General features: G+C 45.8%; 2 protein-coding genes across 8 annotated transcripts; both read right to left on the bottom strand.

The window, feature by feature from the left end:
- Positions 1-21,826: 21,826 nt before the first annotated feature.
- On the bottom strand, positions 21,827-22,495 carry LOC127558186 (zinc finger matrin-type protein 5-like). The gene has a single exon (XM_051991413.1). The coding sequence runs from the start codon at positions 22,451-22,453 to the stop codon at positions 21,947-21,949; it is 507 nt and encodes a 168-aa protein (XP_051847373.1). The 5' UTR covers positions 22,454-22,495; the 3' UTR covers positions 21,827-21,946.
- A 6,694-nt stretch (positions 22,496-29,189) lies between these two features.
- LOC127556045 (zinc finger protein 420-like) lies at positions 29,190-54,359 on the bottom strand. Of its 7 annotated transcripts, XR_007952347.1 has the most exons (8): positions 53,951-54,206; positions 51,364-51,825; positions 47,835-47,929; positions 46,803-46,929; positions 41,222-41,335; positions 35,798-37,590; positions 34,854-34,926; positions 29,190-33,056 (listed from the first exon to the last, which is right to left on the bottom strand). XR_007952347.1 is itself a non-coding variant. In XM_051988884.1 (7 exons), the coding sequence occupies exons 2-6, from the start codon at positions 51,662-51,664 to the stop codon at positions 35,804-35,806; spliced, it is 2,424 nt and encodes an 807-aa protein (XP_051844844.1). In that variant the 5' UTR covers positions 51,665-51,825; positions 54,245-54,359; the 3' UTR covers positions 29,190-33,056; positions 35,798-35,803. The 7 variants fall into 7 exon arrangements, 6 of the variants coding, with proteins under 6 accessions (XP_051844844.1, XP_051844843.1, XP_051844841.1 ...); XM_051988884.1 differs by lacking the exons at positions 34,854-34,926; positions 53,951-54,206 and adding an exon at positions 54,245-54,359; XM_051988883.1 differs by lacking the exon at positions 34,854-34,926 and having other exon boundaries at positions 53,937-54,202.
- Positions 54,360-69,304: the final 14,945 nt, after the last annotated feature.

Below are 69,304 nucleotides of genomic sequence, written 5' to 3'. Positions count from 1 at the left end.
AATTCCAGATTGCTCTCCAGAATGGTTGGATTCATTCACAACTCCACCAACAATGCATCAGTGTCCCAGTTTTCCCGCATCCCCTCCAACATTCATCATTATTTTTTCCTGTCATCTTAGCCAATCTGATAGGTATATAGTGGTATCTCAGAGTTGTCTTAATTTGCATTTCTCTGATCTATAGTGATTTGGAACACCAAGAGTTCAAATCCATGGACATTTATTAGCTATGTAGATGAGCCAGAACAAGTCATTTAACTCCTGTTTGCCTCAATTTTCCATCTGTGAAATAAGGACAATAATAGCATATCCCTTCCAGGGCTATTTTGAGGATATAATCAGTAAAATTCTATAAAGCACTTTGCAAACTTTAAAGCTTTATAGAATTGCAATTATTACTAATTTTATTACCTCTAGCTTGTATTAGACCTGGGAAATGTTTTCACCTCTCTGGGCCACAGATTTCTAGCAGTAAAAAGAAGGGCTTAGGTCAGAAGACATCTAAGATATCACTGTTTAGCTCTAAATCTTATGATCATAACTTGCTGATTATGAATAATTGTTTTTGTTCAGTCATTTCTCTCAAATTCAAACTTTCCATTTCCTTCTCCAGATAATTTTATAGATAAGGAATGGAGGCAAACAAACTTGCCCAGGATCACACAGCTAGTAAGGGTCTGAGGCTGGATTTGAATTCAGATTTTCCTGACTCCAAGCCTGGCACTCCATCCACTATGGCAATAATTTTTTTTTTTAATCTATTTGGATTCCATTGGATATCCATTGGATAATCCAATTTTAAATCCATTTGGAGATTAAGAAAGCATTTTGGCACAGCCATTGCAGAAACATGTTGTATATCTTTTAAGATTTCTAGAAATCATGAAGGAGATCAACCCAAAGAATTTGTAAACTTTTCTTTAGATGATTTATGGTTAAAAACTAGACAGATGCGACAACAAACAAACCTGAACATGAATAGAAGAGAAGGTATCCAGCAGCATCACTATGAGGTCTGTATCCCAAAGAGATCTTAAAAGAAGAAAAAGGACCCACATGTGCAAAAATGTTTGTGGCAGCCCTTTTTGTAGTGGAAAGCAACTGGAAATTGAATGGATGCCCATCAATTGGAGAATAGCTGAATAAGTTATGGTTATATGACTGTAATGGAATATTGTGGTTCTATAAGAAACAATAAGGAGGATGATTTCAGAGATTTACATGAACTGATGCTGAATAATGGGAGCAGAAGTAGGCACTGTTCATAGTAATAGTAAGATTATGTGATGATCACCTGTGATGGATTTAGCTCTTCTTAGTGATACAGTGATCTAAAACAATTCTAATAGACTCAGGATGGAAAATGCCATCTGTATCCAGAGAAAGAATTGTGGAGATTAAATAAGGATTCTATTTTCTCTTTTTATTGTTTGCTTTTTGAGATCGTATTGATAAAATAGCTTGCAAATTTTAAAGCTCTATAGGAATGTTAAGCAGTTATTATTTCATATCATTTGTTCAGACTAGTTTGCAGATTATGTCCCCTGTAAGGCTGTGAGGTCCTCGAGGACAGGACTGTCTTTTGCTATTCTTTGTATTCTTAGTATACAGTGCCTGGCACATAGTAGGTGCTTAATAAATGCCAGTTGATTGTTTAACATAAAGGGAAAATCAAAGATACATCTGTGACATTCAATCATGATAATAAAAGATGTGAGAGACAATTCTTTTTCTTTTATATTTAACAGCTAATACTGAATTAGAAAGGTTTTTCCCCTTTTCTACTTCCTTATCTAGAAATCAAATAGTATGGGAAATCTTCCTCAAAGACCTACCCAGCCAGAAAAACTAAAATCTAATCAAAGGAAATAAAGAAATTTTAAGTTTAGGAGAATGGGTGGATTTCTGTTCATTGTGTTTACTCAGATAGGTCTGGGAAGATATGAGTCCTACCTTAGTCAGAAGATGTTAGGGAAATTGATAAGACTCATTGCCCAAGTCATTGACCAAGATTTGGGTTCTCAGTGTCACATACTTCAAAGACCCTCATTAGAATAAGCCCACTTCTTATTATAATATTAATTCTCTTACTGGTTGTTAACAAATCAGAATTGATTGTCACCCTCAGGAATACACACTTTTCCAAGTATGTATAAAGTGTGAGCCCACAGCCATGATTGTCTTTGGCATTTGAGAGTGCCACTGACCCATTTATTAGTAATACACCAACATTATTAATAGAATGACTAAAATCCCAGAAACGGTGTCTCTCAAACTTTTTAAATGTCATAAATAAATATAATTTACTAGGATCATAGTGATATTGTAAATTTCATACTCAAAACAAACTATTATGAAAAACAAGGGAAATTTTTGTCTGTCACATAACAAAAATTATCACCATTCAATAGGCCTTATGGTATATTGTTATGAGTTCAAATGTTGGAGTTCTTGTTCTTCTCAAAACACAGCCGGTTTAGAGGCTTAGAGCCCTCCGGATGTCTCCAAATCCAAGGGTTTTGTCCTTTAGCCTCCAACCAGCACAGAGATGGAATGAATCTCTTGTCTCCTTCACTTGGGGCTCGGCTAGCTTTCTGGTGAGTCTTTCAAACCAGCTTGGTCTCAGTGGGGAAGTGCAGGAGCCCAGCCACCAGCTACAGTGGTGTGAGATGAAGATGAATCTGGTTGTCCACTGAACTCTCCACTCGTAGCTTTATCCTCTGAAAACTCTTCATCTGCCACCAGCCAGCCAAGTGGAATATATTCTGCCTTGCATCGGAAAGAGGGCTTCTGGCGTAATTCCGCTGAAATCCGTCAAAGTGCTCTCTGCACCAGAGTCGCTCCTCTCGAGTCCAGCTGAATTCTCCTCTGCGACCAGCCAGCCAAGAGGAAAATGTATTCTGGAATAGATCTCTCATCACTGGCCTTATATCTGACTCTTCTGAGAGAATGGGATTATGGGTTTTCTCCCATAGTGCTCTCTGGCCCAAAGAGCTTTAAGGGAGGTGTGAACTCCCTTGAAGTTAGAAAGTTTACTTTGTGAAGCTGGCATACTTGTGAACTCCAATGAGTAAAGGTGTGAACACAAGCCTTGTATTAATTAGGTCTACTTAGTACCTTGTTTCAGGTTCTGGCCAAAATCTTGTAAAATTAGATCAACTCTAATTAGTTAGCAGTTAGTAAGGATTCCAACAGTATATGCCATTTATCTTGATCAATTGTTATTCAGTTGTTTTCAGTTGTGTTAAACTTTTCAAGAACATGTTTGGGTATATTTTTATTTTCTTGACAAAGATACTAGAGTAGTTTGTCATTTCCTTTTCCAGCTCATTTTACAGACTAGGAAACTGAGGCAAACAGGGTTAAGTCACTTGCCCAGGATCATCCTGATAGTAAGTGTTTGAAGCAGGATTTGAACTCTGACTCCAAATCTGGTACTTTATCCACTGTCTCACCTAGATGCTTCATCTTAATCATTACTAACCGCTTAAGTTGAGAAACCTAGTCAATTCTGTTTTTTCAATTTTAATTTACATATAAGTTTAAGACTTAAATATTCTCCTTCTGTATATGCAAAGTTATATCTTATGTGGAATATTTCCAGTCCCATCAATCTTAGGGATTTCTTTTCAAGACTAAGATTTATGAAAGAGAATTATGAACAACTATGCAAAAATATTATGGTAACCTATGAACTAAATGTTGAATCATAGGGAAGTGGCAGATGTTTCTTTGTCAGTGTTCTTCTCCTTTACTGACTGATCTCTTTCCACTTATGAGAGTGAGGGTGAAGAAAATAGAAAAGGGAAAGAGGAAGAAATAGTTTGAAAATAAAAGATAGATATCTAAAAGGTCTTTACTCTCTCTGGTTCCTGATCCTTTCTACTTAGAGTTTAAAAGACCATCTTCAAGATTGATTTTTGTTTAAATGTTCTCTACTTTGGAGTTGCTACCTTGGATTTAGGCCTAGTTTCCCATTCTGCAAGAAATAAAAAATTATATATATTCTTTGATCTCTGTCCAGGGGCTAAGGACCAGGGGTGGGGAGAAATCACTATAACAACAACAACAACAACGGAATAATAAAATTAAAAATGATGTCCAGATGGAAATTGGTCTTTTCACGGTTCTCAAATGCAATTCTGTAATCATTAGAAAGGTATGGATGGGTTATATTTCACATCAGTGGAAGGAGTACCAATATTGATTTAATCAGGGACCCTTGAAGTGAGATAATTACATAATGGCTGCCACAGATGAAAAATGCTACAGGAGTTTAGAGAAGGTTGAATTTATTGTGTTGTGGAAGTTATGGAAAGTTTGGAATAGAATTGTGCTGAGGCCTGAAGGATAGATAGCATCAAACAGAACAGAAGGGGAAAGCATTCCACTTTCAGAGATCAATCAGTAGCTGGCTTTAAACTGTCCACTCTGAGATAATTTCTGTCCAGAATAATAATAGCTAGCATTTTATATAAATGCTTAAGGTTTGCAAAGTGCTTTATAAATATTATCTCACTGATCTTCAATATAACTCTAGGAGTAGGCACTATTATCATTACCCCCTTTGTAAAGATGAGGAAACTGAGGCAGACTTGTTCATGATCACATGGCTAGTCAGTATCTGAGGCAGGATTAACTTAGGGCTTCCTGACTCGAGGTACCAATGCTCTAGCCATTGGACCACCTAACTTAGATTTCCATCTAAATGAAAATGCCCTGCAAACAATTCACAACCTACAACTGAAGGTCAAGGCTAAATATAGATGTAGACTTGGGTGTCACCTACATGTAGGAGATCTTTGAAGATTATTATAATACTTCCAAGGGAGACCATGTGAAGGAAAAGGAGCAGCAGACTAAGGACTACAACTTGGGGAATACCTGCCTCTGTTTCAGAAGCAGAAGAAGAAGCAACAATAATTGGATAGTAAGGTGTGAGACAGGGGTGAAATATTCAGAACTGTGAGAGCAATAATGCTAACAATTCTAGTTTTTAGGGTGGTGAATCAAAGAGAATTCTTAGCACAAGATGTTTGGCTCCTTTAGGAAAGAAGGATTAAAATTGGGGCGACTTACTATTTGCCATCACAGAAAAGAGTCTATGATTTTCACTATTATCTCTGAGAGGACTAAGGAGAAATTCATTCCTGAAGAGACTTGAACAGCAGATTGTGTGAGAGAGAGTAGAATTTAGGAGACCATGAAAATTAACTGTCATTTTTGCTAAAGACTGCTGAAGGGGGGAAAAAAGAGTGACTATTGAGAAAGAGGCCCAGAATTTGGCGGTAAGAAGATTATTGGGAGCTAAATCTTTCAGTACAGTGATAGATAGGGGAGGAAGCCAGATTGCAGAGAGGAAAGGAATGACTAAATGGAGGCATAGATATATAACTCTAGTGCAAGAAACTGTCCTATTATATAATAAAGGAGCCACTGAGAGTGTGTGTTTATTTTACACCTGAGGAATGTAGATTCCCAATATTAGGCCATCCTGGAATTTTTTTTAATGAGGAGAACCAAGGGATTTTGATGATTTTTAAAAGAGGTGTTGGGTTATAATGTACTATCCTTCTGACTTGTAATTCTAAGTCTTCTTACTAGTAATCTAACTAAAAGGATTTAAGGATTGTAAAAGCCAGAGAATAGGATTATAGGGTTTTATAAGATATATTATTATCTTAAATTAAATTTTAAAATTATCTTAAATAATAGAAGTTATAAGAAAGAAAAGTTTTGGATTTAGGACCAGGAAAGATTTGGATTCTCGTCTCTGTTGTTACACATGGTAGGTTCTGTGGTCATGAGTATGTGAACTTCTTTTGGCTCAGATTCCCCAGATGTAGAATGAGGATAATGCTTGTATTACCAATCTTAGTGAAATCTTAAGAGGAAATTTAAATTGCTATATAAATATTAGATATAATTTAATTTTTACAAGTGATCAGAAAGTACAATCGGGGAATAAAAACTACTCTTTCTAGAATCTAGATTTCACACATGTAAAGTACTTCAGATCAGCTAATACCCATGAACAGGTAGTTTGATTGTACAGTTGTTACTCAAAGCCCCTTCTCTACTTCCTAAGGTAGGCCATTCTACCTTTGGACAGCTCCAAAGTCCTGGTGTCCATTTGGGTATCACATTAAGAAGATGGTAAACAGGCTAACCTGGCAGGTTAATGTGATAAGAGGAAAATACCAAGAGGTACTTTTCTAGGTGAGTAAAAGCAGCCTAGTATCTGAAAGACAGCCTCTGGAAGACCAACTACTCAGAGAGGGTTGATAAAAGTTTTGAAAAGCTGATCAGAGCTTTCTTCAGAATGTTATAACCTGTAATGGGCCAGAACTCTGGAGAAATACTTAGGCAAGGATTCTTACAACAAGGTATTAACTCAGTAGAATTGATAAGAAGAGGGTTATCTAGTTTAGCATGGTGATTAATAGTTCTCTAGTTCAATATGATAGATTTGATTTTACAACAAGATATTAATTCAGTGGAATTAAGATAATGGTTCTCTAGTTTACATGTACTTAGTACTTAATATAGTTCTACAAGATTGACACCTATTCTACAAGATTCACACCTACAATGATGTAATTATAATGAGTATATAAGAAGCCAACAAGGACAGAGAGAGAGAGAGAGAGAGAGATTACATCTTTGGTCAAGCTCCTCTCTCCTTAGAGACTGGTTCAGACTCAGAAACAGACTCGGGGAAGACAGAGGACTGGATGATCCCGAATGGGATTGAACGAGACTTACAAAAACCAAACAAATTCAATGAGTCAACCATAAACTTGGCAGCCAAGAAGGTTAATATAAATGAATTTCAGAAGTAATAGGAAGACCTTATAGGTTCTTGAACAGGGGAGTCCCATGTTCTGTGCTTTTTGAAAGGTAGTTTTGTCACAATCTGGAGGATGGATTATAAAGAGAGTAAGAATTGAAACAGGGAGACCAATTAGGAGAATATTACAATGTTTTAAAAATGACCACGACACAGTAGAAAAGGAAACTGGGATTGGATTCACAGGACCAGGGTTCAAATACCAGCTCTGTGACCTCTTCAGGTTAGATCTTTAAATGATGGGGTTTAATTAAATTACCTACAAGTTTCTTCCATTTGTAAAAAATATGAGCCTAAGAAAATGTGATGAAGGTGGAAACTAGGAAGAATTATAGAAGGGATATACGTGAGAGGTATTGTTGAGATATAATCAATCAAGTTTGGCAAATGACTGCACCAGGGACTTAGGATGAAGGAAAAGATGAAAATAATGGACTAATAATATCCACAGTAGCTACCACTAATGGTTATGATGAGGATCTAAGAAGATAATATTTGTGAAACGCCTTTTTAAATTACCTTTTTCTTAGAGACTTTGAAACTCCAGTGGTTTTACCTGTGAAAGACAGGGAAGGGAATCTTGGGGCACTGACAGATCTCACAGTAGAATAGTCATACTACTTAGGTTGCCCTAGATTTTCAGTCATTTACAGTTGTGTCTGACTTTTCATCCCATTTGGGGTTTTCTTGGCTAAGATGCTAGAATAGTTTGCCATTTCCTTCTCCAGCTCACTTTGCAGATAAGGAAACAGAGGCAAACAGAATTAAGGGACTTGCCCAAAGTCACACAAGTAGTAAGTGTCTGGATTTGAACTCAGGAAGATGAGTTTCTGGGATAGATTTGAAAGGTACCTGAAGAAAAATCTTCTCCTATCCCAGCTGTGGGGTTCCCAATAAGAAGTCCTTCTCCTAGGGAAGAGAATAACAATGTTAGGAAAAATCCAGGAAGAAAATTAGATAGCTTAGTTTATTTAAGAAGGGGTAGAAAGAACTTCCTATCTTCTAAGAATCAGAAGAAGCCTTTATATTCTTTTCAGAATTACCTGAGAGGCTCTGATACTGGAGTTTCCACTAACTCCTATGTTGCGGCCTGCAAGGATTTTTTTTGGGGGGGGGCATAGAGACATGGTTCTTGGCATTTTTAATGAGGTACCCTCTGCCTGTAAGCAGGGACTTCTAGCTGTCCCTGGAAGCCAGAAGCAGAACCTGATCTAAAATCACTGGGGATCCCATGTGAAAAAAGGAGAAAGGGCATTCAGAATCCTAGAGGTGGGGAATTGCTCTTGCTCAAGAAATGATTCAAGCATCAGACTAAAAACTTAGGGAAAGAAGATGAGTGCCATACTAATAATATTCCCCATACTACTAATAAAAAAAGTTCCCTGAGTAGCCAAGGGGAAGCCAGAGAGACCGACTCCTCACATTCTCCTAATTTCCAGACAGGCAGGTTTTAGAAGCCTCCAGCCAAGATGCTGCAGAGCAGCAGAAAAACCCCTGATACACAGAATGAACAGTGTAAAGCTTCTCCTAGACCAGGAAATGTACTTTCAGGCCCTCAGGGATCCATTAAAAAAACTCAACAAAAAAACAAACAAATTCTGAAAACACTGGGATAGTATGAGCTGCCTAATAAAACAGCTGTCAGGAATAAACATTCCACTACAGTGACTGAAAGTGAACCAAAGCATGCTATTTTCTATTTTTTTTTTGTTTGCTTGTATTTTTTTTCCTCCTTTTTGGTCTGATTTTTCTTGTACCACATGACAAATATGGAAATATATTTTAAAAGATTGCACATATTTAACCTATATGATATTGCTTTCTGTCTTAGGGAGGGGGAAAGTAAGAAAGGGAGGGAAAAAAATTTAGTTTTACCAAAATGAATGCTGATATTTAACTTATATTGGATTAGTCTTGGGGGGGAGGAGAAAAGAGAAAAATTTGGAATATAAGGTTTGGCAAAGGTAAATGTTGAAAACTATCTTTGCATGTATTTGGAAAAATAAAATACTATTAAATAAATAAAAATGTATAAATAAAATTTGCCATTTTATAGCTTCCTTTCCTTTTAAATTTCAGGATAAAGCTCAAAGCAAAAACCTGGATCACTCTACCTTAGTTATGATCTGGTTACCCTGGGGAAAACTATCTTAAGCAACAAAAACCTCAGAAGGATAGAAGATGACAAAGGGACAGCTTTCATTCTCTGGATCACTTACTGCAGAAATGCCCATTGCAGGGGAAAAGCCAAAATGCCAGAGTAGAGTCAGGAAGCTGCTTGAGCTCTCCCAGTTTTCCTTAAAAACCACATGAAACTAAAACTCTGAACAGAGTCTGAGGAAATGAAATCATTCTCCTGCTCAAGATAGACTAGAAAACTTCAAGAACATTACCACTGTGAGGGATATAGAAGACCCTTACCCAAAATGACTACTCAGAGATCACTCAGTAGAAGGCAGAAAAGTTGTTTATTGAAAAACCTCCGGAGGATGAGCCGTCCCATCGCAAGATAAGCTCGCGGTAGGAGGGCTAAAGAAGTAGTAAAGATACATAGCTTTTATACAAGAAATTACATCACAAGTAAGAGAGCATTGAGAAGGGGAGGGGGAGGCATCTAATTGGTTGTTGCTAGTTGGGGAGATTGGAATGGAAGGTTTCTGTTTCCCTGAAATCTCCTGATTTCTGGGAAACAAAGTCAGGCTTTCAGGCTTAATCAAGCAGACAGTGGTCCAGCTAATAGACTAAATATCGATAAATATCAAATACCAATAAATGTCATCAGTTCAGGTTAAATAAATATGTTTCTAGCTGGCCAAGACTCAAGTAGATATGAGCCTGCACATATTATACAGGTCAAAGGGGAGACACAGAAATAATAAAATACAGAAAAAGAATTCATACATTCCTGTAAGTTCTTCACCTTATCTATTCCCCACACCAGGGTAAAAAGGGTGTTCAGCCCAGCTCAGAGATTCTGAGAAAGTCAATGAGTTGTGAGCCAATCAGCATCTAAGACCCTCAATCCTGGCTCAGGAAAGGAGCACAGCAGAGGGGCAGCTTCCAGTCCCAGCTCAGAAGGCAAACTCTGAGAAACCAGGATGTTTTCCGAAAAGATCAGTCAAGGTATCCCCTACATACACAAGGAACTCTTGTACTCAAAGTCAAGGCTCAGAGCTGAACAAAAAATCTGGGGACAGCATCACTTTTACCCCAGGAGCAGCACTCAACCATAAAAGTAAGAAAAAAAGAGGAAATATCAAAAGAAAAGGAAGAAACAAAAAAAGAACTTTGACCATAGAAAGCTACTTTGATGACAGGGCAGTCCAAAACACAAAACTTAGACAAGGACAGAATGTCCACAAAGGACATCTCAAAGAGTGAGATAAATTGTTCTCAAGCCCAAAGAGGCTTGTTGGAAGTGCTAAAGACTTTAAAAGGCAAATAAGAGAGGTAAAAGAAAGAAATGAGATATGCATGAGAGAGTCAACAGTTTGGAAAAGGAAAGAAAAAAATTGCCTGAAGAAAACAACTCCTTTCCCCATTTCTCTTCTAGCTCTCTTTTAAGGTTTTTAATAGTCTCTTCTAGGAGAGCCTTTTGTATTGGAGACCAACAATCGTCTGGAGACTGTCTGCTATTAGTCTCTTCAGGGTTGAAAAGCTGTTCTCTTTCTGTGTAGAAACTATCAATCGTTCTTTTGATTTTTTTACTCATTTTGTTAAAGACTGTAAGGTTTGCCTTCAGAGCCAGGAGGTTACCAGCTTCCTCTGCAGAGCAGTGAAAGGTATATGGATGGGTAGCTGTCCTGCCAACTGGTTACAAAAAGCAGCGAGGTGCTGGAGTGCTCTGGGAAAGAGTTCCCCACCCGGGAGTAACTCAGGCCTGCAGGGTGGAGCTGGGAAAGTGCCCTGCAAAGAACCTCAGCTGTGTGAGATAACGACTGCCCTGGGGCTAGACGCTGAGCAGTGAGAGTTTCACTTCCTAAGCCAAACCCTGCCCTGGGGCTGTGGGTATTAGCAGCTGAGCAGTGAATGGATTTGCAGGGACCAGAAGTGTCTGGCCAGGAAGCACAGTCAGCTGGGGAGGTTCTATTGCCCCAGGCTGAGCCCCCCCACTCTGCCGATCAGAGGCTGCTCAGGCTGTGCCCCCTTGCTGTGCAGATTAGTAACTGCCCCCACAAAAGCCCCGAACTGCTGGATATGGCCGCAGGGCTGCGGTAAAGTCTGCCTGAGTCACTTCCGGGTTTGAGGGGTTACAGCCAGATCTCCTTAGGTTCTGGCGTTTTTTAGAGGACCCTCTGTTTTAGGCTTTAATTTCTCTGCCAGTTTACTGCTTTGTAATCAAGACAGAGCCGTTAGCCTATAGCAGAGTGGTCCCTATAACTTCTCTAGCCACAGAGATCACCCCCGCCCCTGGCCTGCTCAGGACACTAGTCTCTCGCTGCCTGTGCTAGTCTGTTCCTGGCCCCTCAGGACAAACCTTTCCTGGCGAGCTTCCGGATGGGCTGGTAAATTGTAGTGCTTCTAATCTTCATGAATTTAAGCAGTGAAGAGTTATTTTTAAGGCTGGATTAAATAGTTGGTTATGAGGGTAATGAGAGGAGCTTAGAGAGTCGTGTGTGCCTGCTCCGCCATCTTGGCTCCGCCCCCCCTGGCATGTGTTCTATCAATAAAAAGTTATTAAAAAAAAAGAAAAAAGAAAAAAGAAAACAACTCCTTAAACAGTACAATTAATCAAAAGGGAAAAGAGTTACAAGAACTAACTGAAGAAAATAACACATGAAAAAGGCAAATGGAAACTAATGACTTTGTGAGAAAGGAAGAAATGAGTCAAACAAATTAAAAAGAATGAAAACATGGAAGAAAATGTGAAATATCTCATTGGAAAAACGGTAGACCTGGAAAATAGATCCAGAAGAGACAATTTTAAAATTATTGGCCTACCTGAAGGCCGTGACCAAAAAAAAAAAAAAAAAAAAAAGAGCCTGGATAGCATTCTATAAAAGATCATTAAGGAAACTTGCCCCAATATTCTAGAAACAGGGGGAAATATTGCTTGAAAGAATCCATCAATTACCTTTTTTTTATTATAGCTTTTTATTTACAAGATATATGCATGGAGGATGAATACAGAGAGGCTTGGAGAGACTTACATGAACTGATGCTAAGTGCAATGAGCAGAACCAGGAGATCATTATACACTTCGACAACAATATTGTATGAGGATGTATTCTGATGGAAGTGGATTTCTTTGACAGAGACTCAATTTCAATTGATAAATGATGGACAGAAGCAGCTACACCCAAAGAAAGAACACTGGGAAATGAATGTGAACTATTTGCATTTTTGTTTTTCTTTCCGAATTGTTTTTTACCTTCTGAATCCAATTCTCCCTGTGCAACAAGAGAACTGCTCGGTTCTGCACACATATATTGTATCTAGGATATACTGCAACATATTTAACATATATAGGACTGCTTGCCATCTAGGGGTGGGAGTGGAGGGAAGGAGGGGAAAAATCGGAACAGAAGCGAGTGCAAGGGATAATGTTGTAAAAAAAATTACCCTGGCATGGATTCTGTCAATATAAAGTTATTATAAAATAAAATAAAATGTTTTTAAAAAAGATATATGCATGGGTAATTTTTCAGTATTGACAATTGCAAAATCTTTTGTTCCAACTTTTCCCCTCCTTCCCCCCACCCCTTCCCCCAGATGGCATATTGACCAATACATGTTAAATATGTTAAGTTATAAGTTAAATACAATATATGTACACATGTCCAAACAGTTATTTTGCTGTACAAAAAGAATCAGACTTTGAAATAGTGTACAATTAGCCTGTGAAGGAAATCAAAAATGCAGGGATCAATTACCTTTGGAGACTCAATCCCACAAAGAAAACCCCAAGGAACATTGTATGAAACTCCAAAATTACAATCTCAAGAAAAAATACTACAAGCTGCCAGAATTCAATTCAAATAACAAGAACCAAGAGTCAGGAATACCCAGGATTTGCAGCAAAGAATCTGAGAACTTGGAATACCCTATTTCAGAAGGCAAAGGACCTAGAATTATACCAAGAATTAACTACCCAGTGAGATTCAGCATTATCTTTCAGGGGAGAAGAAGATGGATCTTCAATGAAGTAAGAGACTTTCAATCATTTCTATTGAAAAAAAATCAGAACTAAACAGAAAATTTAATCAACAAATATAAGACTCAAGAAAATCATAAAAAGGTAAACAGGGGAACATATATATGATTTAAAGGTTAAATTGTTTATATCCCAGATGAGAAAACAATATCTGCAACTCTTAAGGAACTGTATCTGTTATAGACAGAGAGTGTCTGTGGACTGAGGGTGTGGTTGTAAATGGGCTCTGATGTGATTACATCAAAGAAAAAGACATTAAGGTGTGGAAAAAGGTCTGTACTGGAAAAAGAGGGAAGGGAAAGTATAATGGAACAATTAGTTCACATGAAGAGGTACAAAAGACCTATCACAATTGAGGGGGAAAAGGGAGGGGGTCTGAGCATTGTCTGAAGCTTGAACTCTTCAGTTTTGGCTCTAAGAGGGAGTAACTTCATCATTCAGCTGGGTATAGAAATTTATCTAACCATAAAAAAGGAGGAGAAAGAGAAAAAGGGATGGGCAGAATAAAAGGGAAGGGAGAAACACTACAGAAATGCCTATTGCTCACCTTGAACAGATTAAGAATTTCTGATTGTTGAACCCCCAAACAAAAACCAGCTGACCTCTTAAAGAACCACAGAGTTATCAACACTCATAGTGCATATCCTGATACCCTCTGAGGGTAGAACCTGAATGAGAAGTGGTTCTTACCCGACAAGACCATGTTCCTGTAATTCTCTATTATCCCATCCCTATATAGATCTCTCTGATCAAGGTCCAGCCATTTCCACTCTTCCTGGGTGAAGACCACAAAGACATCCTTGAATGACATGATCCCTGAAATACCAAAAGCATTCTTTTTTTTTTTTTTAAATAATTTTTTATTGATAGAACACATGCCAGGGTAATTTTTACAGCATTATCCCTTGCATTCATTTCTGTTCCGATTTTACCCCTCCCTCCCTCCACCCCTTCCCCGAGATGGCAAGAGTCCTTTACATGTTGAATGGGTTGCAGTATATCCTAGATACAATATATGTGTGCAGAACCAAACAGTTTTCTTGTTGCACAGGGAGAATTGGATTCAGAAGGTATAAATAACCCGGGAGGAAAAACATAAATGCAAGCAGTTTATATTCATTTCCAGTGTTCTTTCTCTGGGTGTAGCTGCTTCTGTCCATCTTTGATCAATTAAGGCTCTCTTTATCGAAGAGATCCACTTCCATCAGAATACATCCTCAAACAGTATCGTTGTTGAGGTATATAATAATCTCCTGGTTCTGCTCATTTCCCTCAGCATCAGTTCATGTAAGTCTCGCCAGTCCTCTCTGTATTCATCCTGCTGGTCGTTCCTTACAGAACAATAATATTCCATAATGTTCATATACCACAATTTACTCAACCATTCTCCAATTGATGGGCATCCATTTATTTTCCAGCTTCTAGCCACTACAAACAGGGCTGCCACAAACATTTTGGCACATACAGGTCCCTTTCCTCAAAAGCATTCTTACTCATACCTTTTTCCTTGTATATCAAAGCTCCACCACCTTTCCTCCCATCTTTAGAATGTTATTGCTGTTGGAGGGATTCTGGTATCTTATGGGAAGTTGGACTAAATAATATTCCAAGGAAGAATAGATTAAATAAGATTCAAAACTCATTCTAAGGGCAGCTAGCTGGTACAGAGGATAGAGTTGAATTCAATCCCAGCTTCAGATACTTGACACTTATAGCTGTGTGATCCTGGTTATGTCACCTAACCTTTACTGCCTAGCAAAAAAACAAAAACAAAAATGCAACTCCCCTCTAACTCTAATAACTCTAAGGTTTTACGAAGTGGCTAGACAGAGAGGGTGTTGCAAGTAGACAAAGGGAAGAAAAAGCATGTAAGACAAATGTGATTTTGATTTTCAAACCAAGAATGAACTGAGAAAGAAAATTGGAGACTTATATCACTAATCACTCTATTGTTATATATTGAACATAATGACTAAAATAATAGAAAAGACATTATAGCAATATATCTTAAAAGATATTCATTATGACCAAGGAAGATTTATAGTAGAAATGCTACATGATTCTGAAGCCAGGTAGAATTAGAATATAGACTTCTGAGCGACCAAAGAATCAGAATAAGGGCTAGGATAGTTCAACATTAGGAAAATAATTAATATAAGAAATCTTATTTTTAAAAACCACCAAGATCACTTGATTATGTTGATAGATACAGAAAAGAATTCTGATAAACTACAGTCATAATGTATTTTAAAAACACTAAAAAGCTCAGAAATGAAAAATGACATGCTACTTGAAATGCTAGCTATAGCAATAAGAAGGAAGAGAAATTAAAGGAATAAACATTATCAAAGAAAATTAGGAATAAGCATTATCAAAGAAAAAGCAAAATTATATCTAATTATAGAAAGTATATTTAGAAAACTTTAGAGAACCAAAATGAAAATTAATCAAGATCCTAAATAAATCAAGCAAAATAGCATATACAAATTAAATCCATAAAACCATTACTGTTTCAATATTATTAGCAAGATTCAGGGAAAAGAGAAAGACAAATAGCATTAAAGTACCAATGTAACTTATTAACTAGTTGAAGGCTAATTTAGTAAGTCTTATACAAGGCCTAAGCAAATATAATAACAAAATTATTACAACAAAGATAAAGGAAGAGAAAGAAGTGAAGAGGGATATAATTTTTATGACTGTGATGAGTTAACAAAGTAAATGACATCATTCAAATTAATCTTCCAATCTAATGCTATAAAAATTAAACTGCCAAGGGGATATTTATAGAATTAGACAAAATAATAAAATCTATTAGGAGGAACGAATTATCAATGGTATCAAGAAAAATCAATGAAAAAGTAGCAAAGAAAGGAGGGGTTGGTACTATCAGATTTCAAATTATATGAGTAGCAATTACCAAAACCATCCTGAATTGGATTAAAAAATAGAAAAAATGGTAAGTAAAATAGATTAAATAAGCATTAAATAATAAATTTTAAGATAAAGCATGTATTCTTTAATAGACCCAAGAAGCCAATGAATGTACTGGTGAAAGAATGCTAATCAGTTGGGACTTTGGGCAAACATGGGTAGCAACGTGGTGGAAAGTTAGTTCAGAGCATATATAGACCACATCTTATACCAAAAAACATAAAAAATTCCAAATGAATGTACAACTTAAATATACAAAGTCATCTCCTTCCTAAATTAGCCAATTGAAGGTTGCATCTTTCATAAAGATAGTTAAAAGAAAATTCTTAATTTGTTGCAATATGAGGAGTAAATAATAAAAGACAAAATATGTAATTCTGGATATAAAGAAACAAAAAACTTTGAATAAATAAAAGCAATACAGCCTAAATCAGAAGAAAAGATATGGACTACAAAAGAAAAATTAGAGGAGAAATGAAGAAGGTACCTTTCATAGATGTGGTTAAGAAGAAAATTCTTAACCAAGCAAAGGTTAGACTAGATCATGAAAGATAAAATGTACAATTTCAATTATACAAATTTTAAAGGCTTTTGCATAGACAAAGCCAAAACACTTTATATAAATTATCTTATTTGATCTTTGCAACATTGTGAGGTAGGTATTAAAGCTATATTTATCCTTGTGCTATGGATAAAAGAACTTGATAAAATCTTCCAAATCAAATCCTCATATGCAGTGACATTAGGTGACTTTAATGCAGGGTCAGGAAAAGATGAAGATAAGGAGAAATATAGAGGGAAATACAATGTGAAAGGTCAAAAACTTATCGATTATATAGAAACCTCATACCTTTATGTCATGAATACTTCAAAAAAAACCCAACATATTGATAGAAGCTAGACATGGCAATCACCAAATAATATTATAAAGAATTAAAGTGACTACACCCTAAAAGCTAGAAAAGGATTTATCATTTATAGGAGAGTTTTGCTAGAATCCTCTTGGGGCAGCTAAGTGATGCAATGAATAGAGTGCCAAGTCTGGAGTCAAGAAGATCTGAGTTCAAATCTGGCCCCAGACACACAGGCTAGCTGTGTGACCCCGAGCAAGTCACCTCCTCTGTTTGCCTCAGTTTCCTAATCTGTAAAATGAACTAAAAAAGAAAATGGCAAACCACTCCCAGTTATCTTTGCCAAGAAAATCCCAAAATGAGATCATGAAAAGTCAGGTAAAACTGGACATCAATAAAAAAGAGTCAGTTCTTTTTTTTTTTCACAATTAATGAGCTCTTCAGAGTTTATCCATTCTGAGGGTAAGCTCAGAACTTAGAATAACCAAGAAAAATAATAATGAGAAAAATATGTTATGTACAATTAAAAAAGATTTAACCCTGATTTATTTAAACACGGTATTGAAAATTTTTCAAAATGGAAATGGACAACAGAAATGACATCAACTTTGACTATAATTTCATCCAGAAGTCAAAACAACATAAATTAAATGCCACAATAAGGAGATCAAAAAAGTCTAGAAAACTTCTTAGTCTGCAAACATTTTACATACTTGTTAAAGATAATAACAAGTTAGAATATAATCTTGCCTGTATAATCCTCTAAGAATAATGATGAGTGATTATAAGTAACGTTGTCTTTTAAGACAGAGAGAAACAATGGAGAGTAAAACCAATTTAATAAAGGCTTGGCAAGATTTCCAATTAAGCAGTCACCCCGATGTTGTTCAAGAATGAAGATGGAAAGAGAATTATGAACAGAAAAAATTAGTTAAGATTTGCAAAAACCATTTCAACAAACTATTTTCTCTATCAAGGGCAGTAGAACCACCATACCTGCACTCTAACATCACAGTCTTTGAGATGCTTACAGAGGAGATAGAAATAGAACTGAAGAGAAGAAAAAACAGGAAAAGCAATTGAACTGGACCAAATATTTACAAAGAAGATCCGGGCCAGAAGTGTTTCAATTGTGAGTGTCAAGGGACTGTTATATATAGTATCTAAAGGAAAGAAAGATCCTGAAGTCATGGGAAAGTCCTGAACTTTCTAAATACTCCCCTCAAAAAGGTGACCAAAAGAATATCAGTTACCATTGATTCATATGCTTACTTTCTCATCAATACAAAATCTTTATGAAAGCCATCTATAAATGGAGTGCATACTTAATAAGGGTATTAGTAGGGAGCAAGCACTATTCAACAATAGGCCACATGTTTGCCATTTTTCAACTAATTAAAAAAATCTAGAGAATATGAGATCCCATTATGCTTGTTCATTGATCCAGAAAAGCACTTGATTCAGTAGAACTATCTTACAGCCTTTGTCATGGCAAGAGTCTCCCATCCATACAACAAGAACATTTAGGATTTCTTGGAAGATCAGGCAAGAGAAATAACCCTATTTAATGACCATGTGATAATAAACATCATATAAAATATATGTCAGGAGATTTAAGCTTGCCCAAAGTATTTACCACTGTAATGAAGGCGAACCAGTCCAGAGTTTAGATTAAGGAGGGATTTCCTATGGATGGTGAGGTCTTTGAGAGACTCCCATGAAAGGCCCCTGAAATTGCAGAGCTTCTTAGAAGAGACTTCTGTAGAGGGCCAGTAGGTAAGAATCCATTCCAGGGCTTGAATCTTACAATAACTTGGCTCACCAACCTCCTTCTTCTTATGAAACAGCAGAGACATACTTGTTAATAATAGTGATTAGAAATCTAGTAACTGAAGTAAAAAGTAAAACTACTATACAAAAAAGGCTTACCTTTGATCTTAGGACAGGAAAAACAGCCCACAATGGAGAGTAAAAACATTTGGGAGAAAGGTACTTGAGGACATTGATATGATAAGTTTACTCTGATGTGTATCTCAACTATTTACATTTCTGTCTGAGTAACCAAGGTTAGGGCTTAATCATTTACATCTCAGGAGATTGTGTTTGTTAGATTTTGTTTCCAGTCCATAAGCATTGGGCGTGTATATATATATATATAGCTATATAGCTATATATAGATATAGATATAGATATAGATATTTGTCTCTCTGATCCATAAACTTCAAAGAGTTCATAATTCGAACTGGCCTGGCCCTGGTAAATCCACATCTTTAATTCACAACAGGAGCTGGACTCCAACAGACTACCATCACTTAAAGGAGTTTGACCTATCCATCCATGCAGAGAAAACCAAGTGGATGAAGAAAACTTATTGCTTAGATTTCAACAAGCATTTCAATGGATACTTCCCTTGTCCAATGTCATGTGTATCTGTAGCAAAGCTGGACAATGAACTGGGTTGAGTTAAGAAGGAAGAGAAGAATGGGTTGGATTGCTTTAGAAAAATTGCAAAATTCTTTGTCTGAGCCCAAGCTTCCCATGAAATCAGTGTTTTACAAGACTATATGATGTTCAATTCTGATGGACATGGCTCTCTTCAACAATGAGATGATTCAAACCAGTTCTAATTGTTCAGTGATGAAGAGCGCCATCTACACCCAGAGAGAGGATTGTGGGAGCTGAGTGTGGATTACAACATAGCATTCTTACTCTTTTTGTTGTTTGCTTGCATTTTCTTTTCTTTCTTTTCTTTTCTTCTCTTTTCTTTCTTTCTTTTTTTATTTACTGGTTTGATATGATTTTTCTTGCACAGCATGATAATTATATAAGTATGTATACATATATTGGATTTAACATATATTTCTACCATGTTTAACACATATTGGACTACTTGCCATCTAAGGGAGGATGTGGAGGAAGGGGAGAAATTGGAACACGGCTTTGTAGAATTTTGAATTTTAAAGAATTGTCCACTCGTATGTTTTGAAAAATAAAAAGCTTTAATTAAAAAAAAAAAAAAAAGGAATCAACGTTTTAAAGACAAAAACTTTACTGGTATTGCTATGTAAGAGCGAGCCGTGAAATCCCACTGCCTCTCTGAAGAACTAAAGATGAGGTCACATAATAGGCAATGGTAAGTATATATTATCTCCTACAAATAGCCAGAGAGGAATCAGAAGATCAGGGCAAAGGGCCAACAAGAGGAAGAGAAGATGGGCTGGCCATATGGCTATATGGTCAGGAGGAGAAAGCAGGTGGATCGCTAGTGTGCCACTGGTATTCTTGTGGTATCGAAGAAATAAACAGTCTTCAGTGTAATATCTCTCCTTACGTCTCTGTCAAACTTTAGGGGGGTAAAGTGTCATATGGAATAGGCAGGAAAGGTGCACTTTGAGCTATATTGCTCGATGAAATCCCCAAATTAATGAGATTGTATTGAATTTTTACAGCTAAGAAAATTGAGGCATGGGGGAGATCACGTAACTTGCCATGGGAGCTTGGCTACTGTGAGAGGAAGATTTGGACCTGGATCACTTGTGACTACTGTCATGGCACACCTACACTCTTGTACAATGGCAGAAATTACGGCCTTTGGAGAAATGGCTGGTGGCAGATTGAGCCAATGGATCCTAGACTTAGCACTGGAAGGACCTTCGGAGTCCATAGAATTCCACCTCCTTATTCTTCATAGAGAATTTCACAAATTTTGATTCAATTAAAGACTCCAGAGGAAGAAAGTCCAGTGGTCTTCTCTCCATGTCATTGTATCATTCCGTTGAATTCAACAGGTTTTTTTTTTTTTTTAATTGTGTGTGGAATAGAGAGATAAGGTGAAGAACTTACAGGCATGTGTGAATTCTTTTTCTGTATTTTATTTTCATTATTTCTGTGTTTCCCCTATGACCTGTATATTATGTGCAGGCTCATATTTACTTGAGCCTTGGCCAGCTGGAAACATATTTACTTAACCTGAGCTGATGACATTTATCAGTATCTGACATTTATCGATATTTAGTCTATTAGCTGGACCACTGCTTGATTATGCCTGAAGGCCTGATTATCTGTTTCCCAGAAATCAAGTGATTTCTGGGAAACAGAAACCTTCCATTCCAATCGTCCCAATAGCAACAACCAATTAGATGCCTCTCCCTCCCCTTCTCAATGCTCTCTTACTTGTGATGTAATCTCTTGTATAAAAACTATGTATCTTTACTACTTCTTTAGCCCTCCTCCCATGAACTTTCTCTTTCTTATCTCGTGATAGAATGGCTCATCCTCCGGAGGTTTTAATAAACAACCTTTCTGCTTTCTACTGAATGATCTCTGAGGAGAGATATGCATGGGTAATTTTTCAACACTGACCCTTGCAAAACCTCCTGTTCCAACTTTTCCCCTCCTTCCCCTCACCCCCTTCCCTAGATGGCAGGTAGACCAATACATTCACCAAGTATTGTTAATCACTGACAGGACATTATACTCTCTGCTGTTGATGAAAAATGAGAGGAGCCTATAATCTCCCAGGGACATGTGATATGTACATAAGCACTAAGCACTAGGAATGTATTAAGTCCTTGAGTCTCCTGTGGTCCGACATAGTCACAAACAAGGAGTCCTGTTGAACTGGATGGCGAGGGTATCCAAAGAGACATCAGTCAATCAATCACTCCCATTTGCCTCAGTTTCCTATCAGTAAAATGGGGATAATAATAGTGTCTAGATCTCAGAGGATCGCATGAGATAACAGATGTACAGGACTTTGCAAAACAAGGTATCTATGCTTCCTTTGCCCTGACTCCTCAGGTTTTTTTATATGGCTTCTGGTCTCCCTCATGACTAAAACAAAACCACTTGCTTTGGTTCCGTGGCATTGAGTCTAATTAAAAAAAAAAAAAAAAAGGCAGTAGGACTAGTGATGGTAGATCAAGAGGAGAAAACCTGAGGCAAGGGAAGAAATGTACCTGGGGCATCCTCCATCTACAAAGAAGGATCTTGTTTCCTACGGGAGAAGAAGGTGGCTCAGAACCTTGGATGGACTTTTTTTTTTTTTTTTTTTTTGAGGCTGGAGCCTTTTATTGGGATCTAGGAGACAAGGGGGGTCCCCGATGCCCCCGTGAGACACTCGGAGGAGCTTCCGCGGCGGAGGAGGCGGCCTCGTTCTCAGCCCCACTGGGCGCCGGGCTGCGGGGACCACCCCCCCGGGGGCGGGGCCCGCAGGGACGGCGGCAGGTCCTGGATGGGCGGCCACCCCGGGGGGTACTGGAAGACCGCGGGTTTGGCCGGCAGCGCGCTGCTGCTCTGGGCAGAGCTCCGCCGCTGGGCCCGCTTCTCCAGCCAATCCTCGATGCCCGCCTCGGGCACCTCCACGACCTCCTGCTCCCTGGACAGCTGCTCCTCCTGCACCTGGGCCGCCAGCTGCTCCAGGTCCCCCGACGTCATGTGGGAGAACCGACAGTTGGAGTCAAAGTCACACTGACCTGTCTCCAGAAACTTCCTGCAAGGCCTCTTGTTCTGCTCCTCCACCAGAATGGCTGCGGCATCTCGGAAGAGGTCGTACCAGACCTTCTTGGCCCTCAGGTGCTGGACCCCGTTCAGGTGCTTCTTGCGGTTGTGGAGGTTGTCCTGGAAGGAGCGGTCGCAGTAGTCGCAGAAGTATCTCTTCCCCATGGTCCCCAAGGCCGCCGGGGCTGCTCAGGCTCTCTTTCCTTGGGCCCGTTAGCTTTCTTAGAGGCCTGTCTCCCTCCTTGGTTGCAAGAGCTCTTGCAGCTTGTCTTTTACTCTTCCAGCTTCTGCCTCTAGCTCAGCTCCAACGGGTGTCTTCTCAATCTCCAACTGTGACTCCTCTCTCTGTCAATCTTCCCAACTGACTGATTTCACTAACTCAGCTCCTTTTTATGCTCCTTTAGAGGTGTGAACTCAAAGGTTGATTCCTCCTCCAAGAGTGGGATTATGGGAGGTGTGAATTCACAAAGTTACAAAGTTAACTGTGGATCGCCTGTACTTGTGAACTCCAATGTGAGCCAACGTGTGAATTCTCAAAGGTGTAAACTCAAGCACTGTTTCTACCAATTCCATTGAGTCATCACCTTGGAAGGATTCGCTCTAATGTATGAACTAATAAGCACTCTTTCTACCAATTCCATTGAGTTAACACTAGGATTCTAACAGGCTGGGGTCTGTCACTGGGTCTCTGGACTCTGAGCTGGGTGGGCAGTCACAGATCACTAGGCCCAGAGGTTCTCAGCCTTGTGGTCTCAGGCTCACGCTCTTCAAAATTATCGGCACCTCCCCACCAAAAAGCTTTTGGTTCTCCGGGATATGTCCACTGATATTTACCATAAAAGAAATGAAAACTGAGGGACTTTTAAATGTTTCATTCTCTAAAAATAACAAGAATTGGCTTATTACCTGATAACAGAAATAATGTTTTTTATGAAAAACAAATCTATTTTCCTGAAAATAATTTAGGGGGAAGTTGTGTCATTGTACATATTTTTGCAATTCTTGAATATCGAGCTGGATCCCCCGGCTCCGTCTGCCTTCGATCTGCCGTGACCTGCGGTTCTGGTTGAAATCCAGGAAAAATTGGCCAAGGGAGGCGGGTAGGGCTGGGAAAGCCTTAGAAGCAGTGCGAAAATCATTCTGATCCGCGAATCCCCTTAAAGGTGTCAGGTGCCCCATTTTGAGAATCACTGTTCTAGGTCAACCTCTTTGTTTCGAAAAGAAGGAAAATGAAGGGCAGTGAGGGGATGTGACTCGAAGGTCTCAGAGGCAGCAGGTGGCGAGGTCATCAGGGTCATTGGGTCAGAGGTAGCACGGACCCCAGAGCCCCCCTCATTTAGAGAAGAATAAACTGCAGCTTAATGAGTGGAAATGACATGCCCAATGTCACACAACAACAAGTAGCGGAGCCGGGTCTCTGCCTCCCAGTTCAGAGGCCCTCTCCAGCATCCACATTAGCCCTAGAATTAGCTCCATCATCAACAGAGTTCCTTAAAGGAGCAGACACCTTGTTTTAGCTCACATTTCTAGCAACCTCCACTCCCGGGCAGAGGGCTCTGAATACAGTAGGAGCTTAATAAATGTCTGTTGCTGTTTTGGAGAATTGTGCCCAGTTCTGAGCACCACATTTGAGGAGGGACTAACACAGAGGATGGATCCTGCTGAGCCAGCAGGGAAATGAGGTGACGAGGGACTGTGATGGAGCCTGGGAATGTGTCACAGACAGAAGTCTCCTGGCTGGTGAGATTGGTTCAGGGGGGTGACATCAGGAACAGGCCTTGCCGTCTGCCTCCCCGCTGGCCCCTCAGGACCACGAGCCCTTTCCCTGTGACTTGAGCTGGAATTCTCCATGTGTGTCATCGACCTTATTAGGTGGGAGCTCCAGAAGAGGTAAGATTGTCTTATCTGTACTCCAGTGCTTTGTACACAACAAGTGCTTAATAAGTGCTTCCTTCCTTCTTGATTCCCAGAGCAGTGCCTTATTCAGTGGCTGGGAATGAAATTATAGGAGAGGGAACTGTCCCGTGGTTATGGGGTTCTGAAGTCCCAACCAAACCAGACTCAAAATCCAGATTTCTTTCCACTAGAACTCACTGCTTCCCTTCTAGACCGAACCCCTCAGTCTGCTAGAGAATTAAGAGAGACCTAGATTCAAATCTGCCTTAGATCTCAACGGCTTATCAGCCCCGAGCTTAACCTATGCCAGTCTCAGTTTTCCAATCTCTAAAATGGAGCCACAATCATTAACCTTAGAGGGCTATAGTGAGGAGGAGGCGGAGGAAGGCTTTGTAAATATTAAAGAACCCGGGAGAGACAGCTGTTATTATGAGTCACCTAAAGCAGCGTGTAGATGGCAACCCAAGTATTTTCCCAGGGACGTCCCAGGTCTTAGAACCACGAGCTTCAAAGGGCTCGAGGCGTGAGTGACCCAGAGGGTCTTGGAGGCTAGCACGGGCACCGGCTGCCAGGAAGTGACTCAGGAAGGAGCCTCCGGCACACACGGAGCCAGAAAGGACCCGACAGTGCCCGAGAAGGGGCCGCGGCAGTTTGGTGAATGGCCCTTAAAGACCTAAGAGAGATGCTCTGTGGAGGACAGAAGGGGGAGAATGAGTCACCAGGGGTTTGCAATCGGCCCCTGCTGCGCATCTTCCTCCTCTGGGAAATAAGGAGGTCCCCCAAGGACTAAAGGCTTCAGGAGCAGGAAAGGTTCCCCGGCCCAGATTAAGGGCTGGGAGGGCCTTCGGAGGAGGAAAGGAAACCATTCTGCCCGAGGTTGTCTCCAGGGCTGGTTAGGACAGATAGGGATGCGGGCCGGGACTGAAGACTAGACTCTGGGAACTGACGGGATGGCCACTGGAGGATGCAGAGGCCCGGGGTTTGCCCTGAGGGTGAGGGAGAGGAGGGTCTGCCCCGTCAGGAAGGAAAGGACAGCTGGGGGGCGGGGTCACCAGATCCCTGATGGCCGCTGGGCAGAGGCGGCGAGATGGGGAGGAGGGGAAGGGGGACAGAGAGCTCTCTGGGGGCTTGTAGGGAACCTCGAATCCAGAACAGCCACGTGCTCAAAACCCCAGGAAGGGGAAAGTGTCCAGGGAGGTGTAGACAGCCAGGGACAGACTGGGAGAGCAGAAGCCATCTAATCCAACTCACTCCCGTTACAAGGAGGAAGTGGAGGCCGGGGAAGTGTCGGGACACAGATTTGAACTTGGGTCCTCTGGCTCCGCGTGCAGCAGCTCAGCAGGACCAAGTTCTCACCTCTGATGCTTTTTAACTGTTGTCAAGTCAATTAGTCCTCAACAATGGCCTCCTCGGGGTCCCTGGCTGGGGCGGGCCAACCATTAGCACCAAGCACACGGAGGGCAGGGCACCCAGTAAGCGCTTCAGGAGCTCTTTCCCCTTCCTCCGTTCATCCCTTGCCCACTCTGAGCCTCAGTTTGCTACTTCTGTCAGATGGGCCATAGCCCCCTCTTCTCCCTCCCCCGGCGCTCTGCCGTCTTTAAAGTGTCGCGGGTGGTGGTCCCTACTCTGGGCCCAGGGGCCCTCTTATCTCCCGCCCTGAGGGGACTCTGGCTTCCTCTCCAAAAGACGCTCCGGGTGCGCGCCCCCCCTCCAGCGTGATCTGGATGGACATTCTTTATAAAGGGAAGGCAATATGGCTACCTTCTTAGAATGGACTGAGAATTCTGGGAAAGGGAAAAATGCCAATTTACCTGGGATCAGCTGTTAGGAGCCCTCCAGCGATGCATTTTTCTTTACAGTGTTCCTCTTCTGCTGAAAGGCAAAGTTCTGGAAAGCTGTTATTGAAAGAGAATGAAAGAGCTGAGAGAGAAAAGAGAAAGTCAAGATTAAGGACTCTAATCTCAAAGCCTAGGACAACCACTACTATCACATTCATTTAGCCCACCCTATGTGCTCGAAGCTGGAGATATACAGGGAAAAAATGAACCAATCCCTCTCCTCAAGTAGCTTATGCCGTGTCAGAGTCAGCATGTTCAATGCTTCCCAGGGACAAGGCTAAGGGCACTGCTGCCTGTTCTCCCCTGGACATCTCTGATATATCAATATCCTCCTCAATGCTCTAACATACCCAGTACTCCAGAAGAGATCTGACAAGGGCAGAGAACATGGAATAATCATCACCTTCTTCCTGGAAATTAGGGCCTTCCTAACATATCCCAGAATGGCACTGGTCCTTTTGAGCTGCCCCATCACACGGCCAACTCACCTTGAGATTGCAGTATATAAAAACTGGTCCTCTTCAGAACAAATGTCTATACATGACTTCTCCAATGATGGCATTGATTTTTTGTACCCAAAGTGCAAGACTTTACATTTATTCCTATTGAATCCATCTTATTATGTTGAGCCCAAATCCCTAATTTGTCACTCTCGTTTTGGAGTAGCCCTCTGCTAGGCAGAATGTTAGCTAATCCTTCCAGGTTTCTGTCATTTGTTTATTTAATGATTATACCAAACCCACAGATAAAACTTGTCCCTGGCTTGATGAATATGTGGTGAGGAGTAAAGTATAAGAAGACAAGAAATGGAGGAGGGATTATGAAGCTATGGGTCATGAAGGACTTTAAATGCCAAACTGAGGATTTTATATTTGTTCTTGAAGGTGATAGGGAGCCACTGGAGTTGAGTAGGGGGTGACATGATCACATCTGTGATTCAGATATAGTATATTTACCAAGATACAACAGGAACTATAAAAATATAATTATAAAATATTCCTTATACAAATAAAGACAACTCTAAATGAAAAATATTAATTGCTCATAAATGAGTTGAGCCAATATAATAAAAATGACTACCAAAATGTCAAAGGATTAATATATAGAGGTAGAAAAATAATGAAGAGAAAAAGCAAAAAGATTGATAATCTCAGGGAAAATAATGGAGGAGGAAATAGGAAGGGGGGGGTACCACATCTCAAATTCCAAAACTACTGGATATAATTTAAGAAATGGAAAATGGAACACATGTAAACATTGTGAGTAGAATAGATTTAGGTATATAGCATAGACAAATAAATGGACACAGTAGCCTAGGCTAGATAATCCCAAAGATACTAGCTACTATTGTGGTTAAGAACTCACTATTCAACAAAAATTGTTAAGAAAACTGGAAAGTAGTTTCTTTCTGGTAGAAACCAGATATAGACCAATGCTTCATATTATATATCAGGATAACTTTGAAATAAAAGGTGAAATCATAGGCAAATTAGAGGAGCAAGGAGGAAATTATCTTTCAAATCTATAGAGAGGGAAATATTCATGACCTTGCAGGACACTGCATCTTGTCACCACAGGTCTCCTGTTTTCGGACAAGCCCCAGATGAAGCTGGGAGATGTCTCCTCCTCCCCGCTTCCTCTCAGAATCCCGAGCTTCCTTCAGGGCCAAAGAGACCCAGCCCTCCTGGAGCCAATTTTCCATCCCTGGTTTGGCCCTCTCCTGGCTGCCCTCCCCACTGCCAGAAACACCATGCTTACACTGCCAGGTAGGCCCCTTCTTCGTATTCAGCCCCTCAGAGTAGCTAAATCTCAGCCCTGTACATCATCAATGTTCTCACTTATCTTCAGAGTCTTCCTCTGCCGGCTCCTTCCCTACTGCCTACAAACATGCCCACGGCTCCGCCAGCCTCAAAACCCTCTCCCTTGACCCTTTCATCCCAGCTGGCTATCACCCCCTATCTCTGTTGCCCTTGGTGGCTACATTCCCCAAGGTATCTACACTAGGCACCTCCACTTCCTCTCTTCTCACCCTCTTCTTAATCCTTTACAATCCAGCTTCTGACTGTACCATTTTATTGGAACTGCTCTCTCCAGGGACCAGCGATCTTTGAGTTGCCAAATCCAATGGGCTTTTCTCAGGCTTTCTTCTCCGATACTAAGCAGCCTTTGTCACTGTATTATTCATTCCTCCTTTAGACTCACTTCTCTCTAGATTTTCATGACACTCTTCCTCTTTTATTGCTAAAACTAACATTTTTTAAATTAAATTTGTCTTTTTAAACACATTGTTTTATGAATCATGTTGGAAGAGAAAAATCAGAGCAAAAGAGAAAAATCATGGGAGAGAGAAAAAAAAAATCAGAAAAAAGAAGTGAACAAAGTACGTGTTGATTTGCATTCAGTCTCCTTAGCTCTTCTTCTGGATGCAGAGGCATTTTCTGTCCTAAATCAATTGGGATTACTTTGAATCACTGAAACACTGAGAAGAAGCAAGTCTTTCAGTGTCGATCATCGCACATTTTTGCTGTTGTGTTCAATGTATTCCTGGTTCTGCTCGTTTCGCTCAGCATCGGTTCATGTAACTCTTTCCAGGCCTTTCTTAAATCAATTTGTTCATTATTTTTAATAGAATAATATTCTATTACCTTCATATATCAAAGCTAACATTTCTAATACAATATTGAATAGTGATGGTTTCGCCTCCTGATCTTACTGGGAATGACATTGTTTATTCCCATTACATCCGGTGCTTGCTGAGGGTTTTGAGGATTTTAGATAGATGATACTTTTTAATTATTTTAAATTAATTTTTTAAAGGAAAACTCCATTCTTACAAAACCTCTCTCTCTCTCTCCTTTCTCTCTCCTTCCTTTCTCTTTTCCCCCTCTTCCATCTGTTGACTGCTCCTTCTCATCTTCTTTGCTGAATTTTCGTCCAGGGATGGGTTGCTCGCTCCCTAAGAACCCCAAGTTCTTTTGAGAGGCTAGGAGGTGGCTCTCAGCCCCAGGGTGTACACACAAGGGAACCCCCCAAGGGGGGACCCCGAGAATGAGGAATGCCCTTGATTCCAATGTCGCTAAGAGGATCTCTATGTAGATACAAACCAAAGCTAGTTTTGAGAAGCCCCAAGCCTCAGAAATGGGCTGTGGAAGACAAGGAAAACACAGTAACAGAGCAAACGTTTATTAAACATCGATTGTGTGCTGAGAGCTGTGCTCGGCGCAGGGGGAATAAGTGTTTAGATAGGATACGGACCCTGCCCTCACGGAGCTGACAGTCTAGTTGACGGATGGGATGTGACACAGGCAGCCATGGAGCACGATGGGGCCACTAAACTAGATCTAAGGACCCCTGCTGGCCACACTGACCTTGAAAATGGAACCTACGAGTTGGTGGGTTTTTGGTTAGGAATTCCCCAATTGCACCGTGACCTAAGGACCCCTGGGTATGGCCAGGTGAGTCAGGGCCAGACTCCCGGGACCGGCTGCCCAGAGGCGCAGGATGTCCGGGGTTGGGGGCGGACACCGAAGCCTGGGCAGGCGGGCGCCGGGCCGCAGCGCGCCAGCCTCGGGAGCCCGGCTTCTGGATAAAGCAGCAGAACCTCCCCCGGGGTATTCCCCATTGTGGGGGATGAAGCCCTTTGGCAATCTGGCGGCCGCCTCCCCCCAGAGCGCTCTTTAACGCTCATAACTGCAGGAGAGGCCAAACTTCAGTCAGTGAAAACAAAGCCCTAGTTTCTTTACATCCCACTTCATGGACCCCCCCACCCCCCAAATCTATCCCCATGACCCCAGCTGAGTTCTTGTCTAGTAGGTCTGGAAGTGGGTTGGACTTTGGCCTGTGGCCAGCAGGGGGCACTGTTTGATTAGCTAGCAATGCCTGATGATGGATGGATGGGATGGGATGGAGGGCCCAACATCGGGGCTCGCTTTTGGCACTTTCCCCCCTGCAGATTCAGGGCCCTGGTTTGGGGAAAGGCTGGGAGGGTGGGGCTGGTGTGGGGAAGGAGGGAGGGCCCGGGAGGAGGCAGCTGGCCGGACCGGCCTCCACAGTCAGGGCAGAGCCCTGGAGCAGGACAAGAGCCTGGTTTCGAGAGACTCATCCCCTCCAAGTGGCCTCTGCTCCAACACCCTCAGAGACCCTCACTCCCGCAGGAGCAGCTCCAGTCACTTTTAGACAGCCCTCATTAGCAGGAAGTTTCTCCTCACATGGAGCAGGGATTCACCCCTTTGCACCTTCCAGGTCTTGGTCCCAGACCTGTTATCTGGGGCTAAGCAGGAGAATGAAATCCCTCGGAGCCCTGAGGGGGGGGAGTCCCTCATCCCAACCCTCCCTCCGCAGGGAAGGTGCCGAGGCAGCCTCTTCCCCGGCTCTGGCCCTCAGTTATCGGCCACTCCTGGAACCCAGGGCAGCTTCCCTCGGTGATGGGCAGAGAATGCCCAGGCAGCCAGGGCAGAGGAGAAGGAAAGAAAGGGGGAGGAAAGAGAGGGAGAGGGGGAGAGACAGACAGAGACACAGAGATGGAGACAGAGAGAGACAGAGAGAGACAGAGACAGAGAAAGAGACAGAGAGAGACAGAGACAGAGACACAGAGACAGAGACAGAGACACACAGAGAGAGAGAGAGACAGAGACAGAGAGAGAGAGACAAAGAGAGAGAGGCAGAGACACAGAGACGGAGAGGAAGGGGCAGGCAGAGAAAGGGAAACAGAGACAGAGACATGAATACAGCGGCAGAGACACAGAGATAAAGAGACAGAGAGAGTGAAAAAAAGATAGAGACACTGAGTGTGTTAGTTGGCTGCCTGGCTCCTGGCAGGACAATCAATCCGTGCCCCGGGCAACCCTCTAGGTTGCTTAGAACTTGCTCCCAGCATCAGGAATGTCCGTTCTGATGAAATCATGGGACCAGACCAAAAGCATTTTTCCCAATGAGCGAAGCCCAGTTAAGGGAAGCCCCTGGGTACGTGATGATAGCAGCGAACATTATATAGCACTTGAAGCATTCTGGTTTGATACATGACAACCCTGTGAAGTAGGTGCTGTAATATTATAATCCCCATTTTACAGATGGGGAAACTGAGGCTAAGAGGTGACAAGCTCAGGCTCAGACTAGGGTCTTCCTAACTCCAAGTCCAAGGCCCTAATGCCAAATGACAGTTAACGGTAAGGGATAGCACCCCTTAATGCAGCTTTGGCAAGGGTTCAAGCCCTATCTCGCATGAAGCTGGTGGCCCCCGAGCTCTTCTGTGGGGAGGGATGAGGGGGTGGGACAAGAAATTCCATTCCCTCCCTGGGGGCTGAGCCTGTCACCGACGAGATCCGGAACCTCATCGAGGGAGCCCACGGGGGAGACAAGCCCGTCTGCGGAATCCCACTTCTGAGAACCGTCCCAACTCGGGCTCTCACTGGGGAAGGGGCGACAGGGTTTGGGCTCAGTGTGAAGGAGGAGCTTAACAAGCAGAGTCACCCCAAGGATGGAATGAGCTCTTGGGAGGTTGTGGCCCCCTTTTCTCCAGAAAAGATTCAAGCAGAGACATGGCCAAGCGCCCTTCGGGGATGGGGGGGGGATCCCTGCCAGGGGCCCCAGAGTGAAGCTCCTGACCTGGGAAGGAGAACATTCCTTTTCCCATCTCTCCCCCTGCTCCCCCGCCCAGGATGTAGCGAAGACCCGTTTCTGGGCTCTCCGGAGCCGTCGCCTCTGTGAGGAGTCACCAAAGGCCCTGCCGTTACACAGAGGAACTGTTTGCTGGCTCTGGTAACGCTAACAAGTCTTAGGGGCTCAGGAAACTCAGTAGGCGCCTTGTCTTTGTTGTAGGGGCTCAGAGCGTCAGCCTCGTCTGCCCCCCGTGATTCTGGGAAAAAGAAACGAGAGCCCAAGGGACGGCGGACGGCCATCGACAAGGTCAGGAGAAGTTTCCAAGGGGGTGAGAAGCCAGAACAACTTGGCAGCGGGAGAGTGATCCCCCTGAAGAGTGTGTGCACTCCTAGTATGGCTTCAGGAGGACATACAGGGGAAAGATGGGACACAGAGGGTTCAAGAGGAACTTTCTCTTGCTCTCTCCCCCCCTTTCTCTTCCTTCCTCTCTGCCTTTTTTTCCCTCTCTTTTCCTCTCCCTCCTTTCTCTGCCCCTTTTCTCCCCCCTCCTCCACCTTTCTCTTCCCCTCTCTTCCTCTCCTTTCTTCTTCCCTCCTTTCTTTTCCTCCCTTTTCTCTTTCTCCTCCTTTTCTTTCCTTCCCTTTCTCTCCTCTCTCTCCCCTTTCTCTGCCTGTCTACCTGCCTCTCTCTCCTCCCCTCTCCCTTCTTCCTCTCCTTCTCCCCATTTTCTCTTCCTTCTCTCCCCTTTCCTCTCTGCCTACCTCTATCTCTCCCTCTTTCTCTCTTCCTCCCTCCCTCTTTTTCTCTTCCTCCCCTTTTCCCCTTCCCCATTTCTCTCTTCCCTCTCCCTCTTTTCCCCTCTCCATCTCCCCCCGCTCCTCCCTCCCACCACAGCCTGAGGTCAGGGGAACTCATTTCTGGGACCCTCTTTTCCAAGTGTCTTTCCCCCCACCCCCAACCTCAGGCCTTTACGCCCTGGACACGGCCTCCCCACACCTAAGTTAGGGGTGATCACCTTTCTGAATAACTTTTTGAGTCAAAGCACCTTGTTAACAGACTCTGGGTGCTGGGCCTTCACCCAGGTCTCCACCTTCCTGGGCTAGAAAGCCAGGAAATGCTGGCCCGAAGCTCCGGGGATGCCTCGGCAAGAGGCGTCAGTCATTTGCCTCCTCCTAGGATGATCCCCACCCCTGTATTTTACTCTCAGGAGTTGGGGTGTAGGGGGTGCTTGGGAGGGAGAGGGGAGGCAGCCAGGGCCAGGTCTTTGGGGGTCAGCTGTCAACCGGGGCTTTTCCAGCTGAGAGTTTGTCTGGGGGACACTGTCTCCTCAGGAGGGTCCCAGCTCTCGGAGGTCTCAGAAAGGGGCTTCACAGAAGGAAATCCAGCAGCGTCAGTCACACTCTCAATCCAAGGCCATGAAGAGGTGGCCAAAGACCCTGAAAGACAAAAGGCCCAATGTGAGCCAGGGAGGAGGAAGCCCCCTGGGCAGGGCTCCTGCGGGCGCACGGGGACACCCAGGAAGGGTGCGGGCTTCGGCCGCTGCACAGATGGACGTCCTGAGCACCAGAGTGAAGGTAGAACCTCGCCCAGCATCCCCCCCACAATGTGTGCTGGACCAGACTCTGCTTGGGCCCAGCCCCTTCCTCTAGCAAAGGGTCACAGCCCATCCCATGATTCACTGGGGAGGGGAGGGATGGGGTGAAGGGCAGGGAAGGGGTGGGAGGCTGGGGATCATCACTGTCGAGGGCACCCCACTTAAGCTTCCTCCTGCCTCCCCTTCTCTCACCCCCATCAGTCCAGGCCTGCTGTGTGCTAGCAGCCAGTTCTTAACCTGTGTTTTACAGAGTAATCACCTTTCCTTCCTCTCATTAAGTGGCCAAACTGCAGTCTGGGCCACGAAGAAGCAAGCTTTGTGATGGCTGTATTAGGAGGGAGCCCAGGCCCGGGGCTGCTGGCTTTGGGCCTGCTTTGGAAGCCCTTTGAATCCTGGGAGCTGATCCCAGCAGGGTCTGTTTGCATGCTGTGCTCCTCCCCACCGCCGACTTGCTAAGCTACTGCCCTGAAGAGATCCATCCTCCGCCTTCTAATTTCTCTCTATATGAACCAGGAGATCTGAGACCCGGCTCCCCTCCCCGTGCCACATTTCCAGGTGAGCTCCCCTTGCACTTGGGGGGTCCTGGGCAGACACGGGGACATGAGCAGGTGGCCACATCTCCTTCCCACCCTCCGCCGGCAGCACCCCATCTCCTCCGCCTTATCTGGACCCACATTGACATGGGTCTGCACTGCAGCAGCCAGGACATTCCAAGGCACCATTTCCATTCAGGTCCAGCCTGCTGTCGGGACTATCGGTGGCCCACATCTAAATGCACTTGTTCCGAGCATCACCAGCTTTTGCATAGGAGCCTTAAGTTCCTCGGTCAGAGAGAAGGGGCCCCGTGCTTGAGCTCTCCAGTCTGCCACGAATCATACCCAAGATTCTAGTTTCCTTTGGCCAACTGGGGTAGCCAGTGCCATGTCTGCTGCCAGAAACTCAGAAGAGCTCAAGGTTGAGACAAGATGGAATCCTAGCGAAGCGATGCTTGGGATGTAAGGTGTGGCCAGGGGCTGGGCACAGGGGAGCAAGGAAAAAGAATAAGCCATTCTCAGATGCCAATGGCACCATTCAAGTCCCAGACCCCTGCCCCAGGAAGTCCAGGTAGCCTCATGATGGAGTGCATCCCTGTGGACTTACTAGTAATCTTACAAAATACTGTAATGGTCTGTCTACAGAATTACATATGAAATAACAAAAGCAAATAAGTCTACTTTCCTCTCTTAATCTCATTTACTCTTTCCCTTCTTTGCAAATATGGAAGATATGGTCTCTTTTAAAGAAAAAAAGATCTAAGAAAACAAACCAGAAATAAAGGAATTGAGCAAAATTGGATCAAAGGGTCATAGAGCCCCCATTTCCCTTAAAACTTATTCCAAAATACTTAAAAGAACAAAAAAGAAGGAATCAAGAAAGGAATGGCCTGAAGTGTAGATAAGAGGAGGACTGGGGGGGTGGTCCCCTGTGCCAAGATGGCGGTACAGAGGAATTGGAAAGGAGATGAAGTTTTCAGCCTTTTGTTAGGTTCCATTTGTGTGCTATGCTTTTTAAATCAAGGCATTTCTGGTAGTCGGGGATTAGAAAAGTTAAGTAGAAAAGGAAAAGTCAAGTGATGGGTAGAAAATTAATGATTCATTACCTATGGCTTTAACTTCCAACACAGATGTTACTTAATTGTTTCAACAGAGCTTTCTTTTTTTCTTTCTTTTTTTCTGTTGAGGAGGGGGAGAGAAGGAAGTTAACATTTTGGTGACTGCCATTTTAGAGACCAGCATTCCCTGCCTGGACTCACCAAGGGTCACCACCAGGAGTGGTGCAGGGGGTTTTGGAATATTTGAGGCGTTCGGGAGGACCAGTACCTCTGGTGCGAGGGCTTGCTGGATCTTTTTTAGGGCTGTTCATCCTCCTTTGGTCTACCTGGCATTCAACTTTCACCTATGGCTCCAAAAAGCTGTAGCACATGCACAGCAGCCAATCCCTAATAAACAAACTTAGCTGATGGACTCAACCAGGTGAGAGTAATCCACAGGCCTTAGAACTGTTGGTGAACTAGGGGGATGTCTACTCCAAGCACATGAAGACTTTCCCTCATGGAACAGGAGGATAAGAACAACTAGTTCTCATCCATAAAGGACAAGACTTGATTTGGCCATAAAAGTGCCAAAACAAGCACTGTGAAGAGCTTAGAGCCTGGCCAGGCACCATGTCACCCTGACACACATCCTGGGACACGGCCAGCTGTCTGGACTGCTGTTTTTCCATGGCCTTTGATGACTTGGGGAGAGCGAGGTTTACGACTCTTGTGCAACTCTGCCTAACTCAAATCCAATTCACAAGCAAGTCAAGACGTCATCCCGTGATATAATTAGTCTTCCTTAAAAATGATGGACAAATAACACTACCACCACTGCCAGGAGGCGACTATTATGCATTACAGGGAGAGAGAGAAACCAAAAGTACAAATAGCCATTTAAAAAATAACTCAATCCCTCCCTTTTTGTTCTCTCCCTCCCCCCGCCCCATCCCCGTGAGAATTTACCATCTGGAAATCTACCAAAGTCTGGATCAACATTCATCACATACCTAGAATTACTTTTCAGTGTGAAGTTTTTGATGCTTGGTGAGGGCTGCACGCCTACTGAAGGTGTTTCCACATTCACTGCACGCATAAGGTTTTTCTCCAGTATGGATTCTCTGATGTTGAGTGAGAAATGTGCTTCTGCTGAAGGATTTTCCACATTCAAAGCACTCATATGGTTTCTCTCCAGTGTGAGTTCTCTGATGATAATAAAGGGATGACCTCTGGCTGAAGGACTTCCCACATTCACTGCACTCATAGGGCTTCTCTCCAGTATGAGTCTGCTGATGACGAGTAAGGAACGTGCTCCGGCTGAAGGCTTTCCCGCATTTACTGCATTCGTAGGGTTTCTCTCCAGTGTGAATTCTCTGATGTTCGGTAAGGGACGAGTTTTGACTGAAGGCTTTCCCACATACACTGCATAAATAGGGTTTCTCACCTGTATGAGTTCTATTATGTTTGGTAAGGCATGTGCTCCGGCTAAAGGTCTTCCCACATTCATTGCACTCATAGGGCTTTTCACCAGTATGAGTTTTCTGATGTTGAGCAAGGATTGAGTAATACTTAAAGATTTTCCCACATTCATTGCACTCAAAGGATTTCCCTCCTGTTTTAACTCTCTGGTTTTCAGGAAGGGAAGAGCTTTGGCCAAAGGCTTTCTTCGGTCCACTGTTTTCTTGGCATTTTTCTCCACTGTGAATTTTCTGATGTTGAGTAAGGCAGGTACTCCGGATAAAGGCTTTCCCACAGTCGGTACATTCAAAGGGTTTCTCTCCAGTATGAGTTTTCCGATGCTGAATGAGAGCTGAATAGAAATGGAAGCCTTTCCCACATTCTCGGCATTCATAGGGTTTCTCTTCTGTATGCATTTTCTGATGCTGAGTAAGAGCTGAGCAATATCTGAAGGTTTTTCCACAGTCAGTACATTCATAGGGTTTCTCTCCAGTATGAATTCTCTGGTGTTCAATAATATATGTGCTTCGACTGAAGGTTTTCCCACATTCCCTACATTCATAGGGTCTCTCCCCTGTATGCGTTTGCTTATGTTGGGTGAGTGAAGCATGGTAACTGAAGGCTTTCCCACATTCAGTGCACTTATAGGGTTTCTCTCCAGTATGAGTCCTCTGATGATAATAAAGGGATGAGTTCTGGCTGAAGGCTTTCCCGCATTCACTGCATTCGTAAGGTTTCTCTCCAGTGTGAGTTCTCTGATGTTGGGTAAGGCACGTGCTGTGGCTGAAGGATTTCCCACATTCGTTACATTCATAGGGTTTCTCTCCAGTGTGAATCCGAAGGTGTCGAATGAGGGCTGAGCAGTAACTGAAGGATTTCTCACATTCGTGACACTTATATGGTTTCTCTATGTTATGAATGATGCGATGCCGAATGAGGGTCGAGCTGTCACTGAAGGTCTTCCCACATTCACCACATTCATAGGGTTTCTCTCCGGTGTGAATTCTCTGATGTACAGTAAGGCATGTACTTTGGCTAAAGGTCTTCCCACACTCACCACATTCATAGGGCTTCTCTCCGGTGTGAATTCTCTGATGTCGAATAAGGGCGGAGAAGTGATTAAAGGCTTTTCTGCATTCACTACATTCATAGAGTTTCTCCTGATTTCTTCTTTTCTTTTTTCTTTTCAACTTGCCTTCACACTGACTGGCTACGCTTAACTTAGAGTTCAAGGAACCATCCCTTGTGGACTTTTCCATGATTGACCCCCAAAGGAACCCTTCTTCAGAAGTGCCTTGTTTCGAAGTGGATGATTTTGCCTGGCTCTCAGTTTGGGTATTCTGGTCTGAAAGAAATAAAAAAACAACAAACATTCTCTTTTCCTTGTGGTGAGAGAAAAAAAATAACAACAAAAGAAATAAAGCTGAAAATACTGCTTAGGAGTCATCTTTCACAGATGTCAAATGTAGCCCTGCATTTTGGGGAAAAGATGGGAAAAGTGGAATAAAGATAATTAGCAGAGAGAAGTGAAAGGAATGCTAAGCCAAATGACAAAAAGGGACTAGGCAGGTGAGTGTGAACAGTCGTTAGGATCAGACACCAAGAGCTGGAAAGGACTTCAGAGGCCTCCCCATTTTACAGGTGAGAAACCTGAGGCCTAAGAAAGTCCAGGGACTTACAGTCACACAAGCAGTGTTAGGGAATGTTTGAGAAAAAAACTAAAGTTAGGCTGAGAAAATAGAGGTCAGTGTTAGGATTTTTTTTCTGAGGCAATTGGGGTTAAGTGACTTGCCCAGGGTCACACATAGTATTGGGATTTAACTTTAATTCTGACCACTTCCTCTGCAGTCCATTATATCTACTTATACCTATTTACCCTCACTCCATAGATCACATCCTGGGACTGTATCCTAACCTCACTGGCATTCTATAAATAGCTCCTTAGCTAAGGCAGAGATTTCCTTGCTTTCAGGGTCTCCCTGATAGGAATGAACGCTTCATATGAACTGTCCTGATCATTAATCTGCTCTCTGACCTTCAGTTTCTATGAGTTTCCTTGTTCCAGACAGTGGACCAGTTCTGAACATTTCCTACTTAATATTACTTTCTTTCACATTTCCCAGTGTCCGGCCAAACTGGCTCAAGAGAGTATATTCATAAATCTTGGCAAGATTTTCAAGAATGAACAAGAGGAATCTCCTTTAATCCTTAGTTAGCTAAAAACTTAAATTCAGCCAGAATGTTGTATCCCCCCCACATTCTGGCAAATGGCATTTTTAGGGTTCCTGGTCATTCAGGAACTGATTACAGTTAGAAATGATCTATTTCCTTCATTTCATTTCCTTCTTGTCTTTTGATCATATCAGAAATCTTATTTTAGCCATTGTTATAGTTTTATCTCTTTTCATGTTTTAAACCTTTCCACAAAATTGCCATATTTATAAACTTTCATACATCAATCATGCTTTAAAAAAGAATTTGGCTATAAATCATTAATCAATTAATACCGTGGGAGTGCCTCACTGAAAATAAGGAGTGGTTAACAGAAAATTAGTCAGTGGATGCCAAAGTACCCATTCATTTTATTACTTTTGTTGAAAGTGTGACAGACATTGTATCTATTGGTGAATTTTAGTACGTACACACAGACACACATATACATAAAGATATTAGTAAAATATCTTTCTCTCTTGAAGCAAAATATGGAATAGTAAAAAGAAACATGAATGGAACTAAAAATGTAGGATAGTAATTATTTTATGCTTCGTGAGATGTTTTTAAAAATCATGAGCCAAATAAATAACTTAATCTTCTTTAAAATATTCCTCCTCACAACGTTAAATATCATTAGAGTGTCCCCAAGCCTCCTTTAGGGTATTTCGGCACATCTCTATCAGATGCCACATCCACAGCAGGTTACTTTTTCTAGCTAGTTCTCTCTCGAAAGATCAGACTGTATTCAAGATGGCTTTGATTATTCAAATAGGTCAAATGTGGACAATGATGGACTTTGCCAAAATAAAACTAAAGTTATGATGTGCTTGGATCTTGTTTTGAAGTAGGGAGGAGCTGGGGCAAGGGATGATGAGGAAATTTTGTTTTTCAGTCATTTTTCAATCGTGTCAGACTCTTCATATCTCCATTTAGGTTTTCCATTTCCTCTAGTTCATTTGACAGATGAGGAAACTGAGGTAAACAGGGAAAGTGAATCACTCAGGGTCTCCTAGCTAGGAAGTATATGAAGCCAGATTTGAGCTCAGGAAGACTTCCTGATTCCAGGCTCAGCGCTCTATACTGTGCTGCCTGCAGTGTCTTGCTGGGGAGCAGCAGTAATTCAGCCCAGGTGGATCTGGGTTCAAGGCTTAGCTTTGCTACTGACTGGTTTTTGTTTTGAGACAATTGGGGTTAAGTGCTCAGGGTCACACAGCTAGGAAGTGTTAAGTGTCTGAGGCTGGCTTGGAACTCAGGTCCTCCTGAAATCAAGGCTGTTGCTCTATCCACTGTGCCATCTAGCTATCTTTTGTAACCTTGGACATCTCTTCAGGCCTGTTTCCTATCTATTCCTGTACAGAGGTCAGGCTGGATGGCCTCTGAAGTCCTGTCTGGCTCTAACGGGATGAGACTACTTGCTGTTCCCAAAGTTGGCTCGTGCCAGCTGACTGCAGAGAGGCCCATCCCAGAAAGGCTGGACACCAGGTGCCAAATGGACACTGTCCCTCACAAGACTGGCAGCTGGAGAGCTGGTGATCTGAATCAGTGGAGACAGTATCCGTCCTGGGAGTGCTTCAGGAACAGAAGTCCAAGGCCTCATATATTCCCAGGGCCCAGCAGAGTGCCTGGCACATGGTAGGCATTTAACACTTGACTGGTTAGGTAGTGTTAGTAATATCAACCAATCAACCCATATGAAGCACCTACCATGCACCGGGCTCCAGGGAGGCAAGTTCAATGAACCAATCAGTCCCCAGGAGCAGAGAGCTTATTATGTTCTGTTTGGGGGATGGGGCAGAGAGCTATAAAGGTAAGCAAAGGCAGCCAGGATAAGAGTAAATTAGGATGAAACCCAAGCAGTCAGTCAAGGTGTGGGGCGGGAAGGGCACTGGCAGGAGCTGGGAGGGATCGGGAAAGGTTACAGGGACTCAGGAAGATGACCTGCAGGAGTCAGGAAAACCTTCACAGAGGGCCCCAAATGTGAAGGATGGGTACGTTAAGAAGGCAGAGAGAAGGACACCTATTTTCTGGAACCCGAATGATGGAGCAGGCGCCCTCCACCTGGAATCTATGCGCTTGTGACAGAAGAAAATCCAGGACCCACAAATGGAGAAGACCAGAAGATATGTGTTAGGGGAACAGCAAGCAGACAAGGCTGTGGAGGTTGAATTGTACCCTCTGGGTCAAAGGGAGCCACGGGAGGGCTCTGAGCGATTAGCATGACCAAAGGAGGGCTTCAGCCAAGGGAATCTGTCCCTCTCAAGGGACCCCTCGGGCCGCCTCCCTGTGGCTTCTGGAAGGTGACTGGCTGAGTTCTGAAGGGCTCGTGATCAGTGGAGGAAGCGCTTAATCCTACCCACAAATCCAGGAACCCTCCAAGCACAGAAGTGGATGCAAGGTGCTGCAGGGGATACAACAGAGTCAGGGATGGGGGAGCCAAGACGAAAACAGAGGTGGGAGGGCTAGCCATCAGAAATGAAGAAGCAGACAGGAAAGCAAAAAGAAGTAAGGGCAATTCAGGAGGCCAGAAGCCAAGCAAACATTAGACATCACTGACCTCTTAAGAACACACTGAAACCGAAGGAATTCTTTCCCAGACAAGAACAGAACTGCTCTCAGGGACGGGGGGAGGGTGGGGATGGAGGGAAGGGGGCATGTGACAGGGGGGGAGATGAGTAACTGATGGCTCCCTGATCGGCATTTCCAGAGGAGCCATGGCACTGGCAGCCTGCCAAGAATGAGCCACCTGGCTGATCTCCACTCACCTGGCCAGGTGCCTCTTAGCACCTTTGTCTTGTCAGTTCCCTGTAGATCCAGTTTCCATGGCTCTTTCTTTTGTTCCAAATGATAGATGACACTAGGTTCGGACACCACAAGTCCTGCTCATGGGAAAAGAGACCCCCATTACTTGCCAGGAAGCTTGTTTCTCTACGGTTGCTAAAGAGAGGGGGGCTTCTGTGCGACAAAGGTTTTGCCGTCTCTCTGTCACGGGGGAGCGAGGAAAACTACTCACTGACCGGGCCTGGGGATGTCTTCAGAAAACCAAGCTTACCAAAAAGTGGCGGGATTATTCAAAGAGGGGCGGATTTGTCTCTCACTGCGAGCACGTTCTGTAATCAAGAAGCCGGATCCCACGGAGGTGGGCAGCGAGGTGAAGAGCCCCGCTTGGTCGAGCGTGGGTCCCACCAGGGAAAAAATGAACCTTTAATGAAATGGAGGGATTCAAGCATTCCCTGATCCAAAGACTAGCTGAAGAGGAATGGGGAAACATTGACACACGAATCCAGAGAGAACCCGGGTGGGTAAATGTCCCTGAGGCGCGAGGAGGAGCAGTAGGAACATGCAGTGCTGACATTCTAATGGGGAGAAGAGACAAGTGTCCCTCCAGAACCTTAATGTCTTCCAAGTAAGAAAAACAGGGATTGGTTCTCGTGTTTTAAGAAGGAAACTAGAAGGGAGGGGAGAAGGAATACACTGGTGGAGACTGGAGGAAAAAGGGGCCGAACTTGCTATTTCTCCTAACTATAAGGTGAGAAAAGTATACAAAAATGGAGAGAGGGGCGGGAGGAACGGGCATCAAATGAACCCCTCTCTTATTGAAAGTGGGCAGAGGAGGGTTGAACACACACCTAAGTAGTTTGGTGTAGAAACATGGCAACTCAACAGGAAACAAGTAGGGAGAGGGGCAGGGGAGCTAAGAGAGTCTCAGTCAAGATTAGGGCTGAATAACACTTTATTGGGAAAATGGCGAGGGAAAAACTCATGAGCAAAGAGACCCATGAGAACTGATGCTATGGTCTAGTCTGTGTCTGTGTTCCCTGACTTGAAAGAGTGCAGACGAGGAAGCATTCTGCTGTGTCTGCCAACAGAAATACACGCTCCCATCCCTAGGATGGAGAGGAGAATCTCCCCATGGAAAACCAGATAACTCCACATGTAGAAAATGAGAATTTTGTCATAGATACGGGGGAAATGATGTCTTACAGGAGACGAAAGTCCAACCCCAAGGAAGGAAGTACTCTGGGTGGGTTCTGAGGCAAGCTTTGGCCGGCAGGATTCTGATGCCGGGGACTCGGAAGGCTCCCCCATAGTCCTCCAAAAGTAGTGTGGGAAAGCAAGTGGAACAGTTGGAATTTAGCTGTCTCTGGGTCCCCATCTGTCTGTCTGTCTGTCTGTCTGCGTCTCACTCATTTCTTAAGCAGCAGCAGAAGCTGCTGGAGGTCAGCTGAGGGGCCGCCCGGTATCTCTTGGGTCTCCCTCCAGCTCAGGGGCCGCCTGGCCTTAGGCACGTCTCCTCCCAGTGACTGGGGGGCCTCTTTCAACTGCCGTCCAAGTGCAATGGTGGGGGAACAGCCCAAGTGCAGTCTGTCCAATGTCACCTCACAAGGAATCTGACTGAATGAGGGAACTTGCTGGGGGGAGTGGCGCAGTCCTGCGAGGGGCTGATCCATGACTACACTTATTATCATTCATGTGGCGGGCCCCCGGAAGCTAGGGGGCCAGGAGGCCAGAAAGGGGCAAATCTGCCCAGGCCAGAAATGGAACCGGTCAAACTGACCAGCAGAGAGGTCTGGAAGGAAGGGAGGGGCTGGAGGCTTATCCTTTGGGTTCCCCAACAGTCATTATCTGAGTTTAATGGCCTAATGACCAATGGTGCTGACCAATGGGATCCTTTACCTGAGAACTTTGATCCCAAGATGTCTCTTCCAGACAGAAGAACCTGATGTAGCAGAGGTGACATGGAGCAAACTGGGGGAGGCCACCCAGGAGCGTTCCCTTCTCTAAATTGTTCAGTATTAGAGAGCCCCATAGAGGATGAGGGGTGACACAGAGTTAAGTGTGATGGAGAAGCCTCTTGTGGGGCAGGAATTGGGAACACTGGGGAGGCCGTCAGGCGGGCCCTGAGGGTGAGAAGGCGGTCTGCTGATGTTGGGTAAGTAATCTCACACGGGCAGGTATTATCATGACCCTGACTGGACAGAAGGGAGGGAGACGCTTTCCCCAAGCCTGAGCTCAGTCTTCACCGTCATTCCTCTCCAGGATGTACTCCTGACTCTGAACTTTCTCTACCAGGATCTCAAGGCCAGAGACTTTTACTTCTTCCCTTCCTGTGAAGGATTACTTTTTTCCCCCTGAAGCAACTGGGGTTAAGTGACTTGCCCAGGGCCACACAGCCAGGAAGTGTTAGTGTCTGAGCCAGATTTGACTCAGATCCTCCAGACTTCAGGGCTGTTGCCCCTTGGAGGATTACTCTTAAGGGGTGAGGTGGAAAAGGTAGTGATGACAGGAAAGCCAGCCTGTAGGAACTCCAAGTGTCTCTGTGGGAGAACGGACAGGCCAAGGAGGGGTGATGGGGGAAAAAAAAGGTGGCTCCTTCCCTGGAAGCGGGACTGGGTGACGATCAGTCTCTCGGTCAGGGACACGCCCAAATTAATTCCTCTCCCTCCTCCTCTCACTGGCCATGGCAGCCCTGGTACCCGAGAACTTACTTTAAAAACAAAGAAGCAACCCCGCAACTCGTTTACTACTAGAAACCGGGATTTCTGAAGGTCCCAAGACCTGAGGGAGAGGAGGGGAGGGCAGGGGGTCCCGTCTCTGAAGGGCCCCAGGAGCCGAGTCTCTTCAGTCTCCACAGCAGACTGGAACTGGAGACTAGAGGCTGCTTATCTCCGGGTCTCCTTTGGTTCCAGAGGCCATTGAGCGATGGACTGATTTCCCATCTGCCCTGAAGTGTCCTTAAAGGAGACGGCAAGAGCAAAGGGACGGCCCTAAGGGAGAGTGGGTAATTTCACCAGGACCGCATCTCTGTGGGGATGAGCCTTCTGGGGAGCCAGGTCCAGTCAGGATTACAGGGTCCGATGCACCCTGAGTCTACGGCTCTAGTCTCTCCCCTGGGGAAGAGGACTGGGAGAATTAACACACCGAGTTTCTTTTTTAGGAGGATGGTTTTAGAGTCTCTTGGGCCCTCAATACAAAGGCCCACCCGCATCCAAATTACAGGGTTTGGGAGTGGGGCGGAACCTCGTGCGCCACTCCAGCCTAGAACACGAAAGCAATCCCCACGATCACGTACTCGGCTTCCCAGGCTCGGCTTGCAGAGCATCCGTCCCTCACAGGGACGTCTCTTGGATGCTGGGAGAGCTCCGGTGACTAACCCAAGCCCAAGCCAGCCTCCGGGCCTAAGGCTCCCCCTCCCCATGACCGGCCTCCAGACCCAGAACGCTCCCTTTTGTCCCTGCCACGTCTTCTCCAGCCACACCATGCCCGGTTCTCTCCTACCCCCTCCCCGGCCACTTGCTTCTGGGCCCCCTGGAAGGGCTCCCTGCGGAGCAGCCTGGGTCATGCAGGTCAGCCACCACCATCACCTGGACCAGACCCCGAGACGTCCTAGAACCCCTAACCCGAGAGTCCTGGGGAGAGCAGGGCGCCCAGACCCCTGCATCTGTTCCCCTCCCAACCTCCAGAGCTGTCACCGTGACCACCCAATGTCACCAACAGGCCGATGGGCGCCTCCCAAGAGCCTCGGAGGCACCTGCTGCTCACCCTCCGAGGAGGGGGCCAGCCCTCGCCCCCAAATGCCAACTGCCCCCTGGGGCGGCCAGGAAGCAGCAAAGGGCGTGATGGGGGCAGCCTGAGGTCCTGAAGCCAGGAGCTTTGGGAGGGGCCGGGCTGCTAGCCCAGTGCCCGCTGCCCCTGCCCCTGGGCAGAGGCTGCACCCCAGCTCCCAAGGACCCAGAAGGAACGTCCTCTGTCCTGCCAAAGGCTCCACATCCAAACACATCTGCTCTTAGAGGCATCCCCGCCCACTCTGCCCGTGCCCCCAAGGACCAGGGGACCCCGTCATCTGATTTGCAGCAGAACCCTCCCACCCATGGCTGCCCCCCATGGGCATCTCCCTCAGGGTAGGGCCAGCCCTCTTCAGTGTCCCCAGCACTTCGCACTCTGCATAGAGTAAGGGATTTAGCACATTATTCATTCATTCGAGGGGCCTGTTTCAAGATGGATTTTCTTTTTGGAACGAGCAGAAAAGGCCTAAAAGGTTGGAGCCGTGGGGCCTGTGGGCACGGCTATCGGACACGGATGGAGGACGGTTATTTTCCATCGGACACGGATGGAGGACGGTTATTTTCTATCAGATACGGATGGAGGACATCCCCATGTCTGGGAGGAAAAGGAAGAGGAGGAGCTCGCCTCAAGTTCTGGCTCTAACACTGGGATGTCACTGAAGTCCCTGCCCTGTCCCGTGCGTCAGGGAGAAGGCGCCAGGGAGGTGCTAACAACGGTACAGGGGGGGCGGGCAGCTCCAAGGGCCAGGGCAGGGAGGCTGAGGGTCCCCTAATGCTCTGCCCTGCCCCAACTGCCCTCCGAGTGCGGGAAGGGCACGAGAAGCTGGGGAGTGCCCGAAGGGGCGTCCGGTGGAGAAAGGCCTTGAGAGCATCTTCAAGCTCCACTGAAGGACACGAGGAACAGTAAAAATACAGGCTCTTCTATGGTTAAAGGGCTGCTCTGCGTGGGCGAGGACAGACGGAGGCCCACAGGTCTGGGGAAGAATACAAGCCCCGAGCTTGTTCTGTCTGACTTGGGACAAAACCAGGAACAACGGGTGAAGATTTCAGAGACCCGGCTTCAGTCTGGCATCCAGGGCAATGGGCCCTCGGTGCCGGGGCCCTTCGGCCTGGAGGCCTTTGAGCAAGAGCTAGCTGAGCCCGCACTGGGGGTTGGAGGGGCCTCCTGCCTTCGGACAGATGGGGTCCCAGCCAAGACAGGCTGAGGAGGAACCGAGGCTCCCACAGGGGCACCTGCCACCCGCTGACCGCGAGAATGGGATCGTGGCGTCTGCGCTGGGACACGGAGCTGCCCGAGCTCCTCACCCAAGTGTGTGGCTTTTAGGGGACAGGGGACATGACAGGCCTGCAGGGGGCCCGGGGCCAGAGGAGCGCCCAGGCTCTGACAGTTCCCTCTGCTGACAAGGGCCGGTCAGGGAATATCCTCTGACGCTTCAGGAAACTACCAAGCCCGACACGAGAACGAGGTTCCCGGAAGCAGGCAGGGGTGCAGTGGGCAGAGCCCTGAGCCCAGAGGCCCTCACCCATCTGGGCGAGCCCAGGATGATCTATCTCAGCCTCAGTTTCTTCATCTGTAAAATGGGAAGCTGCAGAGCCCCCTTCCCAGGCTTGTCATGAGGAACGAAGGAGACCACGCAAACTCACTGTTGTCTCACGCCCGGACCTAGGCCCAGGCCTGGCTGAGCTCTACAGAACAAGCCCGGAGAAGGATGCCTTGCAAACTCTGAGTCCCGGAGGGAACCCAGCCTGGCCGGCCCAGGAGGGCCCACTCCGTCCTTACCCAGGGACACCAGATTTCCGTAGTTCTCCAGCATCACGTCCCGGTACAGGTCCCTCTGGGCAGGGTCCAGCTGCCCCCACTCCTCCTGGCTGAAGTCCACGGCCACGTCCTGGAACGTCACCGGCTCCTGAAATACAAGAGACGCCCCTGCTCAACCTCCCCACCCCCAAGGCCCCGTGCGAGGTGGGGAACGCCAAGGGAGCTAGCCAAGGGGGCAGGGGCGGCCATTCCCCGGCAGCAAAAGCCCGGGCAAGCCGGCTGGGGTCGGAAGGCAGCCTTCGGGGATGGGCCAGGAAGGACCCCGGCCCAATGGTCCCAGGAGCTGGGCCTTCCTTTCTTGGCATTCAGGGCCCCCCTTTGCAGCTCCTTTCCCCATCCCCTTTCTTCACACTTGGGCCCGCTGAGACCACCAGCAGAGCCTCCAGAGCTGGTCCTGTCACTGCTGGCCAAGGAGCACTTTCAACTCAATCCAGCAAGTGCTTATTTATGAGACCGTGCCGGAAATGGGGCTTCAGAGACAAAGAAACAGCCCCCGTCCTGGAAGCGCTTACCTTCTACTGGGGGAATATAACGCGTACAATGCAAGGAAGTGTGAGGGGAAAGGGTGGGGAGGCAATCTGGGGAGGGGAAGGGACAGATGTAAGGGCAGAGGAGAATTTTCAGGAGAAAAGAATGGATTCCAGGGAGAGGGATGGTCTTTGCCGAGGCACGGAATGCCGAGTTAGGGGCAAAGCCGGGAATCAGTAGCAGAAGTCAGAGAATGTCAAAGGAATGGGAAGTAGCCGAGAGGCAGGCGGGAGCCGGGTCACCAAGGGCTTCTGGTGACACTGGGGATCTGCCCTGGATCCTAGAGACAATGGGGAGCCACGGAAGCTTCCTGAGGAGGGCCAGAGCAAGCTTATTCTGGTTGTTGTGGGGAGAGGGGAGGAGGAAATCCGGGAATGAGGCAGGATGGCCAGACAGAAGCCTCAGGTGCTGCAGAGGGAGGCGGGGACTGAGGGAGGACTCTGGGCAAGAGGATCATCACCTCACCTGGGACCTGGAGGCCAGGAACTCGGCAGCCATCTCCTCCACCTCCTTCTCTGGGTTCCACTCCTCGTGAAAGGTGGGGTCCCGGCACAGCAGATCTAGGGGACAAGATGAGGGCCATGGGACCAGCGCCCCTCCCCAGTGGGCCTTCTGGCGCCATCCCTGCCCCTGGCTCGAGCCCAGGGGCCACGTGTGCCCTGATGGGCAGAGCCCCGGCCTGGGAGGTGATGTCCGCCCAGAGGCTGAAGGAGCAGCTCCGGCCCTCCCAACAGGAGCCGTCTCCAGTCCAGGACTCGCCCAGAGGCTGCTCTGGCCCCCAGAACAAGCTCACACTGGTCCGGCCAAACCCAGCACCCTGGACAGTTCTAGGGTCCTGAGCAGGCCCTGCCTGACAGGCGGCTTTCTCCAGTAGGTGGAGGCCAGGAGAGCTAGGGGCTGGAAGCTACTCCTGGAGGGCAGGGCCCAGTGCATTTTGGTCTCGTAGCTTCATCTTCTGACAGCATCTGGGGCACAGAAGCAAAAAGGAAGCAGCTGAGGATGTTTCCGGTGAAGAGGAAGCTTAATGGGGCCACCAGTTGTCTCCCCACGAGGCCCGTCCTCCTCTCTCTGGTCAATGTGGGGATTTTTTGGCACGGCCATACATATTTACAAGGGACTTGGATTTTCTTGCCTTCTCAATGAGTGGGGACGGAGATAGGAGAGGATTTGGAACTAATGAGAAAACTGAATGAAAAGTGGCAGTTAACAAATCTTCCCACTGGTCCTGGACTTTTGAGCCTGAGACCCACCTCTCCCCTTGCTCTGCAGTCACTTCCCCAGGCCGGCCCCCACCTCGCACCTCAGCCTCCAGAGTCCGGAGCCACTGGACTCATTTGATTTCCCCTCCCCCCTCCGCCTGACTTTCCTACTCCTTTCTTCAGGGTCACCCTCCACCTTGTATCCCAAGCTGAGGACAGGTTCTCTGCCTTCCTTTGTGTCCCTAGCGCTTAGTTTTGTGCCTGGAACACTGCAGGTACTTAAGAAATAGACATGTTCTTTTGACAGATTATATTCTAGCCAAATGACTGGCCCTCTGTTCTGAGACATCTCTTCTCCATCCTTTTGTTCACAACTTAATTCTTATTTTGATTGGATTTACTTTTGGATTTGACAAAATCCACACTGATTGTTGTTGTGTGTCCTATATTTTCTTCTTTTTTTCTTTTGTTTTCTTTCTTTCTTTCTTTCTTTTTGGCTGAAGCAATTGGGGTTAAGTGACTGTCCCAGGGTCACACAGCCAGGAAGTGTTAAATGTCTGAGGCCAGATTTGAACTCGGGTCCCCCTGACTCCAGGGCTGGTGCTCTATCCCCTGCGCCACCGAGCTGCCCCATGTGTCCTTCATTTTCAAAGGAGACCAATGACGTCTTGACTTGTGCTTGTTCTGGACTTGAGAGGCGAAGTTGCCCAGTTATCACCTCATTCCAGCGCAGTCACTGAAGTCCAGTGGGAAGACACAGTCAGGACGCAGAGGATGCCCGTGGTACCTTCCATGTCTGACCAAGCTCCGAGCACTCCACAGATCCTGCTTCAGTTGCCTTCAAGGCCTTTGGAGCGAATTGTTCCCAACCATTCCAGCACGTGCTTGGAGTAGAGACCCCCTGCCAGTCACTGAAGGGTCTGAGTCCCCCAGGTTCTCCCCAGGCTGGTTCAGGCCGCCTGCCAAGCCAGTGGCCGATACAGCTTCCCGTGGCCACGGGTGAGGTCGGGTGGCGGGGAGACACCAGAAGTAGATGAGCAGCTCGGAAAGGGGCTCGGCACACTCCCAGCGAGGGGCTCGTCCCGCCTGAACGGCCCGTGGGCCCCCCCACAAACGTGGGGCCCAGCCTGCGAGCCCCACCCAGGGAGGCCGTGGCCGGTGGGCCACGAGTTGGAGAGTTCTACAGCGGATCAGGGTGTCTACGCTAAGTCCCGCTCCAGGAGAGCCAGCACCTGAAAGGGGAGTGGGGGAGTGTGTGTGAAATGCAGGGAGCTCTCGGGCTCCCTAGGGAGTGGGCGCCGATCCAGGCTGCAAATAGAACTTGTCAAAGCTTCTGTCCCAATCCTGAGGAGCCCGGGCTGACACCCAGAGAGCCAGGAAAAATAAGCTGGAAGGAGCTAAGGTCACGCGCTGGCCGCCTGTCAGCAGAAGGGCGGACCGGGGCTGGAGGGCCGGCACCTGTCAGGGATAACGGGTCTGCCGAGTCCTTCTCAGAACTGGCATAAAACGCCCTAAAAAGGTAAAGATGACGTGCAGAAGTACTCCCAGCTCTTCCTGGGACCCCAAGGGTTAACACCGGCCCAGCTGCCCGGCAGGGACTCTCCCAGCTCTAAGAATAAATGGTTCTAAAATTAAACTGTGACACGCCTGAGGCACCTCCTCATATGTCTGCTCGCCCCCATGACTCATGGGACAAATGGGGAATTAACTTTCTGATCCCGGGGAGAAATCGGCTCCAGGAGCATTCCCTTTACTGTCAGAGAACTGGGGGGGGCTCAGGAAGGGACCCCCGAACAAGGAGTTTTAAATGGGAAGGGGCCGGGGCCTCACAGGCCTCATGGCAGGAAGTGGGACAGCCCAGCCTGGAGAAAGGCCGTGAGGGTTGGAGAGCTGTTCACAACTGTGCCCGGGTGGAGAGGGCCTAGCACTTAGTAAGAGCCGGGCACACAGTCGGCGCTTAATAAATGTTTACTGATTGGTCTTGTCCTGCTGGGCCCCAGAGGGCAGAATTAAGAGCAAAGGGGAAGACGTTTCAGAGAGGCAGATCTTAGCAAAGAAGAAGTGCCCTGAGCATGAGCGCTCCCCCCAAGTGAAGGTGGTGAGCTCTGCAGGCAAAGGGTTTTGTCCCAGGTAAAGGCTGGGCTGCAGGGCTGGGATCCCCTCTCTGAGTCAGAAGAGCCGGATTCTCTTCCTGCTTCTGCCAACATCTATCTTGTGAACGGCTTTACGTAGCCTCGGTTTTCTCATCTGTCCAATGGGGATGACAGCACATGTCCCACAGGCCTCCAGGAATCATAAACTGCGACCATGGGGGGAGGGAGGATCCAGGAAAAAACAAAGTCGCAGACTATGGATTCGAAGCAGAGCAGCAAACATCCTGTCTGCCTAAACCGTGCATCCATAACAACGTGTGGGCTCTGGAGAAAGTGCTCCCCGAGAGGGCACAGCGGAGCCCCGAGGACCTGGGGCAGGGACTCAATCTTCCCTCACTGAGTCTAGGACATTTCAGAGCCAGAGAACAGCCTTCCCCTCCCCCCTCTGTGGCTGCCCCACGCCCCCTTTGGGCTTTTCTCTCTCTCCCCCAAACTCTGTTAAAGGCAGGCACGGAGCTATAACAGGTAGAATTTAGACTTGAACCGAAGAAGAACCGAATTCAGATCTTACCTCAGACACTCACCAGCTGCGTGATGCAAGTAAGTGTCTGAGACAAGTCCTCTCTCGGTCTCAGTTTGCAAACCTGCAAGATGGGGACGATCAGAATTCTACCTGGAGTCAGACGGGCTTACGCCCCTCACCTCTCCTCTCAAGCAGCTGGGTTGAGTCCTCCACGATCAGGACCTCCTCACTGGGCTCCAGATGCTGTAACTTCATCCAGGTCTCCACGTTCCCAAGCATGATGGTCAGGAACTGTTCCGCCCTTTCATGCGGATCTCCAAGGTCGTCGGTGAGCCCTCGGCAGAAGGCGTCATAGTCCGTGTCGAGGTCCTCTCCGGGGACGAACTCCTCGTCCCCGGGCACGTCGTCCATCACCTTCAAACTCAGGAGTCCGACTGGTTCCTGGGGGCCCAGGACGTGGGAGTTCAGGGGCACAGCCATGTCAGTATTAGGGCAGTGTCTCACTGGCTGGGATCCTGGCTCGGGGGCTCTCAATAGGGATCCAGGCCTTGATGGTCTATGGATTCCGTCAGTGGAAGGGATCCAGCAGCTATGTAATAAACGCAGCTCTATTCAGGCGGCCTGAGGATGTGATCAAGACCCTGGAAAAAAGAAAGCACCTTCTTAGATGGAGCGAGCTCAAGCAAGCCCCCGGAGCCCCCAGAGCTGGCTCACCTGCACGAGCATACCTGAAGGCACACATGCATGCGAACCAGGGGGGACCTTGTCGGTCACGCAGACCATGATTCTGACACGGGGTCACACAAAGACTTGGCCTCTGCCCAGCTAGAAGAGTCCCAGTCTGCTCTGCCCCACCCCCACTGTCAGAAACCCCCCAAAACTCACAGTCTGCTCTGCCCCACCCCTACTGTCAGAAACCCCCAAAACTCACAGTCTGCTCTGCCCAACCCCCACTGTCAGACACCCCAAAACTCACAGTCTGCTCTGCCCCACCCCCACTGTCAGACACCCCAAAACTCAGTCTGCTCTGCCCCACCCCCACTGTCAGAAACCCCCAAAACTCAGTCTGCTCTGCCCCACCCCCACTGTCAGAAACCCTCCAAAATTCAGTCTGCTCTGTCCCACCCCCAGACTCAGCCCTGCTCTGCCCCACCCCCACTGTCAGACCTCCCCCCAAGACTCACAGCTTTGCTCTGCCCCACCCCCACCGTCAGACCCCCCCCCCCAGACTCACAGTCTGCTCTGCCCCACCCCCACTGTCAGACCCCCCCCCCCAGACTCACAGTCTGCTCTGCCCCACCCCCACCATCAGACACCCCCCCAGACTCACAGTCTGCTCTGCTGCCCCACCCCTACTGTCAGAAACCCCCAAAACTCACAGTCTGCTCTGCCCCACCCCCACTGTCAGACACCCCAAAACTCACAGTCTGCTCTGCCCCACCCCCACTGTCAGACACCCCAAAACTCAGTCTGCTCTGCCCCACCCCCACTGTCAGAAACCCCCAAAACTCAGTCTGCTCTGCCCCACCCCCACTGTCAGAAACCCTCCAAAATTCAGTCTGCTCTGCCCCACTCCCACTGTCAGACCCCCCCCAGACTCAGCCCTGCTCTGCCCCACCCCCACTGTCAGACCTCCCCCCAAGACTCACAGCTTTGCTCTGCCCCACCCCCACCGTCAGACCCCCCCCCAGACTCACAGTCTGCTCTGCCCCACCCCCACTGTCAGACCCCCCCCCCCCCCAGACTCACAGTCTGCTCTGCCCCACCCCCACCATCAGACACCCCCCCAACTCACAGTCTGCTCTGCCCCACCCCCACCGTCAGACCCCCCCAAATTCACAGTCTGCTCTGCCCCACCCCCACTGTCAGAAACCCCCCCCAGACTCACAGTCTGCTCTGCCCCACCCCCACCGTCAGACCCCCCCCAGATTCACAGTCTGCTCTGCCCCACCCCCACTGTCAGACCCCCCCCCCCAGACTCACAGTCTGCTCTGCCCCACCCCCACTGTCAGACCCCCCCCCCCAGACTCACATCTGCTCTGCCCCACCCCCACTGTCAGAAACCCCCAAAACTCACAGTCTGCTCTGCCCCACCCCCATTGTCAGACCCCCCCAAATTCACAGTCTGCTCTGCCCCACCCCCACTGTCAGACCCTCCCCAGACTCACAGTCTGCTCTGCCCCACCCCCACCGTCAGACCCCCCCCCAGATTCACAGTCTGCTCTGCCCCACCCCCATTATCAGACCCCCCCAAATTCACAGTCTGCTCTGCCCCACCCCCACTGTCAGACCCCCCCCCAGACTCACAGTCTGCTCTGCCCCACCCCCATTGTCAGACACCCCCCCAGACTCACAGCTCAGCTTTGCCCCACCCCCATCAGATTCTTCCCCCCAGTGACCTTAGACAGGAGTGCCAAAAAGTAGAAATAAATTCTCACACTCAGAGAGATTGGGAGGCAGAGAGATGGGGTTCAGGAAGCAGGATACTCAGGGGAACATCACTCCTGCACCCGGGACAGGAGGAACACACTGACACACACCCCTGCACTCACACATTTATAAAAACACACTTAAAATGCAATTTAACTCAACAGACATTGACTGAGCACCTACACCTTAAGCCGGGGATACAGACACAAATCAGAGTCCCTGACACAGTCACACACAAAGACCGGCTGTCACTGACACTAGTACTGACATTGACACTGACACTGACATGGACACTGACAATGATATTGACATTGACACTGACATTGACAACGGCACCTTCAAGGACCCTGGCACACGTGGGGAGGAAGGACCCTGCTTGGGACCGGGGACAGGGACTGGGACAAGGCCCAAGGCGTTGGGAGAGAAGAAGGGGGAGGTCGGTGGATGGAAAGGGGGCGTGGCGGTGACGTCATGACAACAGGTGACGTCCGTGGCAGGGCGGGGCCGGCTCATCTTCACCGTCGCCCCCAGAGAGAAGGACGGTAGGAAGGAGGTCAGGGTCAGAGGACAGGGACGGGAAGGGGTCAGACCCCTAAGCTCGGCCGCCTGGGTCCCGGGGGCCGCAGTCACCTGACGCCGCGGGTCCGAGCCGACAAAGAGGACGCCGCTTAGGTCGGTCCGAGGCTGTGCCTGCGCCTGCGCAGAAGGAGCTGCCCGACTAGGACCCCTCCCCCACGGCTCCCGGAATCCATTTTCCCAGAGGCCTCAGCGGCAAGCGCTTGGTCTGGTTGGGGAGGGATTCCTGGGAAACAGCCTTTTGGCAGCAGGAATTCGTGCGGCTCAAAGGGTTCTGGGAACTGTAGTCCCTAAGCTTTTTTTTTGCGCAGCCGCATTGCGCTGAGGCGGTGCCTTGAGAGAGGGCTGGTTGAGTGTAGTAGAGAGAGGCTCGACATGGAGGGGTCAGGGCCGAAGGACCGTGGGGGCCCTTTATGCTGATCCTAGTTACTTTTCCAAGCTAGAGTGATCGTGTCACGCTCTCGCCCTGCCCAGTGGCTCCCCAGTAGAGCCTCTGAGACCACCCTCAGTGGAAGCGGAAGCCTGGCTTTCCAAATCATGCTCCCCTGGCTAAGACTCCTCCCTTCCCCCCCCCCCCCCCCCCCAGTTTCACAAGCTCCTGTCGCCAGGGACAGACCCGATGACCGGGGGTGGGTAGCCTCTCCCTTGCCCTGTACGGAGGCTACCCCCAATCCCCGGGGTGGGCCCCTCATCTTAGCCGACCCTGCTCTCCTCGGTCAGCAGCATCGGGATGGGGCCCCAGCTGTCCCCTTGGGGGGGCGCAGCTAGAGGTTGCTCCGTCTGCCTTAATGGGTCCTGCTTTGGCAGGAGGGGGCTGGTCCCTCGGAACGGTGGAAAGTGCGGAAGTGAGGTCTCCATTTCAGAAATGCCGGTCGGTCCCACACAGAGACTGACGGGAGGCACAGGGGCTAAGCAACCCTCCTTTCTGGCCTGGTCCGGAAAACTGGCAGGCTAAGTGTTACAAAGCTCTGACTGGCAGGTGAGGGGGAAGGAACCCTCCCGAGTAGGGATAATTCCGGCGTCTCCCGGAGGGTCAAAGCTCTGTTTCCAGCTGGGCAGCCGGTCACTTCCCAGCATCACGATAACTTCGCTGTTCAGAAGCTGAAGGAAGCAAGAAGGGCGCTGACTCTCACCGCAAGCTCAGAGCTGCTGACTCCTTCTGGAGGAAGTCTCATGGCCGGGCCATCCGAGGGCCTTACAACCCAAACTGGGCCCTCACTGCAGCAAGGGCTGGTTCCCACCGGAAGCTATTGAAAACCTTCTCTTCCCTGTCAGTCCCCGTCCCCATATTGTCTCCCCCTTTTCTTTCCCGTCTGAAAGACGCGGCCTCTCATTCTAGTGAGAAAACTTCTTTCCCTTCGATAGCACCATGCCCCCCCCCCCCCTTTAGCTCTTGTCCAGCTGTGCTTAATCCTCTCCACACCCCTGGCCCTGCTCTGGCTTTTCTAGCAGGTCGCCCCCACAGTCCCCCTCCCTCTCTGGGATCTTATCCCGGGCCTTCTCCCAATCTCTGGCTTCCTCCCTCGTTGCCTTCAGACCTGCTCGTTCGCCCCCATCTGTACAACAGGTGCTTAACTTCTGGGTTTTCCCCCAACTCCGACTTCCTGCACTTCTCTGACCCGTGCCCAAGCACAGGAAGGGGGGGACTTGTAAGTGAAGACATTGCCGAGACTTACAACAGTGTAAGCTGATGATGGGGCTCCTCAGACAGCAGGGATGTCCCTTTAAAAGCTGCCATTTCTAGTTCATCCTGGACTTGAATCCAGCTCGTCCTGCCCCCAAGAGCAGCTTTCTCTCCCCCTATGCCTCTTTCACGGATCCTTCCAAAAGTTCTGAACCAGGAAACCAAATACAAGTGTGGGACTCCTTTCTGTCTACTCAGACACCATTCAGGGACATCCCCCCTTCCTTTAAGACCCAATTAAAACCCTGCCTTCTCCAGGAAGCCTTTCCTAACTATTCTTAATTCCAGTGCTTTCCTTCTGTTAATTAATTCCTATTCATTCTGTATCTAGCTTGCTTTGTCTATATTTCTTTATGTTGTCTCTCCTATTAGATTGTAAGCTTCTTGAGGACAGGGATTGTACCTGGTACAAAATAGGCACTTAATGTTTACTGAAGGACAAATTGAGAGGACAGTTGATTTTATTCTTACTAACCCCAGGAACAAGTACAGTTCCTGGTATACAGCAGTCACTTAATAAAGACTCATTGATTGACTGATGTATTGGTTAGTTTTTGGGTTTTTTCTACTTTATTAAAAGTTGAAGGAGGGCTACATGGGGAAATGTGGATCATGAACAAATAAAATTAAAAAACATTCTTAAATGTTTGTTGAACTGAATTGGATCTCCTAAGATGCTAGGACCAATTATGGAATCAGTTCCCACTCTCCCTGGAACACCTCAGGGTGCTGGTATGGTCGGGATCCCACACATCTGGGAGGGTAGGGGGGATACGGTCTTCCCCATCTCCCCTCAGTTGTCACCCCTCAGGTCTTTAGCCTTGGTCAATGATTTGCAATTGGAGGAAGCAGAAACAATGTGGGGATTGGGGAATGCATGTGGCTTGGTGTCCCAGTTTTAGTCATCTCTGTGCTCAGTAACAGACGGGTCCCAAACACTTTCCTAAATCCCTCTGGTGGCAGTCAATTGACTGGTTCTGGTCTTTCTGGAACTATTGCTAATTCACCGTGACTTTTAGCAAGCCCCTTCCCTCACTGAGCTTCATGTGAAGCTCATCTAAAGAATGGTTTTTCATTCATTCATTCATTTCTTTCTAGCTCTTAGAATTCCTGGCTTCCTGTGGGGTCCAGCCATTGGCTTATCTCCTGTAGAGATCCTTTCCTAATACCCAAAATTAATGCTTCTCTGTCCCCTTCCTCCAGTCATCAGGCATATGTCTGTCTGTTTACACAGTATAAGCCATCCCTCTTCCCCCAAGAAAACATAAAGCATAAAGGTCAGGAAGTGTATTTTTAGCTTATCTTTCTATCTCCAGCATCCAGGATAGTGCCTGGAATATAGTAGTCACCTAATAAATGCTTGTTGATTGAAGGAGAAGAAAGTGGAGAGAGAGGATGGAAACCAGAGTTGGTCAGGGATTTATTTGGCTTGGAGGTGAAGGAGAGTGTTGTGAATAAAACCCCTTCCAAGGGACTAGAAGGAGTTTGTGCAAATCTTGTCCCTAGAGATCTTGGCGTGCCCAGCCATCCCTGGGCCTCCCCATCAAGGAGGCTTCAGGTGGCTCTCCCTTCTTCCCCCCACCATCAAAAGGTAAAAAAAAAAAAAAAAAAAAACAAAAAAAAAACAGAAGATCCTGCTGACATGGGCCCAGTTCCTACAGAGATCCTAACTCAGCTAGCGAGGGGTGGTGAGACTCAGGGCCCAGTTTTCTCTAGCAAATGATGGAGGTTCAGCTGAAACATGGAGGATTCTAGGGTAAAGGAAATCATACTATTATTAAGCCCCACTATATCCCAGGCATTATGCTCGGTACCTCAAAGAGGTTCCATTCTCCTGGGGTTGGAGGCGTGTAACACGTGCATACGTAAACATACAAAGAGCTGTCAAGCTTCTTGGAGAGGTCATCAGCTGGACCCCACTTTGGTCCAGGAGACACAAGTCAGGCTTCTCAAGTCATAGGGTCCACATGGAGAGCTAGAAAGGGAAAGGGAAAGTTGTGGATGGAGGAACCACTGTTTGGGGAGCTGGAATGGAGAGTACATGAAGTGGGGAAGAATATGAGATCAGATTGGAGAGATAAGTGAGAGTCAACTCAAGGGTTCAGTGAAGATGAAAGGTCTGGGTGAAGATCCAGACGGTTCCAGGCACCCCACGGCTAGAAACAGCCCCCCATCTGCCTCAGTTTTCTCATCTGCAAAATGAGGAAAGTGATGGCAACTCCTTCCTAAGGCTATTGTGAGAATAAAATGAGACCATATTTTAAAAGCACTTGGAAAGCTTCAAAGTTCTGCATAAATTCTAGTCAGCATCAGCAGCATTACTTTTTTTTTTTTATTTTTAACCAAAACCACTTTGTTTATTTGATTCAGAAGAGTGAGACACATGACAGCTCTGCTGGAAAATGGTCAATCTTTTTTAAAATTTATTTTTAATGCACATTGCTTGATGAATCATGTTGGGAGAGAAAAATCAGCAAAAGGGAAAAATGATGAGAAAAACAAAACAGGAAAAATAAGTGAACATAGCATGTGTTGATTTACATTCATTCTCCTTAAATCTTTTTCTGGAGGCAGAGGCAGTTTCTATCCAAAGTCTATTGGGATTATCTTGGATCACTGAAGTACTGAGAAGATTCAAGTCTTCCATAGTTGATCACTGCACATTCTTTTTTGTTTGTTTGTTTGTTTTCACCATATTTATTTTTTGTAAGTTTATTTTTTAATACATGTTGCTTTATGAATCATGTTGGGAGAGAAAAATCAGAGCAAAAGGGAAAAACCATGGGAGAGATTAAAAAATAGAAGAAGTGAACATAGTCTGTGTTGATTTACATTTAGTTTCCTTAGACCTTTTTTCTGGATGTAGATGGCATTTTCTGTCCAAAGTCTATTGGGATTGCTTTGGATCACTGAACCACTGAGAAGAACCAAGTCTTTCATAGTTGATCATCGTACATCCTTGCTGTTATTGTGTACAGTGTATTCCTGGTTCTGCATGTTTTGCTCAGCATGAGTTCATGTAAATCTTCCCAGGTCTTTCTAAAATCAGCTTATGCATTATTTTATTTAGAACAATAATATTCCATTATCTTCATATATAACAACTTGTTCAGTTATTCCCCAATAAATGGTCATCTACTCATTTTCCAGTTCTTTGCTACTACAAAAAGGGCTGCTATAAACATTTCTTTCTTTCTTTCTTTCTTTTTTTTTTTTTTTTTTTTTTTTTTGTTAAGGCAATTGGGGTTAAGTGACTTGCCTAGGTTCACACAGCTAGGAAGTATTAAATGTTTGTGGTTGGATTTGAACTCAGATCCTCCTGGCTTCAGGACTGGTGCTCTATCCACTGTATCACCTAGCTACCCCTTGCTACAAACATTTTTGCACATGTGGTCCCTTTTCTCTCATTTATGATCTCGTTGGGATACAGATCCAGTAATGCTCTGCTGGATCAAAGGTGTGCATGGTTTGATAGCCCTTTGGGAATAGTTCCAAATTGCTCTCCAAGATGGTTAGATCAGTTCACAACTCCACCAACAAATGCATTAGTATCCTGATTTTCCCACATCCCCTCCAAAATTCATCTTTTTCTGTCATTTTATCCAATCTCAAAGGTGTGAGGTGGTAACTCAGAATTGTTTTAATTTGCATTTCTCTAATCAATAGTGATTTAGAGCATTTTTTCCCATATAATTATAAATGGCTTTAATTTCATCATCTGAAAATTGTTCATATCCCTTGACTATTTATCAACTGGGGATCATTATTATTATTTCTGGGAACTAGAAACCATACTGAAGTTTGTCCCAGGGCTCCTTAATCTTAGTGGCTTTCTTCTGAGACTTTCTATTTTCTGTCTGTTTATATTTTCCACATAGTTGCTTTTGTGTTGTCTCCCTCAATTAAATTATGAACTCAAGGGAAGGGACTCGATTTTTGTTTTGTTTTGATTTTGGTTTTCCTTTCTTTGTACCCCCAGGACTTATCCATAGTAGGTGCTTAATAAATGCTTATCGATTGACTGACTGAAAGCCACTCAATCAGAAGGAAATGATATCTTGGAAAGACAAAGTTTAGAGAGTTGAGGTTTCCAAGGATTGCGGGAATTAGGAACTGGGAAGCTAGGGGGCTGGGAGAAATCAGCCAAGAGCCAGGGTGAGCCGGTACCCTGGAGAGCGCTTGGTAAAAGAAGTCAGAGGAGGGGAGGCAGGAATTCTCTTGGAGAGGCTCTGAGCTGCCTCCAGGATTTGAAGGGACTTCAGGTCCCCACAGTTCTCCCACAACTGAGTCGAAATGCCCATCGATGAGAGAACTGAGGTCTGTCGGGAAGGCTCAGAGCTTGAACATGAGGGATGCTCATTCAGATGCTCTCTTGAATGGCTCGGTATTATGGCTCCCGAGCAACACCAGACCCTGCCTCGAACCACAGAAGACCACAGGGAAACACACATATTATGGAGCTCCTGATTGGCTGAGCAACCAAGGTCACGGACAAGACCAGCAGGGAAGAGAAGGGGGGCCGGGCCCAGAAGGCCACCGGGGAGCTGCTGCAAGCTTATCTCAGTCTTCTCTTTACCTGTCATACATTTCTCTCCTGCCTCAAACAAGAGAAAGTTCCCTCCGTGGCCGTCACTGGAGCAGGAGCAGCTGGGGAAGGCAGTGATTGATTCTTGTTCCAGCAGCTTCTTTAGGGGGGACCAGGGAGCTCTGGCTGTCATAAATTTCCTTATCTTCTCATAAACAGGAAAGTTTCCTCCACAATTGTCTTTGCTGGGTCCTGCATCTTAAGACCTGGCTGTTTGGCTGAGAGCAGGAAAGTGGGATGGACTCTGAGTCTCATCAATGACTCCATCAATCCACCCATTGCTTATTCATTTAGCAAGCCTTTATTAGACACATACTGGGTGCCAGACGCCTTTCCGGGTGCTGGAGTACAGAGACAAGCACCCCAACTAAAACACTCCCTGTCCTCCAGGAATTTACATTCTATTGAGACAAATAACATTAAATAGAAAATACCATATATGCAAAATAATTGGGGGGCACAGTAATTAAAAGACTCCTGCAGGAGCAGGGTTTTGAAGGAAGCCTAGGATCCTAGGAGGAAGAGGCGGGGAAGGAGGATATTCCAGGGAACTTCTATACATAGAAACAGCTGAATTCCTCTGCCTTTTGCTCCTATCTTTTTTCCCCCCTTTGAATTAGCAATATTTAGTAAGTGCCTTAGTGTTGAAAATAACAATAATAAATAATTATTATTATTATTATTGTTGTTGTTGTTACATTATATAGCACGGATTTCTACCTTAAGCATGTGAAAATTTCTTCCAGCAGAATGGATGGAAGAGAAAAATTTGTTCCAAAAACCATGAAGGAGGCAGAAGCAGGAGCAGGGGAGTGCTTAGAACATAGAAGATGCTAGAGCCATCTACTGCATCCCTTGGCCATTGCCAGCTGTCTTGACTGTTGTCCTGTCATTGGATTTTGATAACTCTGGAAGAGAGAGTGAGGTTGATGATTTTGTGCAACTCTACTTCCCTTAAATCCAACTCACTCACAAGTCAAGATATCACCCAGATTGTCTTTAAATAAATATTTTACCCAGTAACATTTACTTTTTACATTTTCATTTTACATTTCTTTTTAATTTTTTGAGTTCTAGATTCTCTCCCTTATCCCCACCTACAATTAAGAAACCACGCGTGAAATTATGCAAAACAAGGAACTTTCTTTTGCCTCTTTGAAAACAGAGGATATGCCATCTAGGGGAAGGGGTGGGGGGAAGGAGGGGAAAAATTGGAACAAAAGGTTTGGCAATTGTCAATGCTGTAAAATTACCCATACATATGACTTGTAAATAAAAAGCTATTAAAACAAAAACAAAAACAAAAAAAAGGATAAACAACAACAAATATGAATCCATCTGATTCTTACAACAACCCTATGTGGCAGATGCTATTGTTATCCCCATTTTACAGGTGAGGAAATTGAGGCAGAGAGGGATTAAGTGACTTGGCCAGGGTCACCCAGCTAGAAAGTACTCAAACCATGGTTTTCTGGGTTCAAGTCCTGAACTATCCCTTCTGAACTCTGCAGAATCCCTAGGGCTGGGGTGGGAGTGCTGTGAGGAGAAAAAAATCCCTTTTATTCTGAGACAAGCCAGAGCAGGATGATCACTGTGGGGTAACTTCAGGACATTCCCCACATACACCTGGCCCTGAGTTTTATTGTGTATAGGAAATGCTTTTCTTTGACCATAATGAATCCTTCATCCTAGTACCTCCCCTCTGTTAATTATTTCCCATGTATCCTGTATTTAGATTGCTTTGTATAGATTTGTTTGCATCTTGTCTCTCCTATTAGATTGCAAGCAACATGAGGGCAGGGGGCAGGCTTTCTTTTGTACTAAATTGATTTGTTTGATATTTTTCCCCAGTTACATCTAAAATAAATTTTCTTTTTACATTCTTTTTACATTTCTTTTTAAATTTTTGAGTTCTGGTTCTCTCCCTTATCCCCAGTCACATTTAAGAAACCACATGTGAAGTTATGAAAAACATGGGGCTTTCTTTTGCCTCTTTTTATACCCCCAGCTCTTAGCACGGTGCCTGGGACTGGCACTTTTGCCCATTTTTTTGGATCATCGATGAGCCAATGAGGAAACTCCCTCTTATCAATGCAGATGAGCCAGAATTGTGTTGGAGGACCACCTAGGATGCTGTGAGGTCTCAGGTCTTGCTACTGACCTGGTGGTCAGTAGGTTAGAGACTCAAATGTTCCTGAACCTAAGTCTCGCCCAGTTCCCATACTCCACCACCTCTCTCAATAAATGCTTGTTTAATTGAATTGAATCATGGGGGACCATGAGAGCCAAAGCTCTGCCAGGAAGCGGGATAGACTGGATTAACAAGCCACCTGTGATGGACTGTTCCCCCGCCTCATTTTAGGAGCGGGGGTCTCTTGGGGATCAGGCCGCTGCCTTCCTAGTGTCTGAATCAAATGATTATTTATATACATTAAGGACTCTCACTAATGAGAGAGTTAATTGGTAAGAGGAAAGTGCCTCCAGGGGGAAGAGAAGAGCTGGGAAGATGAATTAGAGGTGGGAGCCAGGCAGAAGACCGTTAACAGTGAGAAGTGCTGCTTAGGTAATTGGGGCCTGTTGAGAGCCGGCTTCCCAGAGCATGGGGTTGGGGGGCCAGGATTGAGCGGCTTTCAGAGCTGGGGGGAGGGAAGGGTCTGGAGGAGAAACTAGCCCTCAAACCAGGGCTAGCACAGAGGCCTGGAGGACCTTGCCTAGAGAGCCAGGGGGTGGGACTAGGGACTAGGAGCTGATCCCAGGGAAGATCCTGCTGAAAGAGACAGGGATGGGGATGGGGAGACCCTACCCCAGAGCCAGGTCCTGGGGACCCGCGGAACCCTTCCAGGAGGGCCAAGAGGAGGTCTGGAGAAGCGGGGGAGCACGGGCAGGAGGGATGGCCTGGGAGGTAGCTTTCTGTGAGCCTCTGAGGACAAAGCCTAGTATGGCTAGACACAGGGGAAGTGGGAGAAAGTAAGGGGAGAGCGATGGCTCTGCTTGCACGGCTGGGGGATTGGGGAAGGTAGCACCCACTGAGAGCAGCCTCGGTCTTCCGGGAGTCCCTTGGGACCGGTGTGATTGACACCAAGGAGTCCTGTGGTCCTGGAAGACCAAAACCAAGAAATAGAGCAATTGATAAATTAGCATTTATTAAGGATCTGAGGTACAAGCACAAAGACTGAAACAGTCCCTGCTCAATCCCCGTTAGATTGTAAACTCCTCCAAGGTGGGGACTGTCTCTTGGCTCTTTGTAACCCCCAGCACTTGGCACATTGTAGACATTTAATAAATGTTATTGATTGATTTTGTCCTTCTTTGTATCCCCAGTGCTAAGCATAGAGCCTGGCACATAGTAGGTGCTTAATCAATGTTTGTTGGCTAGGTGATGCTGGGCCTGGAGTCAGGACCTCAATCTCCCTGAGTTCAAATCTAGCTTCAGGCAGGTATTAGCTCTGTGACCCTGGACAAGTTACTTTACCCTGTTTGTCTCAGTTCCTGGTCTGTAAAATGAGCTAGAGAGGGAAATGGCAAAGCCACTTCAGTATCTTTGCCAAGAAAATCCCAAATAGGGGTCACAAAGGATCAGACGTGACAGAAAAGACTTAACAACAATAATAAATGTTTGCTGATTTGCTGGGTGACTGACTTACTTGCAAAGAACTCACATCCTAATGAAGGAAGCAATGAGAATATATCAATATATTCAGCATAAATATAAAATGAAGAAATAAAAATGTATATGAAATAGTTAAATACAAGATGGGAAGAGCACTAGCAATTGAGGGAAGTCACAAAATACTTTATGTAGAATATTGTGTCTGCATATTGGATTTTATATATATATATATAGTTCCTTTTTTTTTCTTTTTCTTTTTTCTCTCTCTCTTTTTTTATTTCATAGCTTTTTTATTTACAAGTTATATGTATGGGTAGTTTTCCAAAATTGACAATTGCCAAACCTTTTGTTCTAATTTTTCCCCTCCTTCCCCCCACCCCCTCCCCTAGATGGCAGGATGACCAGTAGATGTTAAATATATTAGAGTATAAATTAGATACACAATAAGTATACATGATCAAATACTTTTAATATATATTTTAACATGTATAGCATACATTGGATTGCTTGCCATCTAGGGGAGGGGGTGGGAGGAAGAAGGAGAAAATTTGAAACACAAGGCTACAAAGATCAGTGCTGAAAATTATCTATGCATATGTTTTGAAAATAAAAAGCTTTTTAAAAAAGAATATTGTGTCTGAACTGCATCTTAAGGGAAGAGAGGGATTCTGTGAAGTGGGCTGGAAGAGGGAATGCATTCTGGGCATCTGGAATAGCCAATACAAAGGTAAAGTAGGAAATGGAGGATTGTGTGTAAGGAATAGAGAGAAAGATAATTTTGCTGAATAGCAAAATGCAGCAGGAGGAACACTATCCAGTGAGGCTGGAAAGTTAGGTTGGAGTAAGATTATAGGGGACTCAATAGAGGAGTTTGTAGTTTATCCAGAGCCAATAGGAAGCCACTAGAATTAACTGAGGAAGGGAATCACATGGTCAGATCTGGATTTGAGGAAGGCCATTTTGGCAGCGATGTGTAGGATAAACTAGCCAAGGGAGGGATGCCGCATCCAAAGTGTCCAATGCATCCAATGGGTCCGATTTGTCACCTATTATGGTAATCGAGGCAAGCGGTGGTTAGGGCCTGAATTAAGGTGGTATTTGTGCGAAAGGGGGAAAGGGGTCAGATGCCAGAGCTATAGTGGATGGAGATTGAAATAGCAAGCGCTGTCCATTAATTAGCTATGTGCAGTGAGGGAGAATAAGGCATCTAGGGTAATGGTGAGATCATGAACCTGTAACACTAGAAAGATAAAGGTGTGTGGGACGGAAATAAATAAGTCAGGAAGAGAGGAGGATTTAGGGAGAAATCCTGAGTCAGTATGAAACATGTTAAGTTTCATTTGTCTCCAGGATATCTAGTTTGAGAGGTCCAAGGCAATTGGTGACAGGACCAAATTCTGTTTCAGTTAAAAAGTAAAACTGTGTGTCATCCGTGCAGTGCGTTCGGTTGTGAAACAAATCGATTTCAGGTCTCTTGGTAGCCGAGAACCTAGAACTTTGATTTTTACTCAGTTAATATACAGTTTGGAGGGAATGAAAAACAGGATGAAAGGGTTAAGATACCTGATTTTTTCTTGGAGATCTGGAGACAATGAAATGGAGGTGAGAGTTGGCTAGAAAGTATTGGAAGAAAATCAGGAAACACTGAGGAGAGAAGAAAAATGAATAGTTTTGTGATAGAAAAACAAAAGTGAAACGGTCCCTACCTTCAGGAACTTACATGCTAATGAGGAAGATGGCATAATAAGCATAATGGGCTTGGCCAATGGGAGCCTGGGCAGCAAGCTCTGCCATCTGCAGGGGAGAGACTGGGGACGCTGCTTCCAGAAAGCTGTGAGCATGTGCAGAAGAGGACCTGGTTCCTAGTCTGGAACACACAGACACCCTGGGGCTGATTCCAGTGCACTAACTACTGGTGAAAGGATAGGCTTTTGACGGTGTGCTCAGCCAGAGCCGGGGTTTGTTTAAAAGACACAGACTGGCCAACATGAGGCTCTTCCTTCTTCCTTCCTGAGTGCATTGGAGGAAGGGAGACAGAGACAGAGAATAATAAAGAGAGAATGGGGAGAGAGAGAGAGACAGAGAGTGAGAGAGAGAGAGAGAGAGAGAGAGAGAGAGAGAGAGAGAGAGAGAGACAGAGAGAGAGAGAGAGAGAGAGAGACAGAAACAGAGAGAGAGAGAGAGAGAGAGACAGAGACAGAGAAAGACAGAGACAGTCAGAGACAGAGTCAGAGACAATTAGAGACAGAGATAGATATAGAGAGACAGAGAGAGAAACAGAAACAGAGACAGAAGCAGAGAGATTCAGAAACACAGAGAGAGAGAGAAGCAGAGAGTTAGCGATGTTGTAAACCATGGGTTGGAGGCCTTGGGCTGCCCACCAAGGATCCATATGTGGTCCATGAACATGGACCTAGGTTCTTAGTTTCTTTGCTTTTGCTCTTTCTTGCTTTAAGTGAAGGAATTTTGGGGAATTCCTTGTGAACTGAAATTTGGGAGATGAAGACAGATCCAGGATTTTCCAGAACCTGGATAGTGACAGGCAAAGCCCCTAGCAACTTGTTTGATTCATCATGTATTGAAGGCAGCCAAGTAGGAACTATAACAACTATTGACTCTTAATCATGTTTGCCTTAGTTTTCTTATCTGTAAAATGGGCTAGGAAAGGAAACAGCAAACCCCAAATGGGGTCACAGAGACTTGGACATGACTGAAAAATTACTCAACAATTGTGCCAGATTCAGAAATGAATTTGGTGGGGGGTAAATGCTCTATGGTACCTCTTTAAGTTTCAGCCCATTATCCCCAGAAACTGAGGTAAGACAAGAGAAAATGTGATCTCATTTGTTGGTGGAAAACACCATGTAGCTTTTATATCTATATCTTCACAGTCAGTCAATAAGCATTTATTAAGTGCCAACTGTGTGCAGGCACTATGCTAAACACTAAGAATACACACAGAGAATCAAAAGACACTCTCTGTCCTCCAGGTGTTTTTAATCTAACAAGGTGAAAACAAATATACAAAGCAAACTATTTACAGAATAAATAGGAAATAATGAAAAGAGGGAAGATACTGGGACTAAGAGAGTTTGGGAAAGGCTTCCCGTAAAAGTTAAGATCTTGGCTGTTCTCAGTGATTCGGTGATACAAAGCAATCCCAATAGACTTTGTATAGAAAGTGCCATTTGCAAACAGAAAAGGAGCTGTGGAGATTGCTTGTAAATCAACACATGCTACGTTCACTTCTTTTTTTTGTGTTTTTTTCCTTCTCTCATGGTTTTCCCCCTTTGCTCTGAGTTTTCTCTCTCAGTATGATTCATAAAGCAATATGTATTTAAAAATAAATAAATTGAAAATGAGTGCAAAATAAACAAATTTTTTAAAAAGTTAAGATCTTCATTGGGACTTAAATTGAAGGTTGGAGAGTCAGATAAGGAGATGAGAAGGGAAGACACTGCAGGCACATGAGGCAGTCAGAGAAAATGCCAGGAGCCAAGAAATGGAATGTTCTGTTCCTGGAACAGTCAATATCATGTGGCAGAAAGGTAACTCGGGGTTAGTAAGGGCTTTGAACATCAGAGGCATTTTATATTTGGCCTTGGGGGTAATAGGGAGCCATTGGAGATTGTTAAGTATGTGTGAGTGATATGATCAGATTTGCTTTAGAAAAATGACTGATGGCTGTAAATATTACAATAATCATCCTTGGTGAAGGCTGATTGATGTTTATTGGTTAAATGAAACTGAGGTGCTGATCATTGGTGCTTCATTTCCCTCCTAGTTGTGTTTATGACTCTCCAGACTTTACCACCAATCACTTTAACAAACATTAAGTGCCTACTGTGTGCCAACTGGGGCACTTAGGTGACAAAGTGGAAAGCGGGCTGGGCCTGAAATCAGAAAGACTCATCTTCCTGACATTTATCAGCTATGTGACCCTGGGCAAATCACTTCACCCTGTATGTCTCGGTTTCCACATCTGTAAAATAATCTGGAGAAGGAAATGACAAATTAATTTTGTATCTGCCAAAAAATCCCCCAAATCGGGTCACAAAAGAGTTTGGACAACAAAAATGGGCCAAACATTATGCTGAGTTTGGGTGATAAAAAGGAAGGCAGAAAACAGCTCCTGCTTCAAGGAGTTCACAGTCCAATGGAGGATACAAAGTCATATACAAACAAGACATACAGTACATACAAAGTGACATCGTCTCTTCCCTCCCCTTTTCAACTCCCTTTTATGCACAGTATCATTTCTTCCTTTAGGATGTAAGACCTTTGAGGGCAGGGGCTGTCTTTTTTCTTGCACTATATCCCCAGTCCTTAACCCAGTGGGGACAAAAATTAGTATTTAATAAATCCCTCTTGCCTGTCTCGATATGCACCTATTGACATTAAGGAAAACTACCAGGATGGGACTTGAGCCCCCAGTCCAATAGAAGAATTCCTGACTCCTTCAGAGCCTGAGACAGATGTGGCTTTCTTCGGGGACCTGAATCCGGCTCTAGGAGAACTTTTCAGGGCTCTCTGAGCACACGCATAATATATACAACCAGTACCTGATTGAAACTCCGCTCTGAAACAAGCAGAACCCATGTTCTGCTTGGGAGCTCATCTCCGCCTCCGTGGGCAGCCCATTCCACTCGGGGGCAGCTCGAGTGATTAGAATATTCTTCCTCAAGACGCGTCCCAGATGTAGCCCTTTGTGATTTCTGCCCATTTCTCCTAGTAATGGCCCCTTTGGGCCAAGCAAGAGAAGTCCAATTCTTCTTACAAGTGACAGCCTTTCAAAGATTGAGAGATGGTTATATTCCCCCTGAGCCTTCTCTTAGCCAGCCTAAGCATTCCCTGTTTCTTCAGGTCATTCTTATATGGCACAGACTCGAAACCCTTTGCCGTCCCGACTGGCCCATCATCTTGGACCTTCTCCAGCATATTGACATCCTGCCCAGAATCGAACAGTCCTCCAGATGGAGTCTGGCCAGGGAAAAAAGAAGTAGGGTTTCCATCTGCTCAGACCTAGACGTCGGTCTTTTAAAAAGAAGCACCCTAAGACTGCAGTTGTTTCCTTGGCTGCTATATCACACCTGATTTATGTTGGCCTTGTGGTCCACTATAACTCCCAGATCCTTTTTGGATGTATTATTATTTAGATACATCTTCTCCATCTTGTCCTTTTGAAGATGATTTTTTAGAATTTAAGTGTAAGAACTGATTGTTTGTTTGCAGACA

The sequence above is a fragment of the Antechinus flavipes genome, chromosome 3, assembly GCF_016432865.1.
Source record: "Antechinus flavipes isolate AdamAnt ecotype Samford, QLD, Australia chromosome 3, AdamAnt_v2, whole genome shotgun sequence".
NCBI classification, from domain to species: Eukaryota; Metazoa; Chordata; class Mammalia; order Dasyuromorphia; family Dasyuridae; genus Antechinus; species Antechinus flavipes.
Note: the sequence above shows the minus strand (reverse complement) of the source record. Positions and strands in the feature narration are given on the sequence as shown.

What these genes read in the sequence shown, in the direction of transcription:
- LOC127558186 (XM_051991413.1), bottom strand. Translation starts at nt 22,453, where the DNA reads ATGGGGAAGAGATACTTCTGCGACTACTGCGACCGCTCCTTCCAGGAC.
- LOC127556045 (XM_051988884.1), bottom strand. Translation starts at nt 51,664, where the DNA reads ATGGCTGTGCCCCTGAACTCCCACGTCCTGGGCCCCCAGGAACCAGTC. An exon ending in TCCTGGCCTCCAGGTCCCAG is followed by an intron (nt 46,930 to 47,834) that starts GTGAGGTGATGA and finishes CTTGTATTTCAG; the next exon opens with GAGCCGGTGACGTTCCAGGA. An exon ending in CGGAAATCTGGTGTCCCTGG is followed by an intron (nt 41,336 to 46,802) that starts GTAAGGACGGAG and finishes TCCCATGAGCAG; the next exon opens with GACTTGTGGTGTCCGAACCT.